A 72089-nucleotide genomic window follows, 5' to 3' on the forward strand; every position below is an offset into this window, starting at 1 on the left:
GAGGACTTGAAGTTTGGTCAGTCAGTTTTGCAGGAGCCTCCGCGCTCTCCCTCCTGTTCTGGGAGCTTTGGTATATCCCCTTTGTACTAATGTGGACCCCAGCAACCTCTAGGGGGATGCAGTCAGTTTACCTCCAATCAAAATCCTGACAATCAAAATCCCGACACCAATTGACCGATGGTCAAAATCCCGACAAGGTCAAAATCCTGACATGGACAAAATACCGACAAGGTCAAAATACAGACATGCAAAATGCCGACAGGTAAAAATACCGACATGAGTTTTTCATGATTTTTTTCATTGAAACCGACTTGTTCATACTTTACCATCCCAGTGGACCTGGAGGGGGAATATAATAGTGTGCCGAGCGCAGCGAGGCACCATGCCCCGAAGCATGGCGAGCGCAGCGAGCCATGCGAGGGGACGCGGTACACTTTATATGGTGTCCATGTTGACTTATGTCGACATACACACACAAAAACAACAAAAACTGCATGTCGGTATTTTGACCTGTCGGCATTTTACATGTCGGTATTTTGACCTTGTCGGTATTTTAAATGTCGGTATTTTGTCCATGTCGGGATTTTGACCTTGTCAGGATTTTGACCATCGGTCAATTGGTGTCGGGATTTTGAACGTCGGGATTTTGATTGGAGGTATTTCATACCGATCCCCCTCTAGGACGTAAAAGAAAATAGGATTTTAATTACCTACCGGTAAATCCTTTTCTCATAGTCCATAGAGGATGCTGTTTTGTTACTTGGTAAGTAATATTGTTTAGCCATTGCTGATGTTTCAAGCTAGTATGCTTGGTTTGCCTTGTGTGTGAGCTGTTGTGAATCTCGCCACTGTCTGTGTAAAATCCTTCTCTCAAAGTTGTCCGTCTCCTTGGGCACAGATTCTAGACTGAGTCTGGTAGGAGGGCCATAGAGGGAGGAGCCAGCCCACACTCTTAAACTGCCAACGGCTCCTAGTGGACCCATCTATACCCCATGGTACTAATGTGGACCCCAGCATCCTCTACGGACTATGAGAAAAGGATTTACCTGTAGGTAGTTAAAATCCTATTTTTAGCATAGCAGGGCTGCGAACGCTTGTGCATCTCTGCTATGCTAAAGAAGTTTCAAGCAAAACAAGACCAGGGCTGCAGTTACTCACCCAGTGCGATGGATCCAGCGATGAAGGTCCCGGTCCTGACATCAGACATCCGCCCTCCAAACACCTGGATCCGCCTGCGTTGGACTCACCACACCTGAAAACGGTGAGTATCCGCGCTGGAACGCCTCTTGCCTGTCCGTCTTCATGCGTTCGCAGCTGCGATTACATTTCTCGCTATCGGCATCATTGCCTGGCGGCGATCGTCGCCAGGCAAAGATGCGTGTGCGCAATGCGGCCGCCGCGCATGCGCATTTCCGAACCGTTTGCACAGCAGCGAAGAACCGCTGCGTGCGAACGGGTCGGAATGACCCCCTATATACAATCCGCAATAAATTCCACATACACTGTATCCGACCTGCCCTGTATCCACCTACAATGTATCTGACCCACACTGTAACCTGCATTGTATCTCACCCGCTTTGTATCCAACGTACACTGTAACCCGCACTGTGTCTGACCCGCCCTGTGTCCAACCAGCACTGTAACCTGGTCAGTATTTGACTGTGTTCCAAACTATTCTGCGCTTTACTATGCAGGTACGGAATGCAGTTTTTTGTGATTGGGGAGGTTTTAGGGAGCTGCTCGAAGAAATGGCTGATTGATCGGGGCTTTACATGGGCACATAGTGCCAGTCATCAGTGACCCAGGGCCTCCAGGAGGGAGGTACAGACTGGGCACTGAGGATAGGCATGTGCTGGGGTCATGTGCACTATAGGGGGCATTAATGTCTGTTGTTGTTATTTTACACCTGGTTTCTGGGATTTTTGGTAACTACTTTAGAGCAATGATATTCTACACACGATTCTCAGGAGATTTCTGTGTTGGATTGTTTTCTATCAGTAGGACTTGTGAGTTGGTTTGATTGGTTACTACTAATACAGTAATAATTTTTAAAACATTTTTAAACAGAAATAACTGCTGTGTGTTTGTGCCGCTGCACTGTTGCTTAGTTTATCCAGCCAGGCTTTGGCCTATGTTGGTGAACAATGGGCCTAATTCAGACCTGATCGCTAGGCTGCGTTTTCTCACAGCCTGCGATCAGATCTGAACTGCGCATGCATCACAATGCACACGCGCGTCGGACAACAACAATGGGGATCGCCAGTCAGTGATGGGTTTGTGCGATGGATCCATTCGCACGGGCGAACGCAAGGAGATTGACAGGAAAAGGGCATTTGTGGGTAGCAACTGAGTATTTTCAGGGAGTGTCAGGAAAAACGCAGGTGTGTCCAGGCATTTGAAGGGAGGGTGTCTGATGTAAAATTCGGTCCTGAACAGCCTGATGTGATTGAGTAAGTCCTGGGCTGCGCAGAGACTGCACAAAATCGGTTTGTGCAGCTCTGCTACACGTGCGATCGCACACTCGCACAGCAAAAATACACTTCCCGTGTAGGCGGCGACTATGTGATCGTAGGGCTGCAAAAATTGCTGCCCAGCGATCAGGTCTGAATTAGGCCCAATATTGTGAGCTGTGAGGTGGTCAAAATTGACTGGAAATGAGTGGAAATTAATGTTATGGAGGTTAATAATACTGTAGGTACAAAAACACCCCCAAATTCTGTTATTTTAGCTGTTTTGAAGATTTTTTAGAAAAATCCAGATCCAAAACAAAACCTGCAAGTGTGGTTTTGGCAAAACCAATCCAGATCCAAAACACGAAGGAGATCCAGATCCAAAACCAAAACCCGTAATATGGCCCGGTGCACACCCCTAACTATGATAGAACAGTTTCATTGTACCTTTTAGCATTCTCACATAGTGTGGTTTTGTTATCTTGGTACATTCTGTATAGATTCTATTCTATTTTTCCCTTTACGCAGGTCAAACACTTGGGTTTTCTGAAATCCTTATGTACAGTACATCATACTTGCCTACCCTTCCGGAACGGCTGGGAGGCTCCTTAAATTCGTATGGCGCTCCCACCCCCCGGAAAGGTGGGCAAGTCTCCAGCACCAGCCACCAGCACCTGCACCACCCCTCACGGCAGCCCACAACAGAGCACCAGTGGGCAATCTGAGGGGGATCTGATGACATGAATTGCGCTTAATCGTGTCATTGTAGCTCCGCCCCTGCTATCCACTGCCTCTTTTGTCAGCACTGTGTAGCGGGGATGGAGCCACAATGACGTATTCCCCTACCTGTCTGTTAATGGATCGGGACATTGCCACAAATTTATTTCTGATGTATGTGGGCCATAACTTTGCTACTTGGCAAAATGATGTAACACTGCAGGTGGGTGAGATTCATAAGCGTTTAATTAATGGGTGCAGAGTGTGCGGTGCACACAGCCCCTAGGTCCGGTGGGGCCCACACCGCACAAACTGCACCTATAGAGTATACTTACCACTCCACTGTCCCGCGGCAAAAGCATTGTAGTGCGGGCACAAATCACTTGGAAAATGGCAGCCGCTGCCATTTCCGACTGATTTGCGCATGAATACTGGAGATGTCCCCAGGAACATGGTGCGGGTGCCATGTTCCCGGAGACCTGCACATGCGCAGTAGACTCTGGCATTGGGGGTAATTCCAAGTTGATCGCAGCAGGAAATTTTTTAGCAGTTGGGCAAAACCATGTGCACTGCAGGGGGGGGGCAGATGTAACATTTGCAGAGAGAGTTAGATTTGGGTGGGTTATTTTGTTTCTGTGAAGGGTAAATTCTGGCTGCTTTATTTTTACACTGCAATTTAGATTGCAGATTGAACACACCCCACCCAAATCTAACTCTCTCTGCACATGTTAAATCTTCCTCCCCTGCAGTGCACATGGTTTTGCCCAACTGCTAAAAAAATTCCTGCTGCGATCAACTTGGAATTACCCCCATTATGCCAGAGTCTACTAGATGCTGGAGATGAGAGGGCCGCACGGGAGGCTGCACATGGGCCCCCTCCTCTCTTAAAATGCCCCAGGGAAGATTTATGCAGAAAGATGTCCAAACTCAAATTTACATAGCAGTATAAAAATGAAGCTGTTCCCGCATTTGTGAGCTACATGTAGAAGCAGACGGCATTTGCCCTGCACGCAAAAAAAAAAAAAAAAAACATGGGGGGTCATTCAGATCTGATCACTGGGCAGCGATGTTTGCAGTCATGCAATCAGATAGTCGCTGTCTACAGGGGAGGGTATTTTCGCTGTGCATGTGTGCCATCGCATGTGTAGCAAAGCTGCACAAACTGATTTTGTGCAGTCTCTGCACAGCCCAGGACTTACTCTTCCCATGCGATTATTTCCTGCTGATCGGGGCCGGAGCTGACGTCAGACACCCTCCCTGAAAACACCTGAGCCCACCTGCGTTTTTCCGGACACTCCTGGAAAACGGTCAATGATCACCCACAAATGGCCTCTTTCTGTCATTCACCTTGCCAACGCCCGCGTGTTCGGATTTTTCGTACCATCCCATCGCAGGGTGCAGATGCACGTTGCAGGCGGTGCAGTGCGGTGCATATGCATGCACAGTTTGGATCTGATCGCCCGCTGCAACGATCAGATCTGAATGACCCCTAGGTTTGTTCAAAGTTTCCTTTTTTTGTTTTGCTTTGCTCCCAAATCACAATCAGCCCTTATATTTCTCATATATCAGCTGTGTATACCTCATCAAATCACATAGCCAGTGCCTAAATCCTATTTTACATGTCTCCTGTGCAATACTGAAAATAAAAAATCAGTTCCTGTCATGTGTTCAGCCTCCCAACTGTCACGTGTTCAGCTCCTGTCATGTGTTCAGCTACTAACTGCCATATGTTCAGCTCTCAACTATTATGTCTTCAGCTCCCAACTGTCACGTGTTCAGCTCCCAACTATCATGTGTTCAGCTCCCAACTGTCATGTGTTCAGTTCCCAACTGTCATGTGTTCAGTTCCCAACTGCCATGTGTTCAGCTCCTGTCATGTGTTCAGCTCCTAACTGTCATGTGTTCAGCTCTCAACTATCATGTGTTCAGCTCCCAACTGTCATGTGTTCAGCTCCCAACTGTCATGTGTTCAGCTCCTGTCATGTGTTCAGCTCTCAACTATCATATGTTCAGCTCCCAACTGAAATGTGTTCAGCTCCTTACTGTCATGTGTTCAGCTCCTGTCATGTGTTCAGCTCTCAACTATCATATGTTCAGCTCCCAACTGAGATGTGTTCAGCTCCTTATGGTCATGTTTGAAAAATGACAGATGATTGGCTGGAGCAACGTTGATAAATGTAAATGTGCCCCTTGATCTGGATTTTCTCCCTGCTCACCTTCCTCTGGTCTTATGTCTCTGAATTATTTTGGTGTCCCAAAGAGTAGGTTTTGATTAGAACAGTGGAAACTCTGTGGCTAACATGATGCCACCTCTCCTGTTTACTTTGATCTTTTTGGTGGTCAGCCTGCCCCCCCTCCCCCCCACATACATTCCCCCACAGCTTTTTCTTGGATCTGGCTCCTATTTCTTTAATATCAGGTGCTCAGATGTATTTGTATTTCTATTAGAATAGTTAGAATTTAATAAATCACTTCTACTTCATCTGTGGTTAGCAATATAGTGGAGAATTGTCAGAGCTTGGAGAGAGATAAAGTAGAGAGCGATAAAGGGCCTAAATCAGAGCTGATCGTAGATGTCAAAATCTCTGACATGTGGGGGGACGCCCAGCACAGGGCTAGTCCGCCCCGCATGCCAGGCCCTACCCCCCTTCCCCGCAGAGGTGCAAAAGCATTGCACAGCGATGATGCTGTCACACCTGGTGAGTAGCTACCTGCCATGTTTTTGGTCGCAGTGACTGCGTGTGATGTCATGCAGCCATTGCGACTGACTCCAGCAAAGGTACGGATACGCCTGCATTGTCCAGACTGCGCCCCTTAAACAGAGCGTCGACGCCCACAAAATGCAGCGTCAACAACCCGTTCCCGCCACCCTCCAGGTCTTAAACTGCGTTCTGCAGAGAACGCAGTTATGTGCATAGTGGCATACACGCATGCGCAGATGAGCAAAAATCGCTACCTAGCCATTTGTGTTCATCAGCGACGGGGTCTGAATTACACCCAAAGTACCAACCAATCAGCTCCTGTCGGACTTTTTTCACACACAGCCTGTAACATGACAGTTATCTCTCACCAACCTTTCATAACTATCCCCCATAGTGATCTGAATCATAAGTTCACCTTCCTATAATTAGATTACGGTACTCTGTGGTTAGGCTGTGTCTCAATGGATCTAAAATCAGAGACCTTTTACCTAAAAGATCAGACTTTCCATTTTTATATTCTGTCAGGTCTCTTTAGCACTTTCTATGCTTACAGTATCTACAGGGGAACATGGGAGGAAAGTGGGAAGAACAGGGGGAAGAACACGGTGAGACATGAGGAAGGGGTAAGGACAGGGAAAGATGGAAGGGAGGAGAAAAGTTAAAAAAAAAAATCTCACGGCACAATAGCTAGCAACCTAGTGACTGATATACAAAAATAAATTATACTGATAAAAATAATTCTTATATAAAAAAACAACTAAATTTATTCTTAAAAGAATACACACATCAACGCACGCTTGACATAATTAATCTTGCTTAATGTTTATACACTTTGATGTGTGTGTTCTTATTTATTTATTTATTATCAGGTACAGGCCCGGCACTACCCGCTCAGCAAAGGGATGCAAAGCAGGGAGACACCAGGCTGAAGCCTCCCTGCTCTGCATCCTTGTGCTGAGGTCCCTGCAGCTGCTGCCGGCTGCCGCTGCGCTTGTCACACTACAGACACAGGCAGCAGCGCCGGCAGCTTGAAGAGTCTGTCCCCCCTCTCCCTGTCAAACTTCAAAGTAGGGACGGCCATCGACCATCGATGATTCCAAATCATCATTTTACCCAGTTTTGTTCTATTACTGTTGTTCTAATTGTAAAGCGCAATGGAATATGCTGCGCTATATAAGAAACTGTTAATAAATAAATAAATAAATAAATAAATCAATGGTTTATGGGCGATGTCAAATGCTTTTGCCATCAATGGGAGAGAACCAGATGGTTTTCCTCCATCGATGGTAAAGCCTAAACGAATATTTTTTTTTGCAGGGTGACGGGACACGGAGCATAGCTCCACCCCCCAAATCGCAATAAGCCCCACCCCATTTTTTAATTGGCCAGCAGCCCAGTCAGAACCTTTCAGCAGGGGCCATCGAGTGGTGTAAACCATTGATGGTTTGCCATAGATGGTTTAAGAGCCATTGATGGTTATCACCGATGGTGCCATCAATGGGAACCATTGGTGGAAAGTCTACCGATGGCCATCCCTACTTCAAAGCAGCAGTGGTTTTGATGATAAAAGGGGGCGGGACTAAACCAGATGGAGAGGTGGAGCTACATGGGCGGAGCTACACTGACTATGCTGCTATGTGTGAACTGTGAAGAGGGAGAGGATGCTGCAAGACAGACTTGGGAAAGTGGAGTGAGTGAGAGAAAGTGTGTGTGTGTGTTGGGGGAGATTATGTGTATAATTGGCACTACTGTTGGGGGTATTGGGGGTAATTCCAAGTTGATCACAGCAGGATTTTTTTTAGCAGTTGGGCAAAACCATGTGCACTGCAGGGGAGGCAGATATAACATGTGCAGAAAGAGTTAGATTTGGGTGGGTTATTTTATTTCTGTGCAGGGTAAATACTGGCTGCTTTATTTTTACACTGCAAATTAGATTGCAGATTGAACACACCACACCCAAATCTAACTCTCTCTGCACATGTTATATCTGCCTCCCCGGCAGTGCACATGGTTTTGCCCAACTGCTAACACAAATCCTGCTGCGATCAACTTGGAATTACCCCCATTATGTATAACTTCTACTAGGGGCACTATATGTCTAAGTGGCGCTACTACTGGGGGCACTGTGTATAAGCAGCACAACTACTGGGAGCACTATGCGTGTAATCGGCACTACTACTGGGGGCACTATGCATGTCAGTGGCACTCCTACTGGGGGCACTATGTGTATAAGCGGCGCTACTGCATGCGGTGTAATGTGAATAAGATTGTCCTACTGTGATGAGTAATTTGAAACAGGGGTACTATTGTGTGGCCATGCCCCTTCCTTGTGAGATCACACACCCTTTTTCACTGCATGTCATCCCTCTGTAAAGTATGGGAGGCTGCAAATTTATAGTTTGCATGGGGGCGCCAAATACCCTAGCACCGGCCCTGATTAGGTATTTACATACTTCTCAACTGTCCCGGGACAGTCTCTTTTTTTGTCCTGCTGAACCGCCGGCATGTCACAGTGTCCTGTGGTGGAGGGAGGCAGTTAGGAGGCCATCTGTCATTCACTGCCCTGCTGTAGAGCAGTGGTGTATAGATGCTGTGCGCATGCACACACAGCGTATATTCATGGTGACAGAGAGACTGGGGGCATGCCAGCAGCTCACAGGGTGCTGGCCATGCCCCCATAATGACAGAAAACAGGTGTGCGGCTTGCAATTGTGGCATTATAGTTGAGCCAATCCCCTTTGCATAAGCCAAACCCCTTTTCCGTTCCACAGCACTTTCAAGAGAACATTTAGACATTCACATCAGTCCTTGCGCCAATCACTGCTCACAATCTATATTCCCTACCGCACATACACTAGGTTTATTTTTTATTTTTTGTCAGAAGCCAGTTAACCTACCCAGTGGTGTAACTACTGCCCCCACAGCCCTCGCGGTGGCTTGGGGGCGAGGGGCTGCGGGGGCGCCACTGATTTAGCACAGATTGACATGCGGACGAGCGTCCGCATGTCAATCTGCTCCTACTAACCCTCCATGCTGTAAGGAGAGACACGGAGGGCACAGCGCGCGCCTCTCCTGTGTCCCCTCCTGCATCTCCGGCGGCCGCGGGTCTAATAAAGGAAGTACCGTTTGTGAGCTCTGATTGGCTCACGAACCGGCACTTCCTCTATTAGACCCGCGGCCGCCGGAGACGCAGGAGGGACACAGGAGAGGCGCGCGCTGTGCCCTCCGTGTCCCTCCAACACAAAACGGCGGCGGGGGGGGGGCACGCACTGAGGGGGCATATATGGCACTGGGGGGGAATATCTGGCACTGGGGGCGGGGGAATCTGGCACTGGGAGCATATGTGGCACTGTGGGGGAATATCTGGCACTGGGGGCATATGTGGCACTGTGGGGGAATATCTGGCACTGGGGGGGAATGTCTGGCACTGGGGGCATATGTGGCACTGGGGGGAATATCTGGCACTGGGGGCATATGTGGCACTGGGGGGGGGTATATGTGTACCTGGCACATGGGGGGGGGCTATATTGTGCACTGGGGTCATGTGAGTACCTGGCACCGTGGGGTAATATCTGGCACTGGGGACATATGTGGCACTGGGAGCACAGCCCTAGCAACAAGCACTATACCCTAGCAACGAGCATGACACCCAGTGCGTGAAACACCTGGCAACGAGCATGACACCCAGTGCATGATACCCCTGGCAATGAGCATGACATCCTGAGCATGAAAACCCCTGGCACCGTGCATGGAACCAAGAGCATGAAACCCCTGGCAACGAGCATGACACCCAGTGCATGAAGCCCCTGGCAACGAGCAGGTAATTTAAAAGTAATTAGAAGCCTTACTGTAGGACTGAATGTGTAATGGGCATTAGGGTGTGTGGCATAATGTATCACGGACATTGCGGTTTGTGTCATAATGTGTCACAGGCATTACGGTGTGTGGCATACTATATCACGGGCATTGTGGTATGTGGTATAATGTCTCAGGGTCATTGCAGTGTGGCATAATGTATAACGGGCATTGCGGTGTGTGGCATAGGGTATAACGGGCATTGTGGTATGTGTCAGGCATTACGGTGTGTTGTATACTATATCACGGGCATTGTGGTATGTGGTATAATGTATCAGGGGCATTGCAGTGTGTAGCATAATGTATAACGGGCATTGCGATTCCTGTCATAATGTGTCGGGGGCATTACTGTGTGTGGCATAATGTGTCGGGGGCATTACGGTGTGTGCATAATGTGTTGGGGGCATTACGGTGTGTGCATATTGTGTCATGTGCATTATTGTGTGTGGCATAATGTCTAAGGGCCATTGCAGTATGTGGCATAATGTATACTGGGCATTACTATAAGGAGGAAAAATGACAAATAATGTAAGGGGCATGAATCAGGATTATTTTTCTTTCCCGTGGTGGCTAACGTCTGGGCGTGCAGGTTGGAAAACTGGGGTATAACGTAGTCTTTTCCTGCAATGCCACGCCCCTTTATACGAAGCCACGCCCATCCCAACGAAGCCACACACCCTATTTTGCGGCGCGCGCACATTTATCCCTTTAATAGTGCCAATTATGGGGGATGGGGGGCGCCGAAGAATTTTTTGGCTTGGGGGAGAAAAATTTCTAGTTACGTCACTGAACCTACCCTAATCTTTTTGGATTGTGAGAGCGAATTGGATCTCCAGGAAAAAACCCATGAACACACAGGGAGAACATACAAACTCTTGTAACCCTTGGTTACATATAATAATAGTATATCATGCCCTACTAGACTATTAGTGTAATGTGCCTCCACCCAAGCTTAACTGATGGTTTTAATTTTCTATACTTTACAGTGCTAGCTTGGGACAGCAGACAATTCTTGTTCAACTCCCTGTACTAAATAAACTATTAACGCTCTACACTGCTTTCCTGTGTGTAATTAAATAAGATAATATTTAATTTAAATAAAGTAATATAAAGTTATACAGATAGTAATAGAAATGAGATACAATTAATGTGTCACACTTTCCCTTCTAATCCTACCCCAAGGCTTATACAGTTTACCTGCATGCAATACAAAAATTACCTTTACCTCTAAGGTAACTAACTACCTGTGTTCACCTTTGACTGTAAAAAATATAATCCAAGGTGAACGCCCGGGTTATTAAATTAAATGTCATGCATGACACACCTTCTCATATGCATATATGAAATGAGTTTATGGCTCAAGAATAATTACAAATATATCTATGCATATTAATTAATAAATTAACATTATGTATAAACTAGTTGTTCGCTTAACACTTAATACACTTTCATGTAGGAGTTCATGTAGGTACTGAATGTGCCAAGTTAATGTCCACTTAGAATGTTCATCTACACTTACAGTAGCTTGCAGTATAAACACAAATGAATCCTTATATCCAGTACACTTGCTTAAGATTTATACGATCACGCGTGCCACCTGTAGTCTGGGAGGTTTCCACAAGATAAAGTACTATAGTTTGCCAGGCAAATTGTGTTTCAATATTGTGTCTCTTCCTATTGTTGCTATTTTGACTAGTCTGTCTGGCAGGGTTTCCAGAGTGTAGCAGTTACTTTGTTTAGCAAAGCCTGAAACTGTCCCAATTAATGTTACCAAAGTCTTGTTTAACTTGTCTGGCAATACTTATAATGGTTTCCTTATCTGCTCCATATAGTACAATTAATGCTGCTTCTGTTATAGGTATCAGTTTCTCCTGTAGTAGTTCCTAGCAGCTATTAAGCTGCAGCCAAGTCTATGGGGGTCATTCCGAGCTGATCGCTAGCTGCTTTCGTTCGTTGCGCAGCGATCTGGCAAAAAAAAAAGGCACTTCTGCGCATGCGGCAGAATGCGCACTCGCGTCATACTATTACAACGAACTATGTAGCTTCACACAAGGTCTAGTGAAGCTTTTCAGTCGCACTGCTGGCCGCAGAGTGATTGGCAGGAAGAGGGCGTTTCTGGGTGTCAACTGACCGTTTTCAGGGAGTGTTCGAAAAAAACACAGGCGTGCCAGGAAAAATGCAGGCGTGGCTTGGCGAATGCAGGGTGTGTTCGTTACTTCAAAACAGGAACTGAATAGTCTGAAGTGATCGCAAGTGCTGAGTAGGTCTGTAGCTTCTCTGAAACTGCACAAAATTATTTTGTAGCCGCTCTGCGATCTTTTCGTTCGCACTTCTGCTAAGCTAAAAAACACTCCCAGTGGGAGGCGGCATAGCGTTCGCACGGCTGCTAAAAACTGCTAGCGAGCGAACAACTCGGGATGACCACCTATGTCCTTTATGAGCCAGCTGAATATCAGTGTACAAGTGTCTGTAGCTATGAGTGCAAATTTCAGTTCTCACCAACTCATGACTGGCTGTGCCTTTTGCTCTCTCTCTCTCTCTCTCTCTCTGGATCAGCCTCACGGTACCGCTACCTCTCCCTCGACTTTCTTCCCTTTGTCTGATGCGATGACACTCTGTACTGGTCACTCTTGGCTCACATTCAGCAGATAGGGATGTTCAGAGTTTGGTAACTGCAGGTACACCTTCCGTTAACCTGGTTCAGCTATACTGCACCGACATTATTAACATCTGGGGTGCCCCCGAGTCTCCTGCCTTAAGTTTACAGCATCTGGCTGCAGGAGATGGAGACACCTTTAATGATGTGCCAAGCTACTATACTTGTGCAAAAATGGCAGCGTCATTGGTCTCTCCGCCGCTCTCCCAATGTTTACAGCTTATTAGGGGGGGCAGCAGGTGAAACCAGACAGCGCATGTAGAACACAGCGGTATCAGTCCTCTCCCTGCTCACCCATGGCGGGATTTACTAAAGGGAAAATGAGGTAAAACCCCCGTTTTACCGCATTTACATATGTACTAAGTCCCGACCGCCGCATTTTCGCCTCATAGGGTATCACCATCTTTTTATGGCGATACCCTATAGAAGCCTATGGGATTCTTACCGCTGCCGCCGCCGCCCCACGCCGCTAAAGACGACCCCCCCGCATACCTGAGCTGCTGCTGCCTGCTGGTGCGGCTCCCCTCCTCCTTCTCCCCTGCATCACAGCCTTGTCTCCTTCCGGCTGCAGGGGGGAGGAGGAGGAGACGGGGACTCCCTGCCCACGTCACCTCCCGAGTCTGGGAGGTGACGGAGACCCCCGCTGACCCCCGCCGACCCCCGCAGACCCCGGCAGACCACATCGCGGGGGGCCTCCTATACTGCATTGCGATACTAATCGCATTTGTTAGTACATATGCGATTAGTATCCCTGCGGTAGGCAGCCAGGGCGGCTATTACTTATAGTAAATCCCGCCCCCAATGTTTACAGCTATTAGGATAGGCGGCAGCGGGAGGGACTTCTACAGAGCTGTCAGTCTACACACTTCTGCACTAGCTGTTGCTCGGCGCCAGCCACAGCCCTGGAGCTATTCTCCGCTCAGCTCTTAAGTGGTAGAGAAAGCATCCAGGTACTGTGCACTCGCTGAGGGAATGCCTGTCTACATGTCAGCGCTGAAAAGCCCCCTTTTATTTCTAATACAATCAGGCTCGCGCTGACCGGCTGACCGTAATTGGTCCCTTGCCGTCCCCGCCGCCAATCACCATCCCCAACTCCAGCGGCTCGCGGTGGTGGCATGATCAGTGGCACGAGGAAGCTGCTCTTCCCGCCCGGCAGACTGTTCCTCCAGCGGCGCATGTATGCAGATGACAGCTTGAGGACAGCTCTTGCCGCCCTGCAACTGTCACCACTCGGCGCGCGCGGTAGTCAGTACTGGGGACCAGTGGTGCAAGTAGAAAAAATGTCTTACGGGTACTGTGTGCGCGCGCGCGCGCGTGCAAAAAATGGGTGTGGCCAAATGCCACATGGGGCGTGGCCAATGAAAATGGGGCATGATACACATATGGGGGGAGGGGCAGATACACGTATAACCCCAATAGTGCCAGATACACGTTGCCCCACAGTGCCAGATATACATTGCCCCACAGTGCCAGATACACATTGCCCCACAGTGCCAGATACACATTGCCCCACAGTGCCAGATACACATTGCCCCACAGTGCCAGATACAGAAATGCCCCCAGAGTGCCAGATATACATTGCCTCACAGTGTCAGATACACATTGCCCCACAGTGCCAGATACACATTGCCTCACAGTGCCAGATACACATTGCCCCACAGTGCCAGATACAGAAATGCCCCCAGAGTGCCAGATACACATTGCCTCACAGTGTCAGATACACATTGCCCCACAGTGCCAGATACACAAATGCCCCCACTGTGTCAGATATACATTGCCCCCCGTGCCAGATACAGAAATGCCCCTACAGTGCCAGATATGCCCCCAGTGCCAGATATCCCCCAGTGCCAGGTATACATGCCCCCCCAGTGCCAGATATCCCCCAGTGCCAGGTATACATGCCCCCCTGTGCCAGATATCCCCCAGTGCCAGGTATATATGCCCCCCTGTGCCAGATATCCCCCAGTGCCAGGTATACATGCCCCCCTGTGCCAGATATCCCCCAGTGCCAGGTATACATGCCCCCCTGTGCCAGATATCCCCCAGTGCCAGGTATACATGCCCCCCGGTGCCAGATATCCCCCAGTGCCAGGTATACATGCCCCCCTGTGCCAGATATCCCCCAGTGCCAGATATCCCCCAGTGCCAGGTATACATGCCCCCCTGTGCCAGATATCCCCCAGTGCCAGGTATACATGCCCCCCTGTGCCAGATATGCCCCCAGTGCCAGATATCCCCCAGTGCCAGGTATAACATGCCCCCCCAGTGCCAGATATCCCCCAGTGCCAGGTATACATGCCCCCCTGTGCCAGATATCCCACAGTGCCAGGTATATATGCCCCCCTGTGCCAGATATGCCCCAGTGTCAGGTATACATGTTTCCCTCCCCCCTCCTCCCCTGCTCACCGCTGCCGCTGCCGTCTGTCTGTGTGAGGGGAGGAGAGCGCAGCCTGCGCCTCTCCTTCCCCTCAGTCTCCGGCGGGTGTCTCACAGTTTAATTCAGCGCCGATCCGTGAGCCAATCAGAGCTTGCACCGCGAGCTCTGATTGGCTCATGGATCGGCGCTGAATTAAACTATGACACCCGCCGGAGACTGAGGGGAAGGAGAGGCGCAGGCTGCGCTCTCCTCCCCTCACATCAGCGGCGGTGCGGCGGGGACGGCGGGTGCGGCGTGGAGCAGCAAAGGGAGGGAGGGAGGGAAGAGGAGCGGCGGCCCGTCGGTGTGGATACGGCGTACCCACGGCTAAATTCTTACGGGTACGCCGTACCCACCCGTACCCGCCCACTTGCACCACTGCTGGGGACCCACTACAACTACCAGAGTAAAATCTTATAAAAGCCTGCACTAGTCTCGTGCAGCAAAACTTTAATCCATTTTTGTTTACAAACAAACAGCTCCTTGGCAATTATATATATATATATATATATATATATGTGTGTGTGTGTGTGTGTGTGTTATATATTTATGTGTGTGTGTGTATATATATATATATATATAACCACACAAATTATACACATTCAATATATATATTTTACACTCGTTTTTATTATATTTTAACCTCTTTATTTATCTATCATAAATGTGGCTCTAGCATTATGAATTTGACTATAAATTTTACCTTATATATTAATATTTATTATACTCAATATTGTTAATATTTTTATCTACACATGGCTACACTCTGCACACATAGGGCTTTGGTCAGAATTAAATCCAAGACCTCAGTGCTGTGAAGCAGAAATGTTAACCATTATTCAATCCAAGCTGTTCTTTCAATAGGTTTTTTTCCATGAACAATGAATCATTGGGTCCACAAGTGTTTTTTTTTAAATAGTATTATATCTATTTGCGGGTGTACTACGATATACCAGTGCTCGGGATCCTGGCACCCAGCATACCGGCGCCAGGATCCAACCGCCGGAATGCCGGCAGCGGGGCAAATGCAAAAGAGCCCCTTGCGGGCTTGCTGCGCTCACCATGTTGCCGGCACATCTCCAAGAGGGAGACTAGTTGTTGGTATCCCGCCGGTCGGTATGTAGAGCACAAGGATCCCGACAGCCGGGATATCGAGTGCCTCCCTATTTGCATATATGGACCGTATACTGTTGCACTATTGTCCTGATAATTCAGCACTGTCATTTCTTGTACTCTTGTGTTTTAGGACAAAAGTAGACAAGTTTAACTGAAAGGGGTGGAAGCTCATAAGGCAGCGAGACAGAATGCAGATGGGAAGGCTGGGCTTGGATAATTACAGCAGTGATGTCACAGACCATGTCTTTAAATCTGTGTACAGACCTGAATACTGATCACGGCTGATAACTATCACCAGGTTGTGTGTATGCACTGAGCAGACACAAGCTCACAGCTCAGCAACAGGAAGCCTGGTATCAGGTATGTATTGTTCCACTAAATTATCACAAACTGTATAATTGTTAGAGACGAGCGTGTTCAGTTCTCTGAGAACCGAACCCACCTGAATTTGCAGATCCGAGCAGGGATACGAGCCCGGCTCAAGTTTTCCCGCCTGCCTCGACTACGTTATCGGGGCAAAACGCCATCATCCCGCTGTCGGATTCTCGCGGGTTTTGGAATCTATATAAGCCCCGTGTCTCGGCGCCATCTTCACTCTGGCATTGGAGGGTGCACAGCGCGGACATGTCCGTGCTGTTAAAAAAAAACAAATAGAAGAAGCTAGAAGAACTTAGATTAGGTAGGCAGGTATAGGGGCTGTGTACTGTATAGGGGTGCTTATAAATATACTGTGGCTGTGTGTAGGTGTTCTCTGTTAGAGGCTGTGTAATATACTGTAGTGGTGCTCTGTATACTGTGGCTGTGTATAAGTGTTCTCTATCCATAAGGGCCTGTGTATAGGGTGCTCTACATAATACTGTGGCTACAGTATGTATTTGTGCTCTGTCTATAAGGGGCTGTGTATAGGGTGCTCTGCCCAACCTCAGTGTGTGACCGATTCTGTTTTTTGCTGACAGAGATTTGTGCGTCAATCACAAAGTGTGGGATAATGGTAAAGTAAATATTGCTAATTCGTGGGAGGGCCCAAGGACAATTCCATCTCGCACCTCTTTTCTTTGCATTATGTGCTCTTTGGAGCATTTTTTGGGCATAGTTTATAAAACTGCCATCCTGTCTGCCAGTGCAGTGCCACTCCTAGATGGGCCAGGTGTCTGTTCCGCCTACTTCTGTTTCTAAGCTTACTCATCTAGCTACTGTACCTATATTAGTGATGTGCACCGGAAATTTTTCGCGTTTTGGTTTTGGATTCGGTTCCACGGCCGTGTTTTGGATTCGGACGCGCTTTGGCAAAACCTCCCTGAAATTTTTTTGTCGGATTCGGGTGTTTTTTTTTACAAAAAAAACTCAAAAACAGCTTAAATCATAGAATTTGGGGGTCATTTTGATCCCATAGTATTATTAACCTCAATAACCATAATTTCCACTCATTTTCAGTCTATTCTGAACACCTCACAATATTATTTTAAGTCCTAAAATTTGCACCAAGGTCGCTGGATGGCTAAGCTAAGCGACACAAGTGGCCGACACAAACACCTGGCCCATCTAGGAGTGGCAGTGCAGTGTCAGGCAGGATGGCACTTCAAAAAATTTGTCCCCAAACAGCACATGATGCAAAGAAAAAAAGAGGCGCAATGAGGTAGCTGTGTGACTAAGCTAAGTGACCCAAGTGGCCGACACAAACACCTGGCCCATCTAGGAGTGGCACTGCAGTGTCAGGCAGGATGGCACTTCAAAAAAATAGTCCCCAAACAGCACATGATGCAAAGAAAAAAAAAGGCGCATCAAGGTCGCTGTGTGACTAAGATAAGTGACACAAGTGGCCGACACAAACACCTGGCCCATCTAGGAGTGGCACTGCAGTGTCAGGCAGGATGGCACTTCAAAGAAATAGTCCCCAAACAGCACATGATGCAAAGATAAAAAGAGGCGCACCAAGGTCGCTGTGTGACTAAGCTAAGCGACACAAGGGGCCGACACAAACACCTGGCCCATCTAGGAGTGGCACTGCAGTTTTCTAGCGAGAGGATGAGTGCTTCCATCATCATGTGAATCTGAACCACTAGCCATGAACATAGGCCAGAGCCTCAGCCATTCCTTGCCACTCCGTGCCGTAAATGGCATATTGGCAAGTTTACGCTTCTTATCAGAGGCTTTCAATTTTTATTTTTGGGTAATTTTACTGAACTTTTGTTTTTTGGATTTTACATGCTCTCTACTATGACATTGGGCATCGGCCTTGGCAGACGACGTTGATGGCATTTCATCGTCTCGGCCATGACTAGTGGCAGCAGCTTCAGCACGAGGTGGAAGTGGATCTTGATCTTTCCCTATTTTTACCTCCACATTTTTGTTCTCCATTTTTTAATGTGTGGAATTATATGCCAGTATCAATAGCAATGGCCTACTACTATATATACTGCGCACAACTAAAATGCACTACAGGTATAGAATCTAGATGTATAGTATACTTGACGACACAGAGGTAGGTAGAGCAGTGGCCTTCCGTACCGTACTGCTATATATACTGGTGGTCACTGTCAGCAAACTGCAAAACTAAAATGCACTACAGGTATAGAATCTAGATGGATAGTATACTTGATGACACAGAGGTAGGTAGAGCAGTGTCCTTCCATACCGTACTGCTATATATACTGGTGGTCACTGTCAGCAAACTGCAAAGATAAAATGCACCACAGGTATAGAATCTAGATGGATAGTATACTTGACGACACAGAGGTAGGTAGAGCAGTGACCTTCCGTACCGTACTGCTATATATACTGGTGGTCACTGTCAGCAAACTGCAAAACTAAAATGCACCACAGGTATAGAATCTAGATGGATAGTATACTTGACGACACAGAGGTAGGTAGAGCAGTGGCCTTCCGAACCGTACTGCTATATATACTGGTGGTCACTGTCAGCAAACTGCAAAACTAAAATGCACCACATGTATAGAATCTAGATAGATAGTATACTTGACGACACAGAGGTAGGTAGAGCAGTGGCCTTCCGTACCATACTGCTATATATTCTGGTGGTCACTGTCAGCAAACTGCAAAACTAAAATGCACCACAGGTATAGAATCTAGATGGATAGTATACTTGATGACACAGAGGTAGGTAGAGCAGTGGCCTTCCGTACCGTACTGCTATATATACTGGTGGTCACTGTCAGCAAACTGCAAAACTAAAATGCACCACAGGTATAGAATCTAGATGGATAGTATACTTGACGACACAGAGGTAGGTAGAGCAGTGGCCTTCCGTACCGTACTGCTATATATACTGGTGGTCACTGTCAGCAAACTGCAAAACTAAAATGCACCACAGGTATAGAATCTAGATGGATAGTATACTTGACGACACAGAGGTAGGTAGAGCAGTGGCCTTCCGTACCGTACTGCTATATATACTGGTGGTCACTGTCTGCAAACTGCAAAACTAGAATGCACCACAGGTATAGAATCTAGATGGATAGTAAAATTGACGACACAGAGGTAGGTAGAGCAGTGGCCTTCCGTACCGTACTGCTATATATACTGGTGGTCACTGTCAGCAAAACTCTGCACTGTACCCCTCCTATATAATACTGCTGGTCCCCAGTCCCCACAATAAAGCAGTGTGAGCACAGATATATGCAGCACACTGAGCACAGATATGGAGCGTTTTTCAGGCAGACAACGTATAATACTGGTGGTCACTGGTCAGCAAAACTCTGCACTGTACTCCTCCTATATAATACTGCTGGTCCCCAGTCCCCACAATAAAGCAGTGTGAGCACAGATATATGCAGCACACTAAGCACAGATATGGAGTTTTTTTCAGGCAGACAACGTATACTGGTGGTCACTGGTCAGCAAAACTCTGCACTGTACTCCTCCTATATAATATACTGGTGGTCCCCAGTCCCCACAATAAAGCAGTGTGAGCACAGATATATGCAGCACACTGAGCACAGATATGGAGTGTTTTTAAGGCAGACAACGTATACTGGTGGTCACTGTCAGCAAAACTCAGCACTGTACTCCTCCTATATAATACAGCTGCTCCCCAGTCCCCACAATTAAGCAATAAGCACAAATATTTGCATCAACATTAATAAACGGAGAGGACGCCAGCCACGTCCTCTCCCTATCATTTCCAATGCACGAGTGAAAATGGCGGCGACGCGCGGATGCTTATATAGAATCTGAATCTCGCGAGAATCCGACAGCAGGATGATGACGTTCGGGCGCGCTCGGGTTAACCGAGCCATACGGGAGAATCCGAGTATGCCTCGGACCCGTGTAAAATGGGTGAAGTTCGGGGCGGTTCGGTATCCGAGGAACCGAACCCGCTCATCACTAACCTATATGTGTGTGTGTGTGCCCGCGTGCGTGCGTGTGTGCGCGTGTATATATATATATATATATATATATATATTGTAAATAGACATACTTACACACACACATACTATATATCTACTGTACATAGGTATACATACACACACACATACTGTACAGTAGCATACTTAGAGACATGCACACAGCATACATACACAGTATACATGTACACAACATACATATATACACAGTATACATGTACACATCATACATACGCACACAGTATTACATACATACACACACACAGTATACATATTTACACACACACACACACACACACACACACACACACACACACACACACAGTATTATATGCATACCAGTGGCGGAACTAGAGTATGGTGGGCCCAAATGCAACAATATGCTTTGCCCCCCCCCCCCCCCACACACACACACACACACACACACACACACACACACACGACACAAACCCACAGAAGAAAACCAAGAGAATTTTTGCTGCTTTAAAAAAAAAAAAAGTACAAGTTTGCCCAGAATCTTGGCACTCCAGCCGTCTTACACTTCATTACATCCGACCCATGATCTGAATTGTGCTTAGCCTCTTACTAATGACGTGTGTGGAAATGGAGTAAGGAAGACCTCTAACAGGTGGCAATGATGTAACTACTCAAGCCGCAAAATAAAGAAACAGACAAGGGGGGATATCCAATTAGCTGTGATGCCGCTTCGGTGGGTAAAAACAGATGGATATTGCGATTAATGACCGATGGTAGTTATTGCATTATGCAATTAGAGGCCGTCTTCATCAGCTGAAAAAGTACCCACAATCATGTGATAACACATGGGATCGAGGATAAGCTTATCACGGATTATGCTATGGCTGCCTGAGGCATCTGAAGCATGATCCGCATCGGTTGGAGGAGCCCAACGCATCATGGCTAATAGGATAGCCCCGGGTGATACATTTATTATTTATTATTATTTATTACCAGTTATTTATATAGCGCAAGAAAAGATCTATAAGACATCGCGCTTAGGAATATATACTATAATTATATAATATAACGATACAGCAAAAAATATATATAATTTTTTTGTTTTGAGAGAATGGCTGTGAAGTAGTCAGAAATGAGGTTGGGAGACTGTTTATAAATAATAAAAAAGATACATTTTATTTTATACCAAATAATCCATCATATGAAAGATAAAATAACATGTGTATAGTTTTTAAAAAGCATCAATTAATTAATATATTCCAAAAATACGTAGCTAGCTGTTTATGCCAACTCTAAGTTGTATTTATAATAAGATGAATCCTAAAATGTCCTCTTAGGAAGCAATAAATATCGGTAATTACACTCCTTTGAAATATCCACACATTTATAAATGATGGCTGAGGGTGCCGGCGTCCCGGCCACAGTTTTTGGTTAAATAAGGACTGAAGACCGTTGCCCGTAATTCTCACAAATGTAGTTAGGCAGTCTCTCTTATCCCGGTGGTGAGGCTATCACCGCGCCGGGTATAATGTAGCGTATGTCCGTATGGCAGATAGGATCAAAGGACTCACCCGTCTCCCCGCTTAGGTGTTTGCTGCCGTCTCTCCGCTCCCCGGTGGTGAGGCCGTCACCGCCCCGGGTGATGTACTCGGAGGGTCCGTAGTTGTTACTTCCATGATCTCGTCGTCTGCACGCTGCGGCGTAATAGTAATTAGCTGACGGGTTGACAGGTTGACAGGTTGAGGAAGTCCCAAGGCATTGTGGGACGAAACGCGTTGACACCATTGAATAATCAGCAGTACACCAGTCCACCATGATAGAACTTGTTTGGCTTTGGATAATAACTCACAGAGGTACCGCTGCCTATTATCATCAAAGGGCTCCTTCCTGCATTACACTTGGCAACAACCCGCCTGTCAACCCGTCAGCTAATTACTATTACGCCGCAGCGTGCAGACGACGAGATCTCTGCAAGTAACAACTACGGACCCTCCGAGTACATCACCCGGGGCGGTGACGGCCTCACCACCGGGGAGCGGAGAGACGGCAGCAAACATCTAAGCGGGGAGACGGGTGAGTCCTTTGATCCTATCTGCCATACGGACATACGCTACATTATACCCGGCGCGGTGATAGCCTCACCACCGGGATAAGAGAGACTGCCTAACTACATTTGTGAGAATTACGGGCAACGGTCTTCAGTCCTTATTTAACCAAAAACTGTGGCCGGGACGCCGGCACCCTCAACCATCATTTATAAATGTGTGGATATTTCAAAGGAGTGTAATTACCGATATTTATTGCTTCCTAAGAGGACATTTTAGGATTCATCTTATTATAAATACAACTTAGAGTTGGCTTAAACAGCTAGCTACGTATTTTTGGAATATATTAATTAATTGATGCTTTTTAAAAACTATACACATGTTATTTTATCTTTCATATGATGGATTATTTGGTATAAAATAAAATGTATCTTTTTTATTATTTATAAACAGTCTCCCAACCTCATTTCTGACTACTTCACAGCCATTCTCTCAAAACAAAAAAATTATATATATTTTTTGCTGTATCGTTATATTATATAATTATAGTATATATTCCTAAGCGCGATGTCTTATAGATCTTTTCTTGTTTAGTTTATGCTAGAGACTCTCACCAAGTCTCAAGACATTCGCTGCTGTCTGCTTATACTGGTATATATTTTTATATGCGCCGGGAGAGTGGGACTGGCATACCACTAGAGATCCGTCTATCTCTCTATAACCTAGTATTTATATAGCGCACACATATTCCGCAGTGCTTTACAGAGAATATTTGGCCATTCACATCAGTCCCTGTCCCAGTCGAGTTTACAATCTATATTCCCTATCACATGTACATGCACACACATTTACCATGTACCCCTTATACACATTATGCACCACAATAGTAGGACCCCTTACTGGAGCCCTTTTCACATTATACTAGTGATGTGCACCGGACATTTTTCGGGTTTTGTGTTTGGTTTTGGATTAGGTTCCGCGGCCGTGTTTTGGATTCGGACGCATTTTGGCAAAACCTCCCTGAAATTTTTTTGTCGGATTCGGATGTGATTTGGATTCGGGTGTTTTTTTACAAAAAAAACTCAAAAACAGCTTAAATCATAGAATTTTGGGGTAATTTTGATCCCATAGTATTATTAACCTCAATGACTATAATTTCCACTCATTTCCAGTCTATTCTGAACACCTCACACCTCACAATATTATTTTTAGTCCTAAAATTTGCACCAAGGTCGTTGGATGACTAAGCTAAGTGACCCAAGTGGCCGACACAAACACAAACATATTTGCAGCACACTGAACAAACTGAGAGAACGCCAGCCACGTCCTCTCCCTATCATCTCCAATGCACAAGTAAAAATGGCGGCGACGCGCGGCTCCTTATATAGAATACGAATCTCGCGAGAATCCAACAGCGGGATGATGACATTGGGGCGCGCTCGGGTTAACCGAGCAAGGCGGGAGGATCCGAGTTTGCCTCGGAACCGTGTAAAATGGGTGAAGTTCGGGGGGTTCGGATTCCGAGGAACCGAACCCGCTCATCACTACATTATACCACACGGTATGAGCCGAAATTCCCATTAAAGCACACGGAATGAGACGAAAATTCACAATATACCACACTGTATGAGCCGAAATTCACATTGTACCACACTGTATGAGCCGAAATTCACATTATAGCACATGGTATCAGTCGAATTTCACAATATACCACACTGTATGAGCCTAAATTCACATTATACCACATGGTATGAGCCGAAATTCACATTATAGCACATGGTATGACATGAAATTCACATTATACCTGTCACGTCTAGCGAGGTTTGAGGATCCGGCAGCTGAGACTTGCCCAAGGAGGTAGTTGGCTGTGGATGAACGAGATGAGGGGGTTGGATATAGTTCCTACTCATGGGACAAGGGGCAATGAAGAATGTAGACGGAGCTAAAAGTCAGTGGATTGTAGTTCATATGGACAGGGCTGAGGTAGAGAACTGTGGCTTTTGAACGATGACTTAAAGACGTAGTTGTAGACAAAGAACTGCGGGTTGTGGCTTGAAAGACGAGGCTGTGAATAATGAACTGCGGAACTGTGAATAGTGGTTAAAGACGTGGCTGGAGGCAAAGAACTGTGGACTGTGATTTGAAAAGACGAGACTGTAGATTATGAACTGCGGAACTGTGGATGCGGGTTGAAGACATGGCTGGAGACAAAGTACTGTGGACTGTGGCTTGAAAGACGAGGCTGTAGATTATGAACTGCGGAACTGTGGATGCGGGTTGAAGACATGGCTGGAGACAAAGTACTGTGGACTGTGGCCTGAAAGACGAGGCTGTAGATTATGAACTGCGGAACTGTGGATGGTGGGTAAGGACGTGGCTGGAGATGAAGATCTGTGGAGTGTGGCTTGAAAGATGAGGCAGAAGTCCCAGGACCGACCGTGCCCAAAAAGTCTTACTGGACCGGGTTTTCCAGGAGCGCTTCCACAGGCAATAACAGGCTAGGAACGGCAGGGCTGCAGCAGCAACTGAGAACCGGCCAAGCAGGGTCAGGAGTAACCAGAATACGGCAAGAATCCTGGGAGCACAGGCTAAAGCACCTACAACAGGGTTGTAACTTGAAGCACTGGCGTCCCTGTCCTAAACCAGCCCCCTTTTATAGGGAGAACTTCCCCTGGATTGGCTGGAAGAAACAGGAAACAAGAACTATGCCTCAAACTTGGTCTCCAACATGTCGGCACCCAGTAATGCAGACCTTTCTGCATAGCCACACAGTTCACTGCCTCTGATCTCCTAGCAACGGCTCAGCAAGAGTGACCCGCTGCAGCGGCATCCCGCCGCCACGAGCGGACCCCCTCACTGCCGCTACTGCTGCCCTCGGACTTGGCGCAGCAGCCCACCTCCGCCGCTGCCCGCACGCCGCCTGAGAAGCCAGCCCCGCGGCTCCAGCGTACCGGTAAGACTCCGGACGCTGACAATACCACACTGTATGAGCCGAAATTCACATTATAGCACACAGAAAGAGCCAAAATTCACATTATAGTGTGACAGAGGGACAGGGAGAATGACAGAAGGGACAGGGAGAGTGACAGCAGGGGACATGGAAAGTGACAGCGAGAGGGACAGCAAGGGCATACAGTAGGCAGCAGGGTAAGATTACCTGTTTATCAGTGGTGGTCTGCGGTGCGGTGGATGAGGAGGCTGTGGTAGGCACGGGGTGGAGGAGGCTGTGGGCCTCGGAGAGGTCTGAGGGCGGCGACAGGGCGGCAGAGGAGGCTAAGAGTGGCTGCAGCGGATCTGGAACCCGGCCGGCTTTAGTATCCCTGCTGCCGCATCGAGCTCCTGTGACCGCGGTGCTAACATTTCAAAACTGCCGTGGACCAGCAGCCAATCAGGTGCAGCCGTGCAGCCGCTCCTGATTGGCTGCCGGTCCGTGGCAGATTTTAACTAGTAGTGCTGCGGTCACAGGAGCTCGATGCAGCAGCAGGGATACTAAAGCCAGCCTGGTCCCCAATCCACTGCAGCTGGGAGTCTGGGACCAGGGCTTCCAGTGCGGCGGCGGCAGAGGGACGGAGGGAGGGAGAGTGAGCGGGTGGACTGGGAGCTCAGCTTCTTTGTCGGCCCTGCAGTGCTCAAAGAAGTGCCGGTATACCATACCATTGTACACCGGCCCACTTCAAGCACTGTACATGAATAAATGTACATGAATAATTGGATAGAGGCAAGAGATGCAGCCAAGCACTTTAATTAGCTGAAGGTTGCATAAGCCTGAAGCCATATAACAGTCCAAATTTTTGTGATTGGTTGTGTGATGACTAAGCAGTTGCTAGGCAGATCATATTGTTCGGTGGGTTTTTTCCAATAGGATCAAAGGGTTGTCAGTCAGGCTGTAAGGGGTTGGTCTCAGGAGAGTATATAGGGCAAGGTCATGTGGCTCAGACTTCCTCTTGCCATTTCTCATTGTATGCCCTCCCGCCCACCCTGATTACATTTTGATGGTTTGTTTCTATTCAGTTGGCTATTGACAGCCAGATTGGTGGGAAGTCGCTACCAACCAGCGGTCAAACAGGCATAAGTGGTCATTGTGGGGCACCCTCTTTAGAAGGACGGCAGGTGTGTCCTTCTCTTGCGGTTGGACATTTAGACGTTCCCCTGCGGGAACCGAACGTTTGCCAGATAAAAGAGTGGTGAGGCCAGCACAATGCGGGTTATGCAGGTAGGAGGCGGGGTCTGGGTACTCCCCTCCTTGGTGTGATGGTTTTCATCTAGGTGACTGGAGCTGGTGTCTGGTAGCGACTTTCCTTTGCCATCCTCCAATCTAAATTTAATTTCACAATCTAAATTAATTACACTCAATTACAATTATAGTTTAAAGAGTTGGTCAGCGATCAATAAATATCGTCTGACCTTTAACTCCAGCTACCGTGTCCATGTCTTTATTTTGGTGTGGTGTAAAGTTATTTTAGTGATAAGCTAGCTTAAGAAAGGTTAAGGTAATCACAATAAAGTTATGGGCGCCTTATACAAACTCAGTATTAAAAAAATAAATAAATAAACAATCTGCCACAGACACCCGCCACAACTAATGATGCTGCACAGAAGAAAACCTTTTTAGAAGACAGATTGCTAAGCATATATTTGTGTTTATACATATGCAAGACAATTAAAAACATTTAAAACAACTCTAATTCCTACCAGGGGCTGTTGCTGCAGCAGTGCAAGCAAATGGCACATAGGGAATGACCTGCTCCTCCTTCCCTCCCTCCCATTATGACAGTTGGCGCCGGAGACGGCTACGAGCTCTTGGCGTGATGCTGTCAGATCCCCGGCACCCATACACAGAGAGAGAGAGGAAGCCGAGGGGCGGGGTGGAATATAAACAGGAAGGGGGTGGAGCTGAGTTAGCTGCCCCTCCTCACTTTCCTGATGGACAGCTTGCCTCTCAGCAATAGAGCACTCACTGCTAGGTCTGTGGTGGGGAGGAGCTGAGAAAGCGGCCCCTCCTCCCCATCGGAGGGGCACTGCAATTGTTCAGCAGCAGATTGAGGAACAAGAAGCATCAGGATGTCTGGAGGAGGAGGTGCTGGAGATAGGAGGAGATGGGAGAGCATTCCCTCCTCACAGCAGCAGCCAGTGACCTGTAAGTCTGTATGAGGGAGGGACGGCCTCTTCTCCCTCTCCAGCCAGGACCCCTCCTCCCTCTCTAGCCGGGCTGCCGCAGTGAGTCAGCCAGGCGCTGACTTTGTTGGGACTAGTGTCTACTGGCGGCGGACGGGCGCGTAGCTGGTGGCCGCGGCGGCATTATACAATGAGTCATTGTGATGTGACTCATTGTGATGTCGGTGGCTGTGGGCCCCTTCAGTGCGGTGGGGCCCCAGTCTGCACTGCCAGAAGTTCCGCCCCTGATGCATACAGCACACACACACACACACACGCACACACACACACACACACACACACACACACACACAGTATTACATGCATACACACACATACATAAACACACAGCATACATGCACACAGCATACATACACGCACAGTATATATGCAGAAAGTATATATGCACACACCCATTTACAGGAAGCAGAGCCCCCACCCCCGCGCATATACACATGCTTCTCAGAACTACCCCTCCTTCACCCCCCCTCCCCCCGACATACAGTTAGTGAGAATCGCACCAGAGTCACTGTGAGTGCCACTGCCTAACCTAACTCTGTCAAATCCCCATGTACTGCCTGAGAGGAGCTGCATGGTAGTGTCTGCTGCCGCTGCAGCTCCCACTGCAGGCAACCAGCAGCCAGCTACGCACTGTCACTCGGACAGTATGGAGGATGGAGCTGTGACAGCCTGCATAAGCTTATACAAAACAAAGTAAAAAAACGGTCTGCAACGCCTTTGGATCGGTGCCTAGGGGGGGCTTCTTGGTACTCTGACCCCCCCCCCCCCAATTCTGCAACAATACCTGAACCTATCTTGTAATAGAATTCCAGAGATATTTGTTACATGAATTAGCCCTCAATCTGGATATAATTTTATATGAGCCTTTATCATGAGGCCTTACTGTAGACAAATCACATGGCCGTATGTGGGCACTGCTACTAGGTAGTGCAGGACTGCTGATATCAGAGAAGCCGTGAAGGGTCTCAGCAGCTTTTCCATATATTTGCAAATTCATGTAACAAATATCTCTGAAATTCTATTACCAGATAGGTTCCGGTATTGTTGCGGGTATTAGTCAGTGTGCTAAGGGGGATACGGGGTGGGGGGAGGCGTGGAGTGGTAAGCACCCCCCTCTCCCTGACTACTGATATTTGTAAATTCCTATTGTTCAGCATTACTGTGACTCACAATTGTGCTGCCCATTTGCAAGGGTCTCTAACTAGGTACAGATTGAAGAGGGATGCCAATTAGCCAATGAGACTGTCAAAGTCATGCCGGTATCCTGGATGAGACAATCTGATTGTGACTACTGATTGGCTAGAAAAAATTTCAATCAAACCAATGCAATGGCCAGTTTGTCATAGGTTCTTAAATGTGCCAGTCAAAATAACATATGCCTATTGGCCAGTTCATTTTATGAATAGTGGCTCATCACACACCACTGTGAGTTCCTATGAGATCAAGGTACAGCAAAGCAAGTGTCTGTGACTCACTGGTGCTCCCGTTTGTGCATGGACTTAACCCCAATCTGCACAACAGTCTAAAGTAGCATTATCTCTCTGTCAGGTGCCTTACTATTGTTTCAGAGTACGCTCTTCTCCTATCTTCTGCACTGCTATTCACAGAACAGGTCACATCGGAGGAAGAGTTTTGAAAAGCAGATACTCACTGAAGCTGTCTTTCACTTGCCAGCTGGTGCACTAATTCGCTCACAGAATGTTCACTGCTTAGCACACACCCTGCAGCAGCAATTTCATAGTCAGCAAACTAGCATATCATCTCACCTGTTTACACTTTCTCCTGGGTAATGTAATTTATGCCAATGACATGTATGATCTGAGCACATGACTGAACTACTGTGAGGTTGGAGTGAAATTAATGTAACCTAGAGGGGTTTTCTATCTTTTTAAGATATTAACATATGGATATATTAAATTTCTAGCCAGCTAAGCTGGGTTCAAGTTCAGAACATGGGACTCCATGGGCTACTATTACTACTATCCATGCAGACATCTATTGGGAATAATAACCTCTGGCAAGTGACGTGAGCCATTACGCCTGAAGCGTAGCGAGCAAAGCGAGCCCATGAGGATATACATGTTAATGTTATGTGTATCAGTTTAGTAGAACCACTAAGCTGATACACAAACAGTTGAAGTTTTTCCATGTACTGTACAGTATCTTTTTTCATTGGGCTGATGTAATAGCCAGAAGAAATACTATTACTCAGAATGTCATTTTTAATTACACACAGATTTTTAATATAACTGTGGTGCCGACATTTTTTCAGTTGAGTGTTTTATCATCTTCAAAATAAATATATATATATATATATATACATATGGAAAAAGAAATTGGAGGTGTGAGCGCAAACCGGGTTTAAATGGAGAATGTCTGTGGAACTACACGTCCAGGTCCAGATTGTTAGATACAAATTGAAACAGGTAAAGTTTCCAAATAATCTGGCTGCACACTGCCGTTTAGATCAGCTGTCGTCCACCCCGTTCTCCCGTCTCCCAACGGGGAAAGATTTTGTCTAGAGAAGATAGAATAATGGAGGGCGCCAATAGTGCATTAAAAGATGACAATTTATTAATACTTGCAAGCCCTCTGATGAAGTCCTGGTGACGAAACCGGTAGGGGCGTGGCTTATGGATGAACAAGGCAACATGCAGTGGTGAATCCATCTTGTATCTTTGATTTTAAAATGAATGTATCAGCGGTGATTATACCGCCATCTTTGGTATGCTTACATTTTTAGACCTGTGTTATATGATGTGTTAATAAATTGTTATCTTTAAATGCACTTTTGGCGCCCCCCATTATTCTATCTTCTCTAGACAATATATATATATATATATATATACATATATATATATATATATATATATATATACACTGCTCAAAAAAATAAAGGGAACACTAAAATAACACATCCTAGATCTGAATGAATGAAATATTCTTATTAAATACTTTGTTCTTTACATAGTTGAATGTGCTGACAACAAAATCACACAAAAATTATCAATGGAAATCAAATTTATTAACCCAAGGAGGTCTGGATTTGGAGTCACACTCAAAATTAAAGTGGAAAAACACACTACAGGCTGATCCAACTTTGATGTAATGTCCTTAAAACAAGTCAAACTGAGGCTCAGTAGTGTGTGTGTGTGGCCTCCACGTGCCTGTATGACCTCCCTACAATGCCTGGGCATGCTCCTGATGAGGTGGCGGATGGTCTCCTGAGGGATCTCCTCCCAGACCTGGACTAAAGCATCCGCCAACTCCTGGACAGTCTGTGGTTATCACTGACCTGGTTTAGGAGTGTTGTGGACTCGGGGTTTCTTCCGATGACCGGGAATAGGAACCGCAACTGGGCCGCAGCAGAGATGGCCGAATGTAGGTTTTCCTCATGCAGGATTTGGATGACAGGCAGGAGGCACGTGTGGATGCGGAAAGTCTCCTGAAAGACAAGACTTGAAAAGGCGCTGATGAATTTTGTGAAGAATACCGTGAGCTCACCGAGAGCGATACTGAGGAGCTGGGAGGCACTGAGGTGCTCGGAGACACTGAGGTGCTTGAAGGCACTGAGGTGCGTGGAGACGCTGAGGTGCTTGGAGGCACTGAGGTGCGTGGAGACGCTGAGGTGCTTGGAGGTACTTAGGTGCGTGGAGATGCTGAGGTGCTTGGAGGCACTGAGGTGCGTGGAGACGCTGAAGTGCTTGGAGGCACTGAGGTGCGTGGAGACGCTGAGGTGCTTGGAGGCACTGAGGTGCGTGGAGATGCTGAGGTGCTTGGAGGCACAGAGGTGCGTGGAGACGCTGAGGTGCTTGGAGGCACAGAGGTGCATGGAGACGCTGAGGTGCTTGGAGGCACAGAGAGCCACAGCAATACAGGAGCACTGGAGATCACAACTTCTAAGTAGAAAAGATGATACTCAGGCGCCGGAGCTCAGCCCGGCGTCTGAATTTGAACTTCCCGCCAGTACCTGATTGGTGGGAAGTGTTGATGATGTCACCCGCACCTTCAGTGGACGCCGGGCGTACCCGCGACGTCCACACTCACGATCGCGGGACGTAGGGCCGGGAGCCGGAGACCGCCAGCGAGGACGGCCGCACCGAGACCCGTCGTGCCCGGAGGGGTAAGTACGGCGGCCGCGGCGGCGGCATGACAGTACCCCCTCCTCTAGGAGTGGCCCCTGAACACTTCCCTGGCTTCGTAGGGTGTCTAGAATGGAAAATCCGGATTAGTCGAGGAGCTGAGACCTCAGAAGCTTTTATCCAACTTCTCTCCTCAGGACCATAACCTTTCCACTCTACCAGATATTGCAAGTTCTTATGATGATAACGAGAGTCCAGAATAGTTTTGATCTCGAAGTCTGTACCGGTTTCAGTTTCTACTGAGGTGGGGCTAGAAGACTTTGAATGAAAACGATTAAGGACGAGAGGACGAAGAAGAGAAACATGGAAGGCATTTGGTATGCGTAGATGAGAAGGTAAACCCAACTTGCAGACCACAGGATTCAGAACTTGTAGCACAGGATAAGGACCAATGAACCTTGGAGCAAACTTCATAGTGGGTACCTTTAACCGGAGATTATGTGCGGATAGCCGTACCCTATCACCAACCTTGTATTGAGAAGCGGCTCGCCGTTTCTTGTCCGCAAAGTACTTGTATCGGACAGAAACCTTTTTAAGACTAGCATGAACCTTACTCCAAATTTTGTCTAAAGTGTGATAAAGTGGAAGTCACAGCTGGAACCTCTTCTGTCGGAAGGATTGGCAATTCCGGAACTCGTGGGTGGAATCCATAGTTGATGAAGAACGGAGATTCGCCAGTCGAAGAATGAAATGAATGGTTATGGACAAACTCCGCCCAAGGTAACAACTCCACCCAGTTGTCCTGTGAAGGGGAGAGATAAAAGGCGAAGGAAAGTCTCCAAATCTTGGTTGACTCATTCCGTTTGACCATTCATTTGGAATGAAGTGCGCCATCTTAGAAAAACGGTCGACAATCACCCAGACGGTATTGTAACCTTTGGAACAGGGCAACTCAGCAATGAAGTCCATGGAAATATGAGTCCAGGGTTTCAAAGGAATGGACAGAGGAAAAAGCAACCCGGCAGGAGGCAGACGAGGAGATTTATGCTGCGTATACTGTGGGCAAGAGTTAACGTAATCCTGTACATCCCTCCTCATGGTGTCCCATCAGCAAGATTTTTGCAGAAACTTGAACATCTTCTGGACACCAGGATGACTGGAGAACTTGGAGTTGTGAGCCCACTGCAGTATTTTCGGCCGGAATTTAGTTGGTACTGACATCCTTCCAGGGGGGAGGACTCGGAGTAGTGGAAGCAGCGGAAACAGAAATTGGATTCAGAATTAAACTCCGCTCAAAAGAATTCTCTTCATCTGTGGGAGTTTGTGAATGAGAAAGCGCATCCGCTTTAGTATTGAAAGTCCCGGCCCGGTACTTGATAACAAAAGAAAATCTAGTGAAGAAAAGCGCCCATCTAGCTTGACGAGGTTTCAAACACTGTGCGGTTTTGATGTACAACACATTTTTGTGATCGGTGTAGATAGTAATTACATGTTTGGCCCCTTCTAAAAGATACCTCCACTCCTCCAAAGTTCCTGATCACCAATAGAATAATTCCGTTCGGCCGGAGAGAATTTACGAGAGTGGAAGCCACACGGATGTAATTTCTTATCCGAGGAGTATTGGGAGAGAACGGCTCCGACTCCGACCGAGGACGCATCAACTTCCAGGAAAAAAGGTTCTTCGAAATTTGGTTGTTGGAGGACCGGGGCTGACATAAAAGCTGATTTTAAATAGGTGAAAGCTTCCATGGCCTCGGGAGATGACAAACCCGGTTTGGAGCCCTTTCTTGCAAGGCGGTAATGGGTGCGACTATTGTGGAGAAACCCCTAATGAATTTCCTGTAATAATTCGCAAAGTCCAGGAATCTTTGTATTGCTTTCAAAGAGAGGGGCTGAGTCCAGTCACGAATGGCGGAAAGTTTCTCCGGGTCCATGCGAAGCTCCTTCCCCGAGATGATATAACCGAGGAACGGAATTGCTGTTACTTCGAAGGTACATTTGGAGATCTTAGCATAGAGATGATTCTTTCATAAATGGTGGAGCACCTCTTTGACCTGTGTCCTGTGTTCAGTAAGATCTTTGGAAAAAATCAGTATGTCGTCTAAATATACCACAACACTTCGATATAACATGTCTCGAAAGATCTCGTTGACGAATCCTTGAAAGACGGCGGGGGCATTACTAAGGCCGAACGGCATCACCAGATATTCGTAATGCCCATCCCTCGTATTGAAGGCTGTCTCCCATTCATCACCTTCTCGGATGCGTATAAGATTATAGGCTCCCCTCAAATCGAGCTTGGAGAAAACGTGGGCGCCACGAACCCTATCAAATAACTCTGTAATTAGTGGCAAGGGGTATTTATTTTTGACAGTGATATCGTTTAGGCCGCGGTAATCAATACACGGTCTTAACCCCCCGTCCTTCTTCTTCACAAAAAAGAAACCTGCTCCAGCCGGGGAGGTAGAGGGGCGAATAAATCCCTTGAGAAGATTGGACTTAATATAGTCCGACATGGCTTGAGTCTCGGGAAGTGACAAAGGATATGTGCGGCCACGGGGCGGCATCTTCTCTGGGATTAGGTCAATGGGATAGTCCCAAGGCCTATGGGGTGGTAACTGGTCAGCCGCATGTTCCGAAAACACATCCTTGTACTCTTGATACGCCTCCGGAATAAGCTCTTCATCCGACTTAGCAGAGACACGGAGCGGACAGACAGGAGTGATACAGTTAGAGTGACAAAAAGAACTCCAAGACAGAATTTGTGAAGACTTCCAGTCGACGTGGGGATTATGGGTTTTGAGCCAAGGCAACCCGAGGACAAGGTCGTGAGGCTTCTCCGGAATCACTAGGAGTTCTAGATGTTCTTTATGTAGCGCTCTGACCTGCAGCCTAACGGGCTCTGTGCGATATGTAATGAGGCCATTGGATATTCTGGTTCCATTAATAGCAGTTAAAGAAATAGGCCATTTGATAGACCGCAACTTTAAATCCAGACCTTGGGCACAGGAGAAAGAAACGAAATTCCCAGCAGCCCCAGAGTCCAATAGGGCATTTAAAGATTTGGCAACTGACTTGGAGGTCAAAGACACGGAAAGTAAGCAATCCAAAGTTGGGGAAGATTTGGACGTGACTCCCAACTTGACTCCTCCGGAACAAGCTAGGCCTGCCCGTTTCCCGGACGGGATTTACAAAACTTGAGGAAATGATCTGCGGCTCCACAGTAAAGGCAAAGTTTACCCTCACGACGACGCTGTCGTTCCTCCGGAGACAGTCGGGACCGGTTCATTTGCATGGGTTCGTCCGAACTGGGCACAGCCGCCGCCCTAGGAGGAGGAAGCCAGAACCTGGAACGATCTGAACGACTACGTTCTCCTCCACGCTCCTGCATCCGAAGATCCACCTTGACGCAGAGGGAGATCAACTCTTCTAATGGATCCGGCAGATCCCTAGTGACCAACTCACCTTTCAGCCGGTCAGAGAGACCGTTCCAGAAGGCAGCCCTCAGGGCATCATTATTCCAGCGAAGTTCAGAGGCAATGGTCCGGAAATGAACCACGTACTGACCCACGGAGCGGGAGCCCTGACGGACACGTCAGAAGAAGCAGTGGTCATCCTGCCGGGCTCGTCGAAGATTCTTCGAAAGGACGTGATGAAGTTGGTGTAGTTGGAAACCACGGGATCAGATCGTTCCAATAACGGAGACACCCAATCCAACGCTGACCCTTCGAACAGGGAAATAATATACGCCACCTTAGACCGATCCGTAGGGAAATTATGCGAGAGAAGCTCGAAGTGCACCTCGCACTGGTTTAAAAAACCACAGCAATTCTTTGGATTCCCATTATAGCGGGAAGGAGTAGGAAGCTGAAGGCGTGACCTGGTACCGGCCGGAGATTGGACGTTACTGGAAACGGCAACTGGAGCAGTTACAGGAACTGAAACCGGAATTACGGAAGCTAAGGATGCTTGAATTTGATCCAATCGGCCGGACAATTCCTGGAGATATTGCATCACCTGGCCCTGTGTCGCTTCCTGAGTCTGAACTCGGGAAGCCAAACTTTGGATGGCGCTCGACTCTGTGTTCCGATCCCCCGGGTCCATGTGGCCTGAGTATACTATCACTGACCTGGTTTGGGAGTGTTGTGGACTCAGGGTTTCTTCCGATGACCGGGAAGAGGAACCGCAACTGGGCCGCAGCAGAGATGGCCGAATGTAGGTTTTCCTCATGCAGGATTTGGATGACAGGCAGGAGGCACGTGTGGATGCGGAAGGTCTCCTGAAAGACAAGACTTGAAAAGGCGCTGATGAATTTGGTGAAGAATACCGTGAGCTCACCGAGAGCGATACTGAGGAGCTGGAAGGCACTGAGGTGCTCAGAGACACTGAGGTGCTTGGAGGCACTGAGGTGCGTGGAGATGCTGAGGTGCTTGGAGCACGGAGGTGCGTGGAGACGTGAGGTGCTTGGAGGCACTGAGGTGCGTGGAGACGCTGAGGTGATTGGAGGCACTGAGGTGTGTGGAGACGCTGAGGTGCTTGGAGGCACTGAGGTGCGTGGAGACGCTGAGGTGCTTGGAGGCACTGAGGTGCGTGGAGATGCTGAGGTGCTTGGAGGCACAGAGGTGCGTGGAGACGCTGAGGTGCTTGGAGGCACAGAGGTGCGTGGAGACGCTGAGGTGCTTGGAGGCACTGAGGTGCGTGGAGACGCTGAGGTGCTTGGAGGCACGGAAAGCCACAGCAATACAGGAGCACTGGAGATCACAGCTTCTAAGTAGAAAAGATGATACTCAGGCGCCGGAGCTCAGCCCGGTGTCTGAATTTGAACTTCCCGCCAGTACCTGATTGGTGGGAAGTGTTGATGCCGTCACCCACACCTTCATTGGATGCCGGGCGTACCCGCGATGTCCACACTCACGATCATGGGACGGAGCGCCGGGAGCCGGAGACCGTCAGCGAGGACGGCAGCACGGAGACCCAGCGTGCCCGGAGGGGTAAGTACGGCGGCGGCATGACAGTGGTGCAACGTGGCATTGGTGGATGGAGCGAGACATGATGTCCCAGATGTGCTCAATTGGATTCAGGTCTGGGGAATGGGCGGGACAGTCCATAGCATCAATGCCTTCATCTTGCAGGAACTGCTGACACACTCCTGCCACATGAGGTCTAGCATTGTCTCGCATTAGGAGGAACCCAGGGCCAACCGCATCAGCATATGGTCTCACAAGGGGTCTGAGGATCTCATCTCGGTTCCTAATGGCAGTCAGGCTACCTCTGCCGAGCACATGGAGGGCTGTGCGGCCCCCCAAAGAAATGCCACCCCACACCATTACTGACCCACTGCCAAACCGGTCATGTTGGAGGATGTTGCAGGCAGCAGATCATTCTCCTTGGCGTCTCCAGACTCTGTCACGTCTGTCACATGTGCTCAGTCAGAACCTGCTTTCATCTGTTAATAGCATAGGGCACCAGTGGCGAATTTGCCAATCTTGGTGTGCTCTGTCAAATGCCAAACGCCCTGCACGGTGTTGGGCTGTAAGCACAACCCCCACCTGTGGACGTCGGGCCCTCATACTACCCTCATGGAGTCTGTTTCTGATCGTTTTAGTAGACACATGCACATTTGTGGCTTGCTGGAGGTCATTTTGCAGGGCTCTGGCAGTGCTCCTCTTGTTCCTCCTTGCACAAAGGCGGAGGTAGCGGTCCTGCTGCTGGGTTGTTGCCCTCCTACGGCCTCCTCCACGTCTACTGATGTACTGGCCTGTCTCCTGGTAGCGCCTCCATGCTCTGGACACTACGCTGACAGACACAGCAAACCTTCTTGCCACAGCTCGCATTGATGTGCCATCCTGGATGAGCTGCACTACCTGAGCCACTTGTGTGGGTTGTAGACTCCGTCTCATGCTACCACTAGAGTGAAAGCACCGCCAGCTTTCAAAAGTGACCAAAACATCAGCCAGAAAGCATAGGAGCTGAGAAGTGGTCTGTGGTCACCACCTGCAGAACAACTCCTTTATTGGGGGTGTCTTACTAATTGCCTATAATTTCCACCTGTTGTATATTCCATTTGCACAACAGCATGTTAAATTGATTGTCAATCAGTGTTGCTTCCTAAGTGGACAGTTTGATTTCACAGAAGTGTGATTGACTTGGAGTTGTTTAAATGCTCCCTTTATTTTTTTGAGCAGTGTATATATATATATATATATATATATTTTTTGTTTTAAACTTTATCACCTCTCTCCTATATTACACACTTATGGCGATATATTTACTAAAGTGTGGTATATAGACAGGGAGATGTTGCCCATAGTAACCAATCTGTCACAACTGAGGGCCTGAGCTGACGGGAGGCAGCCTCAGTTGTAGGGGCTGAGATGTACCGGAACCTGGGAGGTTGTATCAGACCCCTGGACATGTAAGTAACATGAATAATAACTGCCCGAAGGCATGACCACGACAACTTAGATAAAAGTCAATGATGTTTATTATGACAACTCCGCAACACAGCAGCAGTAAAAGAAAACATAAAAGTCAGCAAAGAATAAATACAGTTCCTGGGTACTACAGGGTGGGAGGAGCCACAGGGCACTGGTAGTGTGAGATAGTTCTAATAATCTTCTAGATGGAAAGTCCTTACCAGGCCCGACTGTAGCAATGGAGATAACCCAGGATTGTACCAGCTGGTGTTCCAGGAAAAGCTGGGCTGCTGTAGATAAAACGGCTGCTGTGGATACTGGCTGGAACCAGACTGTTGTTAGCACGGAGTGGATACTGGCTGGAACCAGTTAAATAATAAATGAACTTGGGAGCGATGAAATATGAGCTGAAATGTAGAGCTTGAGAGCGGAAAATAATAATACCGGTGGAGAGTGGTAAACTGTAGAAAGGACACCGGCCCTTTAAGAGAAGCTGTACTCTGCTGGAAGCTGGGCTGGAAGCAGGTAATGTTGTAGCTGGAAACAGATGAATCCAAAATGGATCGGAGAGTCAGGCTACACCGCAGGTGGAATGCTGGTGCGGGTCTCTATGGTGGAAGTCTTGAGACAGGAGCTGGAACCTGGAAGACAATCACAGGAGAGAGACAAACAGGAACTAGGTTTGACAACCAAAGCACTGACGCCTTCCTTGCTCAGGCACAGTGTATTTATACCTGCAGCAAGGAAGGGATTGGCTAGGCAATTATGCAGATTAACAATACTGACAACAGATTGGAGGAAATGATCAGCTGACAGAATCCAAGATGGCTGCGCCCATGCAGACACTTGGAGGGAAGTTTGGTTTGTAATCCATGTGGTAATGAAAACAGTAATGGCGGCGCCGGCCACTGGAGACAGGAGACGCCAGGCTGACAAGTGCACATCCAACCACGCGGACACAGCGGAGGCCGCGGCTGACGTAATTGCCACTCTGACACTCTGCATGCAGAAGCTCAGGGACGGCGGCGGAGGCCGCGGGAGACGCCATGCCAGATGTAATATGGCGTGACTGTGACAGCGTCTCAGGGAGACAGGAGAGGATGCAGGAATGTGAACATCAGGATAACAGATGGGATCCGGTCCTGGAGCGCTGAGCCAGCCTTAGGAGGCATCTGATGGGTAAGAAATGGCGTCCAGATACCCGGATCGTGACAGCACCCCCCCCTTTAGGAGTGGCCCCAGGACACTTCTTTGGCTTTTGAGGAAACTTGGAATGGAATCTCCGAACCAAGGCAGGAGCATGGACATCAGAAGCATTGGTCCATGAACGTTCCTCAGGACCATAACCCTTCCAGTCAATAAGATATTGTAGTTGACCGTAACGGTGACGTGAGTCCAGGATCTTGGCCACTTCATACTCAACGCCTCGTTGAGTTTGGACTTTCGGAGTTGGAGGAAGTGAGGAATGAAACCGATTCAAGATCAGTGGCTTCAACAGGGAAACATGGAATGTCCTGGGTATTTTTAAGAAGGGAGGCAACTGGAGTCTGTAAGCAACAGGATTGATGACTTGTTCAATCTTGAAAGGACCGATATAGCGAGGTGCAAACTTCATACTGGGAACTCTTAACCTCAAATTCTTCGTGGATAACCATACCCGATCACCCACCTTGAGAGCAGGAACTGCTCGACGCTTCTTATCCGCAAACTTCTTGTACCTGAATGATGCCTTGAGCAGAGCTGATCGTACGCTCTTCCAGATATTGGCAAACTGATGCAAGGTGATATCCACTGTGGGAACAGAAGTTGCTGGAAGCGGTTGGAACTCAGGGACTTTAGGGTGGAATCCAAAGTTGGTGAAGAATGGTGTTGAAGCAGATGAAGAATGATACTGGTTGTTATGACAGAACTCGGCCCAGGAAAGTAATTGAACCCAGTCATCTTGAGAGGAGGACACATAGATGCGGAGGGAGGCCTCCAAGTCCTGATTCACCCTCTCGGTTTGACCATTGGTCTGAGGATGGTAAGCCGTGGAAAACTTTAGCTTGACTTGGAGGACTTGACATAAACTTCGCCAGAATTTGGCTGTGAATTGAACTCCTCGATCTGAGATAATTTCTTCAGGAAGACCGTGGAGTCGGAAGATCTCTTGTATGAATACTTGAGCCAACTTGGAAGCTGACGGAAGACCGGTGAGAGGAATGAAGTGTGCCATCTTGGTGAACCGGTCAACTACCACCCAGATGGTATTGAACTTGTTGCACATGGGTAAATCTGTAATAAAATCCATCGACAAATGGGTCCAAGGTCGACGGGGAACAGATAGTGGAACCAGTTGCCCCGCAGGCGACTGGCAGGATACCTTATGTTGAGCACACTTTGGGCAAGATGCAATAAACTCCAAGACATCCTTTTTCAGAGTTGGCCACCAATAGGACCTAGAGATAAACTCCAGGGTTTTTTGGATACCTGTATGTCCGGCAAAACGGGAAGCATGGGCCCAATGCACGAGCTTCTTCCTTAGCATCGGTTTCACAAAACTTTTCCCTGATGGGGGCGTAGAGTCCATCCCTACCGTGGAGAATGCCAACGGATTTATAATAGGATGCTTGTCTGAAGACTCTGACTCATTTTCTTGCTCCCATGAGCGGGAAAGGGCATCGGCCTTGCGATTCTGAGAGCCCGGACAGAACTGGAGTTTAAAGTCGAACCTGGAAAAGAAAAGTGCCCATCTGGCCTGACGAGGGTTGAGACATTGTGCGCCTTTCAGATATAAAAGGTTCTTGTGGTCTGTAAGTATGGTGATTGAATGAGAAGCTCCCTCCAACAGATACCTCCACTCTTCTAGAGCGAGCTTGATGGCTAGAAACTCCTGGTCGCCAATGGCATAGTTGCGCTCAGCTGGGGAGAACTTCCGGGAGAAGAAACTGCAAGGGTGTAAATGGCCATCTTTAGCCCTCTGAGATAACACCGCTCCTACTCCAACGGAGGAGGCATCCACCTCTAAGATGAAAGGAGAGTCGATGTCAGGCTGTTTCAGAACAGGCGCAGAGATGAACCTTTGTTTTAAAAGATGAAATGCTTGCATGGCTTCTTCAGACCACTTGGACGGGTTAGCACCCTTCTTAGTGAAAGCAGTAATAGGCGCCACAATGGTGGAAAAGTCTTGTATAAACTTTCGGTAATAGTTGGCGAACCCCAAGAACCTCTGGACCCCTTTGAGGGTTAAGGGTACCGGCCAATTTTGGATTGCTTGTAGTTTCTCAGGATCCATCTCTAGTCCGGAACCGGACACAATGTACCCTAGAAACGGAATGGACTTGACTTCAAAGACGCATTTCTCTAATTTGCAATAGAGATGATTGACACGGAGACGGGACAGAACCTCTTTAACCCAAAAACGATGTTCCTCTAAATCGTTGGCAAAAATGAGGATATCGTCTAGATAGACCACGACATGACGGTATAGAATGTCTCTGAAGATCTCATTGACAAAATGCTGGAAGACAGCTGGAGCATTGCTCAATCCGAAGGGCATGACGAGGTACTCATAATGTCCGTCACGGGTGTTAAAGGCGGTCTTCCACTCGTCACCCTCACGGATCCGAATGAGATTGTATGCACCTCTCAAGTCCAGCTTTGTAAAGATGGTAGCTCCGCTAACTCTGTCAAAGAGCTCAGTAATCAGGGGTAAAGGATAACGGTTCTTGATGGTAATGTCGTTCAAACCTCTGTAGTTGATGCACGGCCGCAGACCACCATCTTTCTTCTTTACAAAAAAGAAGCCTGCGCCGGCTGGAGAAGAAGAAGGTCGAATGAACCCCTTTGCTAGGTTCTCTTTAATGTATTCTTCCATAGAATGCGTCTCAGGCAGAGACAACGGATAAGTTCAGCCTCGAGGTGAACCTTCCCTGGAACGAGATCAATCGGGCAGTCCCATTCTCTATGAGGAGGAAGGATATCAGCAGAAGCTTTACTGAACACATCCGTGAAATCTTGATATGGAGGAGGTGGAACATCAGACGACCTGGGGGAGGAAGAACAGACAGGCAATACTTTAAACAAACATGTCTCAGCACAGGAGGAACCCCATGCCAGGATTTGCGTAGTCGTCCAATCAATTGTAGGATTGTGAAGACGGAGCCATGGAAGGCCCAGGACCACAGGATGTGTGGCTCTTGGAATCACTAAAAAAGAAATAAGTTCGGAATGAAGAACTCCCACTCTCAGACGAACTGGTAGAGTCCTTAAAGAAATAACTGCATCAAAAATCTTGCTGCCATCCACGGCAGTTAAAGAAATGGACGAAGGAAGTCTCTCGGTGGGTAGGGACCACCGTTTAACATAGGCTTCAGAAATAAAGTTCCCAGCTGCTCCGGAATCAAGGAGGGCAACGACGTTCCGATAACGTTGAGTAACTTGAAGCGAAACTGGGAGATTACAATCTTGAGGAGATGGAGAGGAGATCATTACTCCTAGCCGGCCCTCTCCTTGGCGAGCTAGGATTTGGAGTTTCCCGGACGTTTGGGACAGGCATTAATGGTGTGAGACGGAGCTGCACAATAGAGACAGAGAGACTCGGAGAGACGTCTTCGGCGCTCAGCAGGAGTTAAACGGGAACGGCCAAGTTGCATGGGCTCATCTTTAGATGGTGACAGTTGACGAGGAGGAGGAGCAGAAGATTTTGGAGCAGATGATCTTCCACGCTCAGTTGCTCTCTCTCTGAAACGTAAATCAACTTTCGTGCAGAGTGAGATTAGCTCATCTAACTTAGAAGGTAAGTCTCTGGTAGCTAACTCATCTTTAATGCGCTCAGATAAGCCATGCCAGAATGCAGCATACAGGGCCTCGTCGTTCCATGCCAGTTCGGATGCCAGGATCTGGAACTGAATTAGATATTGTCCTACAGTACGTGATCCCTGGCGTAAACGGAGAATCTCAGATGAAGCTGAAGTTACCCGGCCTGGCTCGTCGAAGATACGCCTGAATGTTGACACGAAGGCAGTGTAGGAGGATAGCAGGGTATCGGACCTCTCCCATAACGGTGATGCCCAATCAAGGGCTGAGCCACTGAGAAGAGAAATAATGTAGGCAATTTTTGTACGGTCACTGGGAAAATTGCCAGGTTGTAGCTCAAACTGAATCTCACACTGGTTGAGAAATCCCCTGCAGAATCTTGGAGATCCGTCAAATATTGCTGGCGTTGGAAGATGAAGACGTGGAGCAGATATGGGTAAGGTGGGTGGGGTTATAGCTGGAGTCACTGTGGTTGACGCACCAGACGCGCCTGATCCACGGAGAGTTGTCTGAATCCCATCCAGCCGAGTAGAGAGATCCTGGAGACAGCGGATGATGTGGCCCTGTGCAGCCTCCTGATGTTCTAGTCGGGCTGCCAGTTCTTGCATCGGCCTGGCCGCTTGATCCTGGTCTCCGGCTGGATTCATTAGGTCAGTGCTTACTGTCACAACTGAGGGCCTGAGCTGACGGGAGGCAGCCTCAGTTGTAGGGGCTGAGATGTACCGGAACCTGGGAGGTTGTATCAGACCCCTGGACATGTAAGTAACATGAATAATAACTGCCCGAAGGCGTGACCACGACAACTTGGATAAAAGTCAATGATGTTTATTATGACAACTCCGCAACACAGCAGCAGTAAAAGAAAACATAAAAGTCAGCAAAGAATAAATACAGTTCCTGGGTACTACAGGGTGGCAGGAGCCACAGGGCACTGGTAGTGTGAGATAGTTCTAATAATCTTCTAGATGGAAAGTCCTTACCAGGCCCGACTGTAGCAATGGAGATAACCCAGGATTGTACCAGCTGGTGTTCCAGGAAAAGCTGGGCTGCTGTAGATAAAACGGCTGCTGTGGATACTGGCTGGAACCAGACTGTTGTTAGCACTGAGTGGATACTGGCTGGAACCAGTTAAATAATAAATGAACTTGGGAGCGATGAAATATGAGCTGAAATGTAGAGCTTGAGAGCGGAGAAATAATAATACCGGTGGAGAGTGGTAAACTGTAGAAAGGACACCGGCCCTTTAAGAGAAGCTGTACTCTGCTGGAAGCTGGGCTGGAAGCAGGTAATGTTGTAGCTGGAAACAGATGAATCCAAAATGGATCGGAGAGTCAGGCTACACCGCAGGTGGAATGCTGGTGCGGGTCTCTATGGTGGAAGTCTTGAGACAGGAGCAGGAACCTGGAAGACAATCACAGTAGAGAGACAAACAGGAACTAGGTTTGACAACCAAAGCACTGACGCCTTCCTTGCTCAGGCACAGTGTATTTATACCTGCAGCAAGGAAGGGATTGGCTAGGCAATTATGCAGACTAACAATACTGACAACAGATTGGAGGAAATGATCAGCTGACAGAATCCAAGATGACTGCGCCCATGCAGACACTTGGAGGGAAGTTTGGTTTGTAATCCATGTGGTAATGAAAACAGTAATGGCGGCGCCGGCCACTGGAGACAGGAGACGCCAGGCTGACAAGTGCACATCCAACCACGCGGACACAGCGGAGGCCGCGGCTGACGTAATCGCCACTCTGACACTCTGCATGCAGAAGCTCAGGGACGGCGGCGGAGGCCGCGGGAGACGCCATGCCAGATGTAATATGGCGTGACTGTGACAGCGTCTCAGGGAGACAGGAGAGGATGCAGGAATGTGAACATCAGGATAACAGATGGGATCCGGTCCTGGAGCGCTGAGCCAGCCTTAGGAGGCATCTGATGGGTAAGAAATGGCGTCCAGATACCCGGATCGTGACACAATCAGATTTTCCTTCTCATTTCTCCATACCATCAACTGTGCCAAATACAGCGGGACAGTCCCGCTAATTTGACACTGTCCCACTGTCTAACCAGCGGGCCACAGTGTCCCGCGGGTGGGTGAGTGGACAGTTGGGAGAGTCAGTGATCACCGCTGCTCTGCCAGAATCAGCGCTTTGCTGAATCTATCAGTGCAGGGAGTGGAGCCTGGGGCTGTCCAGCTGCTCAAATAGCGCTGAGCATGCCTCCAAAATGATGAAAACGGGGGTCGCGGCACTAGGACGGGCCACTCCATTTGAGGCCCCACCCCCTTTTGGGGCATGGCCGTGCCTCCAGTGCGGCATGTCCCGACCCCACATACTCAAAATTTGGGAGGTATGTTTATCTAGCACCTTCTAGAGAATAATAGCTAGAATCTGGTTGGTTGCTATTGGCAACATCTCCACTTCTATAAAACCGTAGTAAATATACCCCATAGAGTGGGTATTATATAACTATACCACCCTATATACTTTTTTTTCTTCTTCTTCCTAATCAGGACTGTTTCATGATTTCAAGATGAGTGCGATATTTTTTATCTTTAAACTCCTAATGTATACCTACAGTATAAAAAGTTTGCTCTTCAACCCCTTGGGGCGGGGCGACTGATGGGGCAGGGCGAGGTAATCGCCTGACGTTCGCCTGCGGGGATCGCCAGCCCCAGCGCTGATTCCCGGCCGCCCGGGAATCAGCATAAGCCTTTTTACTGCTAAGCCCGGGCAATAGGAGTCTGGGGGCGGGTTAAACTCCATAATGGAGTATACTGATTCCCGGGCGCCGTGCACACTGCATTTCTGTTCTCTGGGAATTAGTCAGTAGTATGCCCGGAAATCTTCTGGGTTTGCCAGCGCTGTCAGCGGTGGTAACCCCGGAAGATTTCCGGGCAAACCACTGAAGGGGTTAAACTGCCAAGCGTGCCCCTATATAAAGTACTATACCCCTTAAGGGGTCTCTCGCTTTATACACAATTAATTTCTACTTTTGGGTGCACCTCCACCAAATAAGGACATTTTCTCTTACTGTACTAACCCTACAGGAATATTTAACAAGATGGAACATACATGGGCCTTATATAATAGCCTGTGAGCTGCATGCTCTGCGGAAATTATGGCGAGTTTGCCGTATTTTTAAAGCAGCAATCGTTTTTTATCTTTTAAATGATTGCCGCTTTAAAAATATGGACAAACTCGCCAGACAAACTATTACATAAGCTTCTCAGAATTCAAATTATCTACCAGTGCTCAGAGCCTTCAATAACTTTGTTTTCTGCATACAGTGATTTTGTAATTCAAATTTTGACAACTATCAATGTTTGATCTGTACAGATGGATACGGAAGTGTTCAAAGATGAAGAATTCTCTAAAGTCTATCAGGAAAAGATGTTTCCTCTTTCCAAAAAAGTGACAAACCTTATTATAGGCTTCTTGGAAGACAAGGTAAGTAATAATTAATGGAATTGTACTGCACATGATTAATGGAGAGAGCATTTCTGTATGTAATAGTGGATTTTGCCTTTGGGCCTTTTTGCACATTTAATTTCTGTCTAACAGGTAATGATGAAACGATGTATTTAATATTTATCCTAAATAAAGATCAAATTATTCAAATACTGAAAGATCTTTCTTGCCAAGATATGGGATATATTATTGTAGATACTAAGTCAAAGATATTAAGTACCTCTGACCCCTACCTCGTGTTCCTACCCCACAATACTGTACATGGGGCCTAATTCAGACCTGATCGCTCCCTGGGCTTTTTCTTGCAGTCCTGCGTTCGCATAGTCGCCGCCCACCAGGGAGTGTATTTTAGGTGTGCAAGTGTGCGATCGCATGTGCAGCCGAGTGGTACAAAAAGAGTTTGTGCAATTTCTGAGTAGCCCAAGACTTACTCAGCCGCTGCGATCACTTCAGCCTGTCCGGGACCGGAATTGACGTCAGACACCCTCCCTTCCAACGCGTGGACACGCCTGCGTTTTTCCAGACACTCCCAGAAAACGGTCAGTTGCCTTCCACAAATGCCTTCTTCCTGTCAATCAACTTGCGAATGCCCGTGCGAATGGATTCTTCGCACAAACCTATCGCTGAGCGACGATCCGCTTTGTACCCATGCGACGCACTTGCGCATTGTGGTGCATACGCATGCGCAGTTCTGACCTTTATGGCAGTGGTGAAAAAACGCTAGCGAGCTATCAGGTCTGAATTAGGCCCATTGTGTAGTGTTAATTTGTCAATGATAATTTTGACTAAAAGTATTGGTCGACTACAGAGTATGTCAGGACTAAAATTAGACTAAAATGAAAACTGAGATCCACTGACTAAATCTTAACTAAAACAAAGCAAAAAAAAAGTGTCACTCCCCCATTTTGAAGAACAGTGTTGGGTGCCATCCCCACTCGGCTCCACAAGCATTGCAGCATGTCAATCAAGCTGCAGCTGACGGGGCTGCAAACAATATCAAAAGAACCTCAGCAATCGGATTTGTACAGTATGTAAACCTTTGGATTAATATATAAATCTGTATTAGACCCTTACACAACCACTCTTCAGGTGTCATTTTATTCCCTCCAAATGGCACAAGTTGTCATTACAGCGGTGTGTAAATGCTGTCACCGGCCCTCAAACTCGCATCCCTCGTGGCCCCTTCTAGTACCAGAATTGCACATTTGTTGCTTTCAGCCCTTTGTGGCAGTGAATAAAAATCTGCCAGATGGCGGTAACATAAGTGGAGCATACAGATGCATCCTCATACATCTAGCCTCAATACGCCATGTACTGCGAGATGACTAGCGTGAGTGAGCCCTCAGTTTCTGGGCAGCTATGCTAATGCCCTTTTTTGTTGAAAATGCATCTTATTCACATTGCTATGCAAATAATACGCACAAGCAGACTCTGATTATTAAAATGATATGAGGCATGGCTATATTCTGTGGGCGACCATGCCTGTATCTGCATACGAAATGCTACATAGTGTGATCAGATTTCTGCATCAAAAGGGCACATCAGCAGCTTGTGGAGGTGTACGGTGATAACGTCATGTCGTGGAAACAGGTTTGGGTCTGGTGCATTGCCTGTGGTGAACGTGCTTGGCTGGCCAGTTTGCGGCTCATCTTGAACGTCAGTCCTGTCGTTATCAAAGGCAGTCCACCAAATCCAAATCTGTTTCCATGACATGACATCACCGTACACCTCAACAAGTTGTTGATGAATTTCAGCTGCTGATGTACCCTTTAGAGTGTGACCATGTTTCTGCCAGCCCCGCCATCTTACACCTGGTGATGGTGTAAAGGTGCGTATGGATTATTCCTTAGGCGGTGCTCACCGGTCCACGTGAGCTGGGACGACAATTGCTGGTTCACCTTATGGAGGATGGGAACGCTGTAATCATGGCTGTAGCGAAAGAAAACGAGCCGTGAACCGCAAGCTGTTCTTATGCTAAGCTGTGGAGGAGTGCCGTGGGCACTCACAGGTGGCTGCGGGTTTCACCGGTTAGGTGTAAATCATCACAGGCACAGGGCCTCAGTCACCCAACTTTCACCTATACAGCACTCACGCCGAGCAAGGGCCACTGAACGGGCACTTAGGGGACACACACACACAGAGGAATTCTCACTCCTTGATTCTTGTCACTTTGCGGTGGTGTTCTACAACTTCTGTAGGTCAAAACACAACAGCCTATCTCCTCTAACCTCAGACTACCCTAACTCTGTGGGGCCTAACTAATTGACTTTCCTGCTGCCCAAACTATAACAACACATGGCTAGATAGACAGTATTTAGTATTTAACAAAAACTAGTCTCAGCTATCTATCAACAATTGTAAGACACAATGCAACAATAACAATCACAATACAATATAAGAACATGAAACAGAAGCATACAGTGACTTGAATAAGGCAATCAAGGTTAAGGATATTCCATAAACTATTATTCCCTGTGGACAGAACCAGCCAGCCCTGCCTATGGAATAAGCTAGTACAAATTCGGAGGTCTTAGAGAACCCTGGAGCCAAAAGTGAACAGCCGTTCACTTTGAGATTATGCGACTGTGTGGAACTGGGCTGCTCCTCTGCGCTCTACTTAATCACCAGCTCTTTTTGACCCGTATTGAGAAGATCTGACTTTGAGAGGCAGCTGGGAGTGACCAGAGCCTACGTTTCAGGCCCTATTTTCTTTGGGTGTACACTATGTGGGCCTAGTGCCCCTAAATCTTCCCGGCTAACCACAGGCGGGCAGGAGTGAAATGATTTGGGCCTAATGCCCATCCTGATAATCACAGGAGGAAACCCTGAATATTTGTCCCAATACTACCCCAGACTATCCCGTTGGGGTAGTCTGTGCCAATTGCCCAGATAACCCATTTTCTCTGACGTCCTAGTGGATGCTGGGAACTCCGTAAGGACCATGGGGATAGCGGCTCCGCAGGAGACTGGGCACAAAAGTAAAAGCTTTAGGACTACCTGGTGTGCACTGGCTCCTCCCCCCATGACCCTCCTCCAAGCCTCAGTTAGATTTTTGTGCCCGAACGAGAAGGGTGCACACTAGGTGGCTCTCCTGAGCTGCTTAGTGAAAAAGTTTAAGTTAGGTTTTTTATTTTCAGTGAGTCCTGCTGGCAACAGGCTCACTGCATCGAGGGACTAAGGGGAGAAGAAGCGAACTCACCTGCGTGCAGAGTGGATTGGGCTTCTTAGGCTACTGGACATTAGCTCCAGAGGGATCGATCACAGGCCCAGCCATGGATGGGTCCCAGAGCCGCGCCGCCGGCCCCCTTACAGAGCCAGAAGACAGAAGGTCCGGAAAATCGGCGGCAGAAGACGTCCTGTCTTCAACAAGTTAGCGCACAGCACTGCAGCTGTGCGCCATTGCTCTCAGCACACTTCACACTCCGGTCACTGAGGGTGCAGGGCGCTGGGGGGGGGGCGCCCTGAGACGCAATAAAAACACCTTGGATGCAAAAAATGCATCACATATAGCTCCTGGGCTATATGGATGAATTTAACCCCTGCCAGAATACACAGAAAAACGGGAGATAAGGCCGCCGAGAAGGGGGCGGAGCCTATCTCCTCAGCACACTGGCGCCATTTTCCCTCACAGCTCCGTTGGAGGGAAGCTCCCTGGCTCTCCCCTGCAGTCACTACACTACAGAAAGGGTTAAAAAAGAGAGGGGGGCACTAATTACGCGCAGTATTAAAAATACAGCAGCTATAAGGGGAAAAACACTTATATAAGGTTATCCCTGTATATATATAGCGCTCTGGTGTGTGCTGGCAAACTCTCCCTCTGAATCCCCAAAGGGCTAGTGGGGTCCTGTCCTCTATCAGAGCATTCCCTGTGTGTGTGCTGTGTGTCGGTACGTTTGTGTCGACATGTATGAGGAGAAAAATGATGTGGAGACGGAGCAGATTGCCTGTAATAGTGATGTCACCCCCTAGGGGGTCGACACCTGAGTGGATGAACTGTTGGAAGAATTACGTGACAGTGTCAGCTCTGTATAAAAGACAGTGGTTGACATGAGACAGCCGGCTACTCAGCTTGTGCCTGTCCAGACGTCTCATAGGCCGTCAGGGGCTCTAAAGCGCCCGTTACCTCAGATGGCAGATATAGACGCCGACACGGATACTGACTCCAGTGTCGACGGTGAAGAGACAAATGTGACTTCCAGTAGGGCCACACGTTACATGATTGAGGCAATGAAAAATGTTTTACACATTTCTGATAATACGAGTACGTACCACCAAAAAGGGGTATTATGTTCGGTGAGGAAAAACTACCTGTAGTTTTCCTGAATCTGAGAAATTAAATGAGGTGTGTGATGATGCGTGGGTTTCCGCCGATAACAACTGATAATTTCTAAAATGTTATTGACATTATATCCTTTCCCGCCAGAAGTTAGGGTGCGTTGGGAAACACCCCCTAGGGTGGATAAAGCGCTCACACGCTTTTAAGAACAAGGGCTCTACCCTCTCCTGAGATGGCCGCCCTTAAGGATCCTGCTGATAGAAAGCAGGAGGGTATCCTAAAATGTATTTACACACATACTGGTGTTATACTGCGACCAGCAATCGCCTCAGCCTGGATGTGCAGTGCTGGGTTGGCGTGGTCGGATTCCCTGACTGAAAATATTGATACCCTAGATAGGGACAGTATATTATTGCCTATAGAGCATTTAAAAGATGCATTTCTATATATGCGTGATGCACAGCGGAATATTTGCCGACTGGCATCAAGTCTAAGTGCGTTGTCCATTTCTGCCAGTAGAGGGTTATGGACACGACAGTGGTCAGGTGATGCGGATTCCAAACGGCATTTGGAAGTATTACCTTATTAAGGGGAGGAGTTATTTGGGGTCGGTCTTTCAGACCTGGTGGCCACGGCAACAGCTGGGAAATCCACGTTTGTACCCCAGGTCGCCTCTCAACATAAGAAGACGCCGTATTATCAGGCGCAGTCCTTTCGTGGGCAAGCAGGCAAAAGGTTCCTCTTTTCTGCACCGTGACAGAGGGAGAGGAAAATAGGCTGCAGAAATCAGCCAGTTCCCAGGAACAGAAGCCCTCTCCCGCCTCTGCCAAGCCCTCAGTATGACGCTGGGGCTTTACAAGCAGAATCAGGCACGGTGGGGGCCCGTCTCAATGAATTTCAGCGCGCAGTGGGCTCACTCGCAAGTAGACCCCTGGATCCTTCAGGTGATATCTCAGGGGTACAAATTGGAATTTGAGACGTCTCCCCCTCGCCGTTTTCCTAAAGTCGGCTTTACCGACATCTCCCTCTGACAGGGAGGCAGTTTTGGAAGCCATTCACAAGCTGTATTCCCAGCAGGTGATAATCAAGGTACCCCTCCTGCGACAGGGAACGGGGTATTATTCCACACTGTTGTGGTACCGAAGCCGGACGGCTCGGTGAGACCGATTCTAAATCTAAAATCTTTGAACACTTACATACGGAGGTTCAAATTCAAGTTGGAGTCACTCAGAGCAGTGATTGCGAACCTTGAAGAAGGGGACTACATGATGTCTCGGGACATCAAGGATGCTTACCTTCATGTCCCAATTTACCCTTCTCACCAAGGGTACCTCAGGTTTGTGGTACAGAACTGTCACTATCAGTTTCAGACGCTGCCGTTTGGATGGTCCACGGCACCCCGGGTCTTTACCAAGGTAACGGCCGAAATGATGATACTCCTTCGAAGGAAGGGAGTTTTAGTTATCCCTTACTTGGACGATCTCCTGATAAGGGTAAGATCCAGAGAACAGTTGGAGGTCGGTGTAGCACTATCTCAGGTAGTATTGCGGCAGCACGGTTGGATTCTCAATATTCCAAAATCGCAGCTGGTTCCGACGACTCGTCTTCTGTTCCTAGGGATGATCCTGGACACAGTCCAGAAAAAGGTGTTTCTCCCGGAGGAGAAAGCCAGGGAGTTATCCGAGCTAGTCAGGAACCTCCTAAAACCGAGCCAAGTCTCAGTGCATCAATGCACAAGGGTTCTGGGAAAAATGGTGGCTTCCTACGAAGCAATCCCATTCGGCAGATTCCACGCAAGAACTTTCCAGTGGGACCTGCTGGACAAATGGTCCGGGTCGCATCTTCAGATGCATCAGCGGATAACCCTGTCACCAAGGACAAGGGTGTCCCTCCTGTGGTGGTTGCAGAGTGCTCATCTTCTAGTGGGCCGCAGATTCGGCATTCAGGACTGGGTCCTGGTGACCACGGATGCCAGCCTGCGAGGCTGGGGAGCAGTCACACAGGGAAGGAATTTCCAGGGCTTATGGTCAAGCCTGGAGACATCACTTCACATAAATATCCTGAAGCTAAGGGCCATTTACAATGCTCTAAGCTTAGCAAGACCTCTGCTTCAAGGTCAGCCGGTGTTGATCCAGTCGGACAACATCACGGCAGTCACCCACGTAAACAGACAGGGTGGCACAAGAAGCAGGAGGGCAATGGCAGAAGCTGCAAGGATTCTTCGCTGGGCGGAAAATCATGTGATAGCACTGTCAGCAGTGTTCATTCCGGGAATGGACAACTGGGAAGCAGACTTCCTCAGCAGATCAGGCAATAGCTGTAGACGCTCTGGTAACACCGTGGGTGTACCGGTCAGTGTATGTGTTCCATCCTCTGCCTCTCATACACAAGGTACTGAGAATTATAAGATGGAGAGGAGTAAGCACTATATTTGTGACTCCGGATTGGCCAAGAAGGACTTGGTAACCGGAACTTCAAGAGATGCTCACGGAGGATCCGTGGCCTCTACCTCTAAGAAGGGACCTGCTCCAGCAAGGGCCCTGTCTGTTCCAAGACTTACCGCGGCTGCGTTTGACGGCATGGCGGTTGAACGCCGGATCCTGAAGGAAAAAGGCATTCCGGATGAAGTCATCCCTATCCTGATCAAAGCCAGGAAGGATGTAACCGCAAAACATTATCACCGCATTTGGCGAAAATATGTTGCGTGGTGCGAGGCCAGTAAGGCCGACGGAGGAATTTCAACTGGGTCGATTCCTACATTTCCTGCAAACAGGAGTGTCTATGGGCCTGAAATTGGGGTCCATTAAGGTTCAAATTTCGGCCCTGTCAATTTTCTTCCAAAAAGAACTAGCTTCAGTCCCTGAAGTTCAGACGTTTGTAAAAGGGGTACTGTATATACAGCCTCCTTTTGTGCCTCCAGTGGCACCTTGGGATCTCAATGTAGTTTTTGGGTTCCAAAAGTCACATTGGTTTGAACCACTTAAATCTGTGGAGTTAAAATATCTCACATGGAAGGTGGTCATGCTGTTGGCCCTGGCCTGGGCCAGGCGCGTGTCAGAATTGGCGGCTTTATCCTGTAAAAGCCCTTATCTGATTTTCCATTCGGACAGGGCGGAATTGAGGACTCGTCCTCAGTTTCTCCCTAAGGTGGTTTCAGCGTTTCACCTGAACCAACCTATGGTGGTGCCTGCGGCTACTAGGGACTTGGAGAACTCCAAGTTGCTAGACGTTGTCAGGGCCCTGAAAATATATGTTTCCAGGACGGCTGGAGTCAGAAAATCTGACTCGCTGTTTATCCTGTATGCACCCAACAAGCTGGGTGCTCCTGCTTCTAAGCAGACTATTGCTCGTTGGATTTGTAGTACAATTCAGCTTGCACATTCTGTGGCAGGCCTGACACAGCCAAAAATCTGTAAATGCCCACCCCACAAGGGAGGTGGGCTCATCTTGGGCGGCTGCCCGAGGGGTCTCGGCTTTACAACTTTGCCGAGCAGCTACTTGGTCAGGAGCAAATACGTTTGTAAAATTCTACAAATTTGATACCCTGGCTGAGGAGGACCTGGAGTTCTCTCATTTGGTGCTGCAGAGTCATCCGCACTCTCCCGCCCGTTTGGGAGCTTTGGTATAATCCCCATGGTCCTTACGGAGTTCCCAGCATCCACTAGGACGTCAGAGAAAATAAGAATTTACTTACCGATAATTCTATTTCTCGTAGTCCGTAGTGGATGCTGGGCGCCCATCCCAAGTGCGCATTGTCTGCAATACTTGTACATAGTTATTGTTAACTAAATCGGGTTATTATTGTTGTGAGCCATCTTTTCAGAGGCTCCTCTGTTATCATGCTGTTAACTGGGTTCAGATCACAGGTTGTACGGTGTGATTGGTGTGGCTGGTATGAGTCTTACCCGGGATTCAATATCCTTCCTTATTGTGTACGCTCGTCCGGGCACAGTATCCTAACTGAGGCTTGGAGGAGGGTCATGGGGGGAGGAGCCAGTGCACACCAGGTAGTCCTAAAGCTTTTACTTTTGTGCCCAGTCTCCTGCGGAGCCGCTATCCCCATGGTCCTTACGGAGTTCCCAGCATCCACTACGGACTACGAGAAATAGAATTATCGGTAAGTAAATTCTTATTTTATGCAGCTCAGACCTATAGGCCTGTCTACTTGGGCCAATAATAAATGACTAGGGCCTAGCTCCCTCTACTGTGCACTCTTGCCTAGTGCTTGTGCTCACCCTATGGCCCTAGTGCCCACCTATTTGCTAGGGAGTGATCTTGGCCTAGCACCAAGACCACTTATTCAATAGGGCCCCCAACACTTCTAACCAGCACTCAGGCCTATTGCCTATATTGTCCCACAGGCCTAGTACCTGGCGACCCGGTGGTCCAGTGTGGATTCAGAGAAAATTAGTGAAGGCCCAGGGCCACCTACCAGGACAGTTGGGAGAGGCTGCAGCGGCCAGCTTCATTAGCTCTTTTTCACTACACGCACTTCAGCACTCTCCGACGCTGGGTCTTCTGTTGCCGCTGCTGATTCTTCTCCCGCAGCTGCCGGGTCTTCTGCCACTGCTGCCAAGTCTACTTCCGCCGCTGGGCTTCTTCCCTCTTCAGGAGCTATTCCCTGCTCCCACTCCAGTGCTCGACTGAGATCCGCCACTCCTCTGCGTCTAATATGAGATGCTGGGAGGGGGCGGAGCTATGATGTGACGGATTCCCGTTGGTTTGCCACGACCGGGATAGGCTCTCCGTTGGCGAAGGATTTGAATCCCTGATTGCTGATTGGAGAAACTTGAATCCTCTTGGATTCAAGTTCCTACGTAGCTGCGCCCCTCTGCCGCTTCGCCGCCCAGACGGACCCGTCGCCTACCTCCACAGCCTCATGGAGGTTAGTAAACCCCACAGCTTCCTAGTTCACATTGGGACAGTATGACTGATATGAGGCGCAGCCTAAAGGCCATAAGGGGAAATAGTGGTCTACCTGCTCTGGCCTAGCAGGAAATTAGAATGAAATAGAGAACATTTACACACATGAGAGGTCTTGTTACCTTACTTATTGAACCACCCTCATATATTCAATTATTTGCGTTTCTCAAAAAGACCACTAGGAGTATTGTACATTAGTATGATAAAAATAGGTTACTGTATTGTGATAATAATTTTGGAAATAGCATAAAAAAATTGAGACAAGTGTAAACTTTATCAAATTAAAATTTCTCTTCAGAAAGGACGACCCTTTGACCTGGCTGTAGACGCTGGATGTGGAACAGGAAGATCAACTCGGCCTCTGGCAGAACATTTCTGCAAAGTGATTGGAATAGACATAAGTGAGAGTCAGATAAATGAAGCAAAACGATTTACACCACAAGAGAACATCACTTATCAGTGAGTATAAACTTCCTATTGGCTGATATTAGCCTACATTTCTACTACAGGAGAATAGAGGAAGCACTTATCTACAATAAAGGAAAATAGACATATTGGCTGGAAAAGGGTAAAGTTTATTTAATAATTTACTAAAAGAAGATAAAAGTATGATTGTGAAAAGAGAATGGCCCCACACAGAGGGGCTAATTCAGACCTGATTGCTGCTGTGCGTGTTCGCACAGCAACAATCAGGTCTGAAGTGCTCATGCGCCGGCGTCGCAGTGCGCCGGTGCATGGCAGACAGCTGATGGCTGTCTTAGCCCTGAGATCGCCTCTGCCTGATTGACAGGCAGAGGCAGTCGCTGGGCGGAAGGGGGTGGGCCGGCGGCATTTGGCCGCCGTTTAGGGGGCGCGGTCCAGGCAACGCAGGCATGTCCGGACCATTACGTCCCACGCAGCCGCTGCAACCCGGGCAGTGCTGAGTAGCTCCCTACCAGCGCACAGGAGCTGGGCTGGCTGGGAGCTACTCCTACAGTACAAAAGCATCACCGCTGTGCGATGCTTTTGTACTTGTACGACTGGGTAGGGCCTGACATGCGAGGCGGACAAGCCCTGTGCTGGGCGTCCCCCCGCATGTCAGGGAAGCTGATCGTAGATGTGCTAAATTTAGCACATCTACGATCAGGTCTGAATCACCCCCAGAAGTGCAAAGTATCACCATCTTTCTCAAATAATCCAATAACACCTGACTTAGATGGTGCTAACTGCCAACCAATCACCAATAACACCTGGCTTAGACGGAGCTAACTGCCAGGCCATCACCAATAACACCTGACTTAGATGGAGCTAACTGCCAGGCCATCACCAATAACACCTGACTTAGATGGAGCTAACTGCCATGCCATCACCAATAACACCTGACTTAGATGGAGCTAACTGCCAGCCCATCACCAATAACAACTGGCTTAGATGGTGCTAACTGCCAGCCCATCACCAATAACACCTGGCTTAGATGGAGCTAATTGCCAGCATATCACCAATAACAACTGGCTTAGATGGAGCTAATTGCCAGCTCATCACCAATAACACCTGGCTTAGATGGGGCTAACTGCCAGTCCATCACCAATAACACCTGGCTTAGATGGGGCTAACTGCCAGCCCATCACCAACATTACAAAGCTTATACAGTATAGTGGACAACTGCCTGCCCATCACTATCAACTTGAGGCTTAGATGGGGACCAACTCCAGCCCATCACCAACGACTCACGCTGTCTAAGCTCCCCTGCGAATGATACACAAAAAGGTCCACTGGGACTGGTGGGATCGCTGACAACAGTATGATAAAATCAGCACCTTAAGATCTACAGCTTGACCAAAAACTCCACCCTTTAACTGTAATAGGACTCACAAATCAGATCATAAATACAGGACTCGCCCCTTACATTTTGAACCCATGCTCCTAAATGTATTGTGACAGACTAGTAGTGTAAATTCCATTGGGCATATAAAATGCTTTCTGTCTTCCATATTGCATTAAATAAGAAAAAAGCTAATGCCTCAGGTGCTGAAGTAATCCACAATCAAGCAGTTGTCAAATTTAGATTGTATAATTGCAACAACAATGGCAGCAATTAATAGTTTTTTAATTAAACAGATGTAATGTGATATAGGAAGTCTCTTTCTTTCTTTCTTTCTTTCTTTCTTTCTTTCTTTCTTTCTTTCTTTCTTTCTTTCTTTCTTTCTTTCTTTCTTTCTCTCTTTCTCTCTTTCTTTCTATCTTTCTTTCTTTCTTTCTTTCTTTCTTTCTTTCTTTTTTTCTCTCTCTCTTTCTCTCTCTATATATAATATGGGTTCATATGAGGAGAGAAAAGAAAGAGATTCAAGATAAAACATATACATGTAACTATAAATCCCTCCAATAGGATTATCTGAAATATTTGGCATGTCTTCAATGTGATGAAAATTAGTTGACATCACCATAAACATCTGACATCACCTCTGCGCCATGAGACAGAAGCCAGAAAATATCTGTAGTAATGTGTGTACTCCGTTTGGCCATTTACGGCTTCTCTTTACAGGGTCTCCCCAGTTGAGAAGATGCCATTGGAAGATGCCTCTGTGGATCTAGTTAATTCAAATGCTGCTGCTCATTGGTTCCCCATAGACCAATTCATTCCAGAAGTAACTCGTGTACTAAAGAACAGAGGCTGTCTGGCATTGCATTGTCTGTATCCCAAATTTACCATACAATATAAGAATTGCTCAGGGACGTTAACAAACATTTTTAATGAGGTAAGAGTAGATTTTGTATGAATGAATGACATTGTGTCTTCTCAAAATGTAATACTAATGGCACAGCACTCATTAAACCTTGTCATGGTAGAACAATCAAGACAAGAAATTTTAACCATGAAAATGTTGCATGTAATTGATGACCATCATCCTATAAAAAAATATATAGAAATTTTAATCCAAATAATGAATTATATAATAAAACAAAAAGAAAGAGAAACAGATGTTTTATTTGAGCCCTGTTTTCCATTTTGACAACAAAACAAAAGTCAGCTATAGTAGAAAATGAAATAACTTTTGAGCACCATTTTGGAGATGTCAGTGTCACAATGTAATTTTGAAGAAGAGATATAAAGTACAGTAAATGCAGCTATAACGTATCATGGAGGAGATTTATCAAACCTTCCAAAAAAGCAAAAGATGAGGTGTTGCTCATGCAGGGCCGGTGCTAGGGTGTTCGGTGCCCCCCTGCAAACTATAGATTTGCGCCCTCCCATATTCCTTTGGCGCGCGCCGGGAAAAGGGGTGTGGTCTCACAAGTAAGGGGCGTGGCCACACAATAGTACCCCCATTTAAAATTACACCACACAGTAGCACAATCTTATTCATCTTATACGTAATGCCCCACCCGTAGTAGTAGCGTTCTTATACATAATGCCCCCCCAGTAGTAGTAGCATACTTATACATAATGCACCCCCAGTAGTAGTAGCATCCTTATACATAATGTAGTGTTCACTCTAGGATTTTTTTAGGGCAGGGTGCTGAGCATTGAAGAGGGCACATTTTTATTTTGAAGGGCAAATTTTTGATGCGACGCTTTGCGCACAAAGCATAGCGCATATGTTTATAGTTTTTGTACATACATTTTGCCCTTAGTAAATCATATACCCATGCATACATATAAGACACCTAACATCTGTACTGAGAAACATACTGTATATGTCCAGTCTTCTATGTGTTATAAAACAGAAAAGTTAAACAATGGGTTAAAATAGGTAGGAAAAAAATAAGTCTGTTCTACTAGGGAAATACTGTAAGCAGTACATGCTCACTGCTTACCCTGTTCTTTCCCTCTTTATCAGAGTGCTGTGTTATTTACAGTGCCTCCTCTGCCATCCAGTTGGCTAAAGGATAAAAATTGTGTTCCAATTTCAGATGTGGGCAAGGAGTGGACAACAACATTGTAACATGCACTCTGACTGTTGCATTCTGTATACAAGGGGGCGATTTATGGTCCTGCAGGGTGCACTGAAAAAGGGCAGGGTGTTTTTCACATTTCAAAAATGGGCATGGTGCAGCACCCTGCTGAAACAGCCTAGAAGGAACACTACATAATGCACCCCCAGTAGTAGTAGCATCCTTATACGTAATGCCCCCCCAGTAGTAGTAGCAGCGTCCTTATACGTAGTGCACCCTCAGTAGTAGAAGCATCCTTATACGTAATTCCCCCCCAGTAGTAGTAGCGTCCTTACACGTAATGGCCCCCCAGTAGTAGCGTCGTTACACGTAATGCCCCCCCAGTAGTAGCATCTTTACACGTAATGGCACCCCCTGTAGTAGTAGAGTCCTTATATGTAATGCCCCCCCATAGTAGTAGCGTCCATATACGTAATGCCCCCCAAGAGTAGTAGCGTCCTTACATGTAATGCACCCCCCCCAGTAGCGTCCTTACACGTAATGCCCCCCCCAGTAGTAGCGTCCTTACACATAATGCCCCCCCCCCAGAAGTAGCATCCTTACACATAATGCCCCCCAGTAGTAGCGTCCTTACATGTAATGGCCCCCCCAGTAGTAGCGTCCTTACATGTAATGCCCCCCCTGTAGTAGTAGCGTCCCTGCACTGCATCCCTTCGCTGAGCGGGTAGCGCCGGGCCTGTGCTCATGGAAATTAAATCAGATTCTAGCATTGTCGGACTGGGGCATAGAGGGCCCACCGGGAAAATGCAGCATGCTTGGGGGTGTGGTAAGTCTCCAGAGGGGGTGTGTCTCCACAGAGTATCCACAGAGGTTTAACTATCCCTTAGAAAGTACATTGGCTGAGCCCCTTGATATTAAATATATATATATATATATATATATATATATATGTGCACTAATAAGGATGCACTCACCAGACTTCTCCAGGGTGAAATTGATAGATTTTAATCCAGACAGCACATACTCACAAACAGAAGGTCAACGTTTCGGCTCACAGCATAGCCTTTGTCAAGACCAGATTACCAGGTTGCCATCTCCCTGGTAATCTGGTCTTGACAAAGGCTCTGCTGTGAGCCGAAACGTTGACCTTCTGTTTGTGAGTATGTGCTGTCTGGATTAAAATCTATCAATTTCACCCTGGAGAAGTCTGGTGAGTGCATCCTTATTTGTGCACATGTATCGTGGTACTTTGTTCTGATAGGACCTGTTCCTGGATTTTGCACCCCAGCAACTGTGATTGTTAACGACATGTGAGTGCGGCTCTTCTACAATGGATATATATATATATATATATATTAGTGATGAGCGGGTTCGGTTTCTCGGAAACCGAACCCCCTCGAACTTCACCCTTTTTACACGGGTCCGAGCCATACTCGGATTCTCCCGTATGGCTCGGTTAACCCGAGCGCGCCCGAACGTCATCATCCCGCTGTCGGTTCTCGCGAGATTCGGATTCTATATAAGCAGCCGCGCGTCGCCGCCATTTTCACTCGTGCATTGGAAATGTTAGGGAGAGGACGTGGCTGGCGTCCTCTCCGTTTGTTCATTGTTGAGTTGATGCAAATATTTGTGCTTGCTTATATCATTGTGGGGACTGGGGAGCAGCTTTATATTAATATAGGAGGAGATCAGTGACCACCAGTTTTATCCGTTCTCTGCCTGAAAAAAACACTCCATATCTGTGCTCAGTGTGCTGCATATATCTGTGCTCACACTGCTTAATTGTGGGGGCTGTATTATATAGCAGGAGTACGGTGCAGAGTTTTGCTGACAGTGACCACCAGTATACGTTGTCTGCCTGAAAAACACTCCATATCTGTGCTCAGTGTGCTGCTTTATTATGGGGACTGGGGACCACCAGTATAATATTATATAGGAGGAGTACAGTGAAGAGTTTTGCTGACGCAGTGACCACCAGTATATATAGCAGTACGGTACGGAAGGCCACTGCTGTACCTATCTCTGTGTCGTCATTAAGTATACTATCCATCTACATTCTATACCTTTGGTGCATTTCAGTTGTGCAGTTTGCTGACACAGTGACCACCAGTATATATAGCAGTACGGTACGGAATTCCACTGCTGTACCTACCTCTGTGTCATCATTAAGTATACTATCCATCTACATTCTATTTCTATACCTGTGGTGCATTTTAGTTTTGCAGTTTGCTGACACAGTGACCACCAGTATATATAGCAGTACGGTACGGAAGGCCACTGCTGAACCTACCTCTGTGTCGTCATTAAGTACACTACATACTTGCCTACTCTCCCGGAATGGCCGGGAGGCTCCCGAAAATCGGGTGACCCTCCCGGCCCCCCGGAAGAGCAGGCAAGTCTCCCGATTCGTGGGGTACCCCCTGCCCGTCCGCCCACTTAGTGTGTAAAGTGGGCGGTCCGGGCAGTTGATGACGCGATTCTTTCTGAATCGCGTTATCATAGCCACGCCCCCTGCAGTGTAATGCCGGTGATCGCGGCATTACAGAGCGGGGGCGTGGCTTAAAAGAGGCATCATCATGACCCCACCCTTGCTCCGCCCCATGTTCTGCCCTTTCTCCACCCCGTCCTGCCTCCGGCCCACCCCCTCCACGACGTCACAGCCTCCCCTGCCCGCCCTCTGAGCTGACCTGGCTGCTCTCTCCCGCAGAGAGCAGCCAAAATGTAGGTAAGTATGGTATACTATCCATCTACATTCTATACCTGTGGTGCATTTCAGTTGTGCAGTTTACTGACACAGTGACCACCAGTATATATAGCAGTACGGTACGGAAGGCCACTGCTGTACCTACCTCTGTGTCGTCATTAAGTATACTATCCATCTACATTCTATACCTGTGGTGCATTTTAGTTTTGCAGTTTGCTGACACAGTGACCACCAGTACATATAGCAGTACGGTACGGAAGGCCACTGCTGTACCTACCTCTGTGTCGTCATTAAGTATACTATCCATCTACATTCTAATTCTATACCTGTGGTGCATTTTAGTTTTGCAGTTTGCTGACACAGTGACCACCAGTATATATAGCAGTACGGTACGGAAGGCCACTGCTGTACCTACCTCTGTGTCGTCATTAAGTATACTATCCATCTACATTCTATACCTGTGGTGCATTTTAGTTTTGCAGTTTGCTGACACAGTGACCACCAGTATATATAGCAGTACGGTACGGAAGGCCACTGCTGTACCTACCTCTGTGTCGTCATTAAGTAAACTGTCTATCTACATTCTATACCTGTGGTGCATTTTAGTTGTGCGCAGTATATATAGTAGTAGGCCATTGCTATTGATACTGGCATATAATTCCACACATTAAAAAATGGAGAACAAAAATGTGGAGGTTAAAATAGGGAAAGATCAAGATCCACTTCCACCTCATGCTGAAGCTGCTGCCACTAGTCATGGCCGAGACGATGAAATGCCATCAACGTCGTCTGCCAAGGCCGATGCCCAATGTCATAGTAACGAGCATGTAAAATCCAAAAAACAAAAGTTCAGTAAAATGACCCAAAAATCAAAATTGAAAGCGTCTGATGAGAAGCGTAAACTTGCCAATATGCCATTTACGACACGGAGTGGCAAGGAACGGCTGAGGCCCTGGCCTATGTTCATGGCTAGTGGTTCAGATTCACATGAGGATGGAAGCACTCATCCTCTCGCTAGAAAAATGAAAAGACTTAATCTGGCAAAAGCACAGCAAAGAACTGTGCGTTCTTCTAAATCACAAATCCCCAAGGAGAGTCCAATTGTGTCGGTTGCGATGCCTGACCTTCCCAACACTGGACGGGAAGAGCTTGCGCCTTCCACCATTTGCACGCCCCCTGCAAGTGCAGGAATTAGCACCTGCAGTCCAGTTCCTGATAGTCAAATTGAAGATGTCACTGTTGAAGTACACCAGGATGAGGATATGGGTGTTGCTGGCGCTGGGGAGGAAATTGACAAGGAGGATTCTGATGGTGAGGTGGTTTGTTTAAGTCAGGCACCCGGGGAGACACCTGTTGTCCGTGGGACGAATATGGCCATTGACATTCCTGGTCAAAATACAAAAAAAAATCAGCTCTTCGGTGTGGAATTATTTCAACACAAATGCGGACAACAGGTGTCAAGCCGTGTGTTGCCTTTGTCAAGCAGTAATAAGTAGGGGTAAGGACGTTAACCACCTCGGAACATCCTCCCTTATACGTCACCTGCAGCGCATTCATCAGAAGTCAGTGACAAGTTCAAAAACTTTGGATGACAGTGGAAGCAGTCCACTGACCACTAAATCCCTTCCTCTTGTAACCAAGCTCCTGCAAACCATACCACCAACTCCCTCAGTGTCAATTTCCTCCTTACACAGGAAAGCCATTAGTCCTGCAGGACATGTCACTGGCAAGTCTGACGAGTCCTCTCCTGCCTGGGATTCCTCCGATGCATCCTTGAGTGTAACGCCTACTGCTGCTGGTGCTGCTGTTGTAGCTGCTGGGAGTCAATCGTCATCCCAGAGGGGAAGTCGGAAGACCACTTGTACTACTTCCAGTAAGCAATTGACTGTCCAACAGTCCTTTGCGAGGAAGATGAAATATCACAGCAGTCATCCTGCTGCAAAGCAGATAACTCAGGCCTTGGCAGCCTGGACGGTGAGAAACGTGGTTCCGGTATCCACCGTTAATTCAGAGGCAACTAGAGACTTGATTGAGGTACTGTGTCCCCGGTACCAAATACCATCTAGGTTCCATTTCTCTAGGCAGGCGATACCGAAAATGTACACAGATGTCAGAAAAAGAGTCACCAGTGTCCTAAAAAAAGCAGTTGTACCCAATGTCCACTTAACCACGGACATGTGGACAAGTGGAGCAGGGCAGACTCAGGACTATATGACTGTGACAGCCCACTGGGTAGATGTATTGCCTCCCGCAGCAAGAACAGCAGTGGCGGCACCAGTAGCAGCATCTCGCAAATGCCAACTCGTTCCTAGGCAGGCTACGCTTTGTATCACCGCTTTCCAGAAGAGGCACACAGCTGACAACCTCTTATGGAAACTGAGGAAGATCATCGCAGAATGGCTTACCCCAATTGGACTCTCCTGGGGATTTGTGACATCGGACAACGCCAGCAATATTGTGCGTTCATTACATCTGGGCAAATTCCAGCACGTCCCATGTTTTGCACATATATTGAATTTGGTGGTGCAGAATTATTTAAAAAACGACAGGGGCGTGCAAGAGATGCTGTCGGTGGCTTGAAGAATTGCGGGCCACATTCAGCATTCAGCCACCGCGTACAGAAGACCGGAGCACCACCAAACAATCCTGAACCTGCCCTGCCATCATCTGAAGCAAGAGGTGGTAACGAGGTGGAATTCAACCCTCTATATGCTTCAGAGGATGGAGGAGCAGCAAAAGGCCATTCAAACCTATACGTCTGCCCACGATATAGGCAAAGGAGGGGAATGCACCTGACTCAAGCGCAGTGGAGAATGATTTCAACGTTGTGCAAGGTTCTGCAACCCTTTGAACTTGCCACACATGAAGTCAGTTCAGACACTGCAAGCCTGAGTCAGGTCATTCCCCTCATCAGGCTTTTGCAGAAGAAGCTGGAGACATTGAAGGAGGAGCTAAAACAGAGCGATTCCGCTAGGCATGTGGGACTTGTGGATGGAGCCCTTAATTCGCTTAACCAGGATTCACGGGTGGTCAATCTGTTGAAATCAGAGCACTACATTTTGGCCACCGTGCTCGATCCTAGATTTAAAACCTACGTTGTATCTCTCTTTCCGGCAGACACAAGTCTGCAGAGGTTCAAAGACCTGCTGGTGAGAATATTGTCAAGTCAAGCGGAATGTGACCCGTCAACATCTCCTCCGTCACATTCTCCCGCAACTGGGGGTGCGAGGAAAAGGCTAAGAATTCCGAGCCCACCCGCTGGCGGTGATGCAGGGCAGTCTGGAGCGAGTGCTGACATCTGGTCCGGACTGAAGGACCTGCCAACGATTACTGACATGTCGTCTACTGTCACTGCATATGATTCTGTCACTATTGAAAGAATGGTGGAGGATTATATGAGTGACAGCATCCAAGTAGGCACGTCAGACAGTCCGTATGTATACTGGCAGGAAAAGGAGGCAATTTGGAGACCCTTGCAGAAACTGGCTTTATTTTACCTAAGTTGCCCTCCCTCCAGTGTGTACTCCGAAAGAGTGTTTAGGGCAGCCGCTCACCTTGTCAGCAATCGGCGTACGAGGTTACTTCCAGAAAATGTGGAGAAGATGATGTTCATCAAAATTAATTATAATCAATTCCTCCGTGGAGACATTCACCAGCAATTGCCTCCAGAAAGTACACAGGGATCTGAGATGGTGGATTCCAGTGAGGACGAATTAATAATCTGTGAGGAGAGGGATGTACACAGTGAAAGGGGTGAGGAATCGGAGGATGATGATGAGGTGGACATCTTGCCTCTGTAGAGCCAGTTTGTGCAAGGAGAGATTGATTGCTTCTTTTTTGGTGGGGGCCCAAACCAACCAGTCATTTCAGTCACAGTCGTGTGGCAGACCCTGTCGCTGAAATGATGGGTTCGTTAAAGTATGCATGTCCTGTTTATACAACATAAGGGTGGGTGGGAGGGCCCAAGGACAATTCCATCTTGCACGTCTTTTTTCTTTCATTTTTCTTTGCATCATGTGCTGTTTGGGGACAATTTTTTTGAAGTGCCATCCTGTCTGACACTGCAGTACCACTCCTAGATGGGCCAGGTGTTTGTGTCGGCCACTTGTGTCGCTTAGCTTAGTCACACAGCGACCTTGGCGCGCCTCTTTTTTTCTTTGCATCATGTGCTGTTTGGGGACAATTTTTTTGAAGTGCCATCCTGCCTGACACTGCAGTGCCACTCCTAGATGGGCCAGGTGTTTGTGTCGGCCACTTGTGTCGCTTAGCTTAGTCACACAGCGACCTTGGTGCGCCTCTTTTTTCTTTGCATCATGTGCTGTTTGGGGACTATTTTTTTGAAGTGCTATCCTGTCTGACACTGCAGTGCCACTCCTAGATGGGCCAGGTGTTTGTATCGGCCACTTGTGTCACTTAGCTTAGTCACCCAGCGACCTTGGTGCGCCTCTTTTTTTCTTTGCATCATGTGCTGTTTGGGGACTATTTTTTTGAAGTGCCATACAGCTCCATGTGAGCATACCTGTGTGACTTGTTTATTTTATTAATATTTTATTTTTAAATAAAGCAGCCCCTTAAATGTTTTATCAGCCCCTCGTGAGTCCCCACAGCACCCCCGGATCAGGCAAGTTTAGTTTGGGTGGGTTCGGTACAGTACTAAGCAGGACTGGGCAGTGATTTTTTGTTATTGAGCCCCTGCCCTAGTGGAGCTTACCACTCTAGTTAAAACTCATTTCATATTGCAAGTAGGACTATGGGTGGAAGCAATGCTATCCTCTGTGCCACCAGCTTGCCTCAGCCTGGCAAGCTAGACATCTTCCTGGCTGTAAGATCACTGAATCTCTGTTCTTCTAAAACGCGAGGTCTAGCGATAACCCTACGCAGCCCTTACATTGAACAATTATTAAGGAGAAAACATTTACAAAATAAAGGAAAAGAACCCTGTACAATAAATGTGCATCTTGTAAATAATCTCAAAATGTGGAATCTAGTTTTCTCTTGGCAGTTGCCAAAGAAAATGAAGTAGGAGATGTTGCCATGTCACTTTCCGCTGGATTATGATTCTGTCTCTTCTGAGTCTGACTGACGTTGGCCACAAATATGGTTTCTCTCCACTTTATTGGAAAACGCTTCGTCAAACTTGGAACTTCCATTTCCACATTTGCGTCTATATGTTTTCACAAATCTGGTTGTGACATTGAAGCTTGTTTCATAGTCTGCTGTAGGCTTTAGTTTAAACTTTATATCTAGGATCAAGTACAGCAGCACCCCTGGAATTATACAGCAGCACCTCTGTACTTAGGCAGCACCCCTGAACTTATATAGCAGATAGGCAACACCCCTGGACTTATACAACATAAACAGCACCCCTGGAGAATTACACAGCACATCAGACAGGACTTAAACAGCAGTGGGGCAGCACCCCTGGACTGATGGACTGATAGGGCAGAGAGGCAGCACCCCTGGAATGATGTGTCAGACAAAGAAAAGATGTGCAAGATGGAATTGTCCTTGGGCCCTCCCACTCAACCTTATATTGTATAAACAAGACATTCACACTTTAGCAAACCAATCATTTCAGTGACAGGGGCTGAAATGATTGGTTTGTTTGGGCCCCCACAAAAAAAAGACATAAATAATCTCTCCTTGCACAAACTGGCTATACAGAGGCAAGATGACATCCTCATCCTCCGATTCCTCACCCCCTTCAGTGTTTACATTCTCATCCTCACAGAGAAATAATTCCACACTGAAGAGGTGGATTTTTTGGTATTTTGCCCAGGCATGATAATGGGCTTTTTCATTACATGGCCAACAACTGTCTCCACTGGTCTCTTATTCAAACAAACCACATTACCATCAGAATCCTCATCATCAGCTTCCTCCTCAGCGCCAGCTACACCAATATCCCCCTCATCCTGTTGTACTTCTACAGTGACATCCTCAATCTCAATATCAGCAACTGAACTGGCAGTGCTCCTCCCAGCACTTGCAGAGGGCATGCAAATGGTGGTAGGAGCCTCCTCTTCTCATACAGTCTGGGAAGGTCAGGCCTAGATATCGCAACCACGGACATACTTGGACTCTCCTTAGGGATTTGTGATATTGTGAGTCTGAACACACAATTGTGTTCTCCTGTGCTTTAACAAGCTTTATTTTTTTTTACTTTTTTGAGAGGGAGGAGGGCTTCCATCTTCATGAGAAGTTGAACCACCAGTCCTGATCATAGGCCAAGGCCTTAGCCTTTCCTTGCCACTTTGTGTCATGAATGGCATATTGAAATTTTACGTTTCTCATCATATAATTTTTTTTGGGGGGGTTATTCATTTTTGCTTCTTGGATATTACATGCCTTCTATGACATTGGGCATCGGCCTTAGCAGACGACGTTTATGAAATTGCATTGTCAATGTCATGACTGGTGGTAGCAGCTTCAGCACTAGTAATAGGAAGTGGTTCCTGATCTTTCACAATTTTTTCCTCCAAATCTTTGTTCTCCATTTCACAGGACAGCGCCCCTTTTTTATTACAGCACACAGGACTGTGTCCTTTTATTTTTACAGCAAACAGAACAGTGCACCTTTATTTTTACAGCTCCCCTGCATTTTCACAGCATACAGGAAAGGGCCACAGTGTTTCTTTACTTTTACAGCTCCCCTGTATTTTCACAGCATACAGGAAAGGGCCACAGCATGCCTTTATTTTTACAGCACCCCTATATTTACAGCATACAGGACAGGGCCACAGTGTTCCTTTATTTTTACAGCACCCGACAGGGCCACAGCATTCCTTTATTTTTACAGCACCCCTATATTTTTAAAGCATACAGAACAGGGCCACAGTGTTCCTTTATTTCAACAGCACCAGAAAGGGTCACAGAGTTCCTTTATTTTTACAGCACACAGCACAGTGCCCCCTTAATTTTTAAAGCACACAGGACAGCGCCCCTAACAGCACAGGACAGCACTCCTGCACAGCACAGGACACCATAGGACAGCACCCCTGTACATCACAGGACAGCAACACACCTGTACATCACCCCAAACAGCACAGGACACCCCAGGACAGCAACCCTGTACAGCACCCCTAACAGCACAGGGCACCACAGAACAGCACCCCTGTACAGCACCCCTAATCGCACACAGTACAGCACCCCTAAAGAGCACACACTGATCCCACCTGACCCTACCACCCACAGAGAGACAGAGGTCTGTCTCCCGCACTCTCCAAGTCCAGAGTGAAAATGGCGGCAACACGTGGCTCCTTATGTGGAATCCAAAACCCGCAAGAATCCGACAGAAGGATGATAACGTTTTGCCTCGTTCTGGGATCCGAGTCTGGAGGTAAGTCCTGAGCCGGACTCTGATCTGGGCTCAGATCCTGATGTCCGGGGGGAGTTCGGATCTTGGAGATCCGAACCCGCTCATCCCTAGTTATAACCTCAAATACAATCTTTTGCCAGCATGTCATTAAGTGCCTGATTAGTTTTATTCTCATCAGAAGTAATTCTTCTCACCTGCAAAAATTGTGAAAATAGGAGTCCCCGCCTCGAGGCCAAGGGGTGAAAACTCTCGTTTCTCAAAATAGTGTTACAGTCAGTACTTTTCACAAGTAATTCAGTTCTGAAATGTTCATTATAAAGCATAATATTGACATCCAAAAATTTTTACTTTTTCAGAGCTAATATCATAGGTCAATTGAATAACAATCCCTGTAGAATTCTGCTGCTCTAATAGCTCCAGTAGATCTTCCTTATTACCTGTCCATACAATAAGCAGGACATCAATAAAGCATAAATATAATGCTACTGGTGTTTTAAGACAATCATGGTCATAAAATACCACCTTCTGCATGGATGCCATAAAGGCATTGGCGTAAGATGGAGCTAACGCCGAACCCATTGCACATCCGACCACCAGCAGAAATAATTTTTTTATTATGCAACAAATAATTCCTGGTAAGAACCAAAAATAACAACTCTAAGAAAACACTGGTTTGCAGGAATCTATGATCTGTAAACCGGATTTGTTCTAGGGAACAGGGTTGCCACCTAGCAATACAGGTGGGTTAGGCAGCAAGCCTCCCGAAAACGCTGAGGGAGAGAAAGTGAGTTTTCACTCCTCTCCCTCACAGCTCCGGCAGTGGGCGGGTGCCCGCGCGCCCGCGGTCACATGCACGTTGCATCACGTGCACGCTGCATCACGTGTGAGCGCACACCCTCACCACTGGTTAGGTTTTTTCGGAAGCTCGCTGGTGACAAACCTGTCCCCAAAGCATATATGAAGGCAGTATAACCTTCAGGCTTAATTTCACCTGGATTAGTCACTGTGAGAAAAAACTACAAACAGGAAGTGCATTGAAACCAGGAATGATTTATTTAAACTGTAAACTGACAGCCCTATGGCAACAGTTGGGCTATAGCAATGGCTGAACTGAATGTTGTAAACGAAAGTAGTAGGAACAAAACTTGAAACAAGTAGAGCCTGGAGCCACATTTGGCTTAATTCTTAGAGGAAGGATGACGTCTGCTTCTGTTCTTTTTTAGCAGCTGCTTGCGGCTTCTTTTGGTCCCTTGGTCCGCCTTGGGAAGAAAAGTGGGATATTAATATCCGGTAGAGTTCTCAAGAGGAAACAACAAACCTAGCTACGTTGGTGTAAACCAAGGGTGGGACAGGTGGGAGCTGTTGCTAGGTGGCAACCCTGTTCCCTAGAACAAATCCGGTTTGCAGATCATAGATTCCTGCAAATCAGTGTTTTGTTCTTCGGGAGGCTTGCCACCTAGCAACAGCAGGTGGGTAGACTACCACATACCTGGTGGTTGCTCTGAGAAACTCGATATTTTGCAGATCGGTTGGTCTCCAATAGTGTCTTGCAGAAGTACGTGCAGAGGACCATCTTGCCGCTAACATAATTGACTGCAGTGGAATGCTTTTAGCAACCGCTCTTGATGCAGCTGCTCCCCGAAGGGAATGGCTTTTAAAACGGTCTGTATCAATTCCTGCTTCCCTCATAGAGGTTACTATCCATCCCCTAATTGTTGCGGATTTAGCGGGACGATAGGGTTTTCTACAGGTGATGAAAAGCTGGGTGATATTGTCCCTAATAGGTGACGTTAGGGAAAGGTAGGTTGATAAGCATGCGGCCACGCATAGATTAGTTTCTGAGGTATCTTGTATAATATCAAATTCTACTACTGGGGCATTGAACAAAGAGGATTTTGTATGTCCCTCGAGGATGATATGGTATCCTGTTGGGGTGCACGATAGCCATGGGTCTGAGATGTGAATAAGGGTAAGTTCGGCTGCTATAGCCAGCGCTAGTAGGGATGCCAGTTTGCGAGAAAGTATACTGATGTTAGTGTCTGCTTCCCAGGAAGCCAGGAATGATAGGAATGGTTCAATGTCCCAGTTATTAGAATATTTAGGTTGGATGGGACTAGAGAGGTAAATACCTCTGAGTAGGCGGATGTAGAGTTTATTGTGTGTTAGATTTGGAATCATAATGGCCAAAGCAGAGCCATACGATCTTATTGTAGCCGAGGCTAGACCAGAACCTGATGATGAATTGTTACTAAAGCAAATTGAAAGAGCAGCAGGAGTAGGAGACATAGTAGTGATGGGAGATTTTAACTATCCAGAGATAAACTGGAAAAACGATTCATGTGATACTGCTAGGGGCAATATGTTTTTAAACACACTTAATGATAACTACTTAGTCCAACTAATTGAGGAACCAACTAGGTACAATGCAATCTTAGACCTTGTATTAACAAACAATGGGGATTTGGTATCAGGTATTATAGTAGGGGAACCCATAGGAAACAGCGACCACAATATGGTCACATTCAATATCAGTTTCTATAAACAGCCCTATACTGGCTCAACTAGGACTTTAAACTTTAGCAAAGCAAATTTTGAAAAGATGAGGGTATTTTTTAGGGATATTGAATGGGAAGGTTTGTTTTTAGGAAAAAATACTACGGAGAAATGGGAGGTACTAAAATTCCTGCTAGCTAAAAATACACTCAAATGTATTCCTATGAGTAGCAAAAAAAGGAATAAAAATCATAAACCGATGTGG

The 72089-nt window shown here is 47.4% G+C and overlaps 1 protein-coding gene across 1 annotated transcript; it reads left to right on the forward strand.

Moving 5' to 3' along the window:
• The first annotated feature begins 46105 nt into the window (after positions 1-46105).
• LOC134943996 (putative methyltransferase DDB_G0268948) lies at positions 46106-58192 on the forward strand. The gene is made up of 3 exons (XM_063932543.1): positions 46106-46216; positions 55735-55895; positions 57958-58192. Exons 1-3 carry the CDS (start codon positions 46106-46108, stop codon positions 58190-58192), a joined length of 507 nt encoding a protein of 168 aa, XP_063788613.1.
• Positions 58193-72089: the final 13897 nt, after the last annotated feature.

This window comes from Pseudophryne corroboree, chromosome 7 (assembly GCF_028390025.1).
Source record: "Pseudophryne corroboree isolate aPseCor3 chromosome 7, aPseCor3.hap2, whole genome shotgun sequence".
Lineage (NCBI taxonomy): Eukaryota > Metazoa > Chordata > Amphibia > Anura > Myobatrachidae > Pseudophryne > Pseudophryne corroboree.

Bases quoted from the DNA above. Each gene is read 5' to 3' on its own strand.
- LOC134943996 (XM_063932543.1), top strand. From the start codon at position 46,106: ATGGATACGGAAGTGTTCAAAGATGAAGAATTCTCTAAAGTCTATCAG. The intron at 46,217-55,734 runs GTAAGTAATAAT...ATTTCTCTTCAG, and splicing joins TAGGCTTCTTGGAAGACAAG to AAAGGACGACCCTTTGACCT. The intron at 55,896-57,957 runs GTGAGTATAAAC...TTCTCTTTACAG, and splicing joins CAAGAGAACATCACTTATCA to GGTCTCCCCAGTTGAGAAGA.